This window comes from Manis pentadactyla, chromosome 5 (genome assembly GCF_030020395.1).
Source record: "Manis pentadactyla isolate mManPen7 chromosome 5, mManPen7.hap1, whole genome shotgun sequence".
Taxonomy (NCBI): Eukaryota; Metazoa; Chordata; class Mammalia; order Pholidota; family Manidae; genus Manis; species Manis pentadactyla.
Window position 1 is genome coordinate 163293671 of NC_080023.1, and position 67128 is coordinate 163360798.

Sequence of the window (67128 nt, forward strand, 5' to 3'; positions counted from 1 at the left end):
ACTAAAAGATGGAAGAATAGCAGTATAATCATGCTGTTTAGACCCACGGAGGCCAATACTAATGGAAGCAGCTAAAAAGTGAGGAATGAGACAAGGAACTGATTTTTTTCATTATCCACATCAGAGTCCTATTTGACTTATAAATTTTGTACATTTATCACTTTCTAAAAATAATTTTTTCTCAAAGAAAACTGGAGGCCCATCTCTGGCCTACGTGTGAACTCTCTGTTGGTCCAAGAGTCCTGTGCCCAGCCCATGTGGGTAGCAGATTTTTCTGTTCTGACCCTATACCCATTATTCCCTCCACCTCTGCATGAATCAGAAAGTGTCCAGACAAAGCACAGAAAAGTGGGCTGAGGAGTGTCAAGGAGGAGGGAATATTCGTGGAGATAGGCTCCCTTGGGTTCAGTCTCATTTCCTCTTCTTATCCCTGAGAACGTATCTTTGACCTATCTCTGACCTTTACACTGTAACAACAGAATCCTGCCAGCCGAGAGAAGACCAGGAGGGTGGAAAAGGAAGGAAAGAGAAGAGGAAGTTGGGGAGGGGATGCATTACCTGCGGCGGTTTCGTGGCAGGGGTGGCCCTGACTGCCTTCTGCAGCACGCTGAGGGGAAAGAGCAAACCTGGGCACTGCCGATAGCCACGTCGGCTGGTACAGCTTTTTACAGTGATTCGGTAGATAGGTCAAAAGTGACCCAGCACTACCCAGCAGGGGTTTATCAAACAGAAACCCCAGCACAGGGCCACAGGACATTAACACAAAGATGCTCTCCGCAGTCTTGTAGAATTATTGCGAAATTGGTTATCAACCTAAATGGCCATTGCCAAGGAACAGCGCATAGGGAATGAATATATAGGGAAATGAATCCCACATTTGACAACATGATGCAGATGTTTTTTAAAAAGTTGAATCTCTGTGTGTTGACACGGAAAGGCATGAGGGGAACAAGGTGAGCTGCTGAACAGTATGTACAGTATGGCCCGTTTTTACTGACTCTGAGATATGTGTAAGCATGAGATTGTAGGTGAGGGCATGGATGAAAGTCTGGAAGGACAGCCGCCGTATAGTTCACTGCAGTTAACTCTGGAGATGAGATTGAACATGAGTTGGACGAGTATGTTCGAGTTCTTCGATACAGCTTATGCAATACCATTATATGGGGATTTAAGAAACTGGCTTTGGGAGAGCAGAGGAGGAGGAGCTTGGTAAAGCATAAGCAAGGCAGCTGTGGAAAGGGGCCGGGCCCAGGGCTCTGCCCTGATTTGCTCTGGGCACTTGGGCCGGCCGACGCCCTGTTGGGCAGAGGCCAGACTCAAGCTGAGTGTGTGTTGATGAAAGTAGGGAGTGGGGCACACAGGGCTCCTCCAGAGCACGTCAGAGCAGCCAGTGGTTCAGGCACGAGAATGGGAAGCTGTTGATATTTTAATGAAACAGCAATGGAGGAAGCGGCGTAGCAGACTGAGTGGCTACTGAGGAGGCATCACGGAGTGGAGCTTTTCTCACCCGTCCCGTAGGCCAGGCCCTGCCCCTGCCCTCAGTTAGAACCCTCGGTTTGGGCAGCTTCAGATCAACCGGGAGAAAACCTTCCTTCTGCACAAGCTGGTGAGAGCAGAGCCCTGGCTCCCAAGCCTCAGGTGTCTGAAGCGCGGAGTGGGGCACAGGTCTCAGCTCAGCAGCTCTTCATCTCTCGGGATGGTGCCCAGGCAGGGCCAGAGCAGGTGAGCTCTGGGTGGCAAGCTTTGGCTCAGAACACGAGAGTGGCAGAGATGTCAGGCGATGAGGCCGACTCAGGAGGGAATGCACTGTCCATCCCTGGAAGTGTCCACGAAAGGGCTAATCACAGAAGTTCGTGGTCCCTAGCAGGGAAAGAGTGGAGGGGAGAGTTGTGAGAAAGCCCTTTTGCTGGTCAGTTCTCCAGATTCTAACAGAAAAGGGGAAGTGATTCAGCTGATGGAACCGGGCAAGGCTATGTGGGAGAGTCAGCAAGAGTCAGGACCTGGGGGGCAGAGCTGAGATTTTGGAGAATGGAAAGTGACAGTGTTGAAAGGAATCTGAGATTCTCCCTGTGAGGCAGGACACCTGCCATCGTCAGCAATTCACATGAGACTCCAGGAGCTGAAGGCACTTGCCCAAGGTCACACAACTGAAGTTATGCAATAGCTCATGAAAGTTCAGAGGGCCTCCTGGGCGGGGCCCATCTAAAAGCCAGTGGGCACACACAGCATCGTGATTCAGGTCCAGCAGTTAATTAGTAACCTGAAGGCCTTGCAGCCAGCTCCCAGCTGGTCTGGGAGCCCGCCTGAGCGAGTGGGTGACAGGTTGCTCCTGCCTGGGAAGGTCGTCCTGTGAGTCAGGTTGGATCAGGTCAGAGGGACCATGCAGAGCAACAGGAGGGCAGAGCCATGCTCGGGGCTGCTCCCCAGGACCTGACCTGGGACCCAGAGTTTTAAGGTGAGAGGCTCAGCCAAGGGCAGGACACCTGCCTGTTGGCCTTCTGGTCTACCAAACTGACTACCTAGTTACCTAGCTAACTTTCTTCCCAACTACCTCCTTCCTTCCTTTCCTTCCTAACACTCTCCCAATACCTTCCTTCCTTGTTCCTGCCTAACTCTTCCTCTCTCCCCTCCCTCACTTCCTGCCTTTTTCCTTTCTCCCTCCTTTCCTTCCCTTCCAACTGACTCCCTGCCTCTGAATTTCCTTCTTTCCTAGCTAACCAATGTACACCCTCACTTCCTTCCCACTAACTTCATCCCCTCTTTTCTAAATTCCTAACCTGTTCCTGAACTCCAGGCCATGGGCTTTGGAGTAAGGTTGCCTGAATTCAAATCCCAGTGCTATCATTTGCTAGTTAGGTATCTGGATCACCTCACCTCTCTATACTCACTTTCCTCCTCCTTAGAACAGGGGTGATGGTCGTGCCTAACTCAGGGTGCTGTGGGAACAAACGAAGATTAAGCTGGCACTTGGAAAGCACTGTCATCTGTGTGTCATGGGCATGCCCATCACGGCTGGCAGGCGTGTAAATGAATAAAGTAGAGTGAAATCAGGTGTAATAACAGGTGGGCACAAAGAAAGGAGCAAGAGTTTATAGGGTAGGGGGTGGGCTGGCAAGGGGGTAGAAGGCAAATGAGGACTGATGCATGGTTATCTGAGCAGACCTACTGGCCGGGGAAGTCTTCCAAGGAGAGGGAACTAACCCCCACCCCCAGTGCATTCAGCAGGGCCAGGAAGACATGAGCAGGTTCATGTAGTGATGGGACAGAGGAGTGCAAGTCTAGGCTGGGGCAGGTTAGAGGGAAAAGTAGGCATGAGGGTTCAGGCAGGGGCTCAGACCACCCCCTGGGAGTTTGCAGGTCTGAAGAGACAGGATAAGGAATTGATGCCTGGCTTCTGGCCAGATAAAAAAACAAAAGACAGTGGTATAGGAGAGAAATAAACCTTAGCATCAGAGAGCTGCTCACGTGTGGGAGTCAGTCAAGGTGATGGGGGAGTGTGGAGGTGGGCTATGAGGACGTCAAAGTCCCACCAGGACCCAGTACCTAAGTATGGAGTGAACAGCAATACCTTGAGAAATTTTGCACAGTGGTACAAGATAAAAATGACCTAACCCACTGTCACCTTGGGTCATGGCCCTCCAGCCATTTTTTGGTGCCTATACACAAATGTACATGTGTGTGCATGTCTTTATTTTCTTTTTAAAGAAGGTACCTGTGGCACACCTGCCATTTTTAAACCTGCTTCTTTGCCTGACATTGTTTCACATATATATATTCCTGTTGTAATTTACACAGGCTTGTATATTGTTTTTTCATTGGGTAATTTTCCATTTTATGTATACTATATCTTATCAAATCATTCGTTGATTCATTAGTCAAGTATGTACTGAGCACAGACCACATTCCAGGCCCTGTTCTACCTGCTGGGAATTCAACAGTGAACAACAAAAGACTTTGTCCTGTGGAGCTGATGCACTGGTTTGAGATGGGAAATAAACAAAGAATCACAAGATAAAGTGTCAGAGTGTGATAAGTATAACAGTAAAATATAAAACAGAAAAAAATGGACAGGGAATGCAGAAAAGTGGATAGAGAATGTGTGAACTGGTATTGTAGAATAGCCAAGCATCCTGGGTGGCCCAGGAATGCACTGGTTTTAGCATTGAAATTCCCACATCCCAGAAAAGCCCCAAGTCTGGGACAATCAGTCACCTGTAATCAGAAAAAGCCTCTCTGACAGGTGACATTTGAGCAGAGACCTCTGTGATGCAGAAGGCAGGTCAGACATGCAGATGTCTGAGGGAAGAGCATTTGAAGCAGATGGAAAAGAAAGTAGAAGAGGCCAGAGGGCCGCTCTGTGTGTTTGAGGAACAGCAAGAAAGCCAGAGAGGCTGGAGTGTAATAAGGGAGAGCGTGGAGACCAAGGTGGAGATGGAGACAGGAGCCAGGTGCTACGGCATCTCGTAGACCACGATAAAGGCTTCGGATTTTGATCCTGGGTGTGATGGGAAGCAACTGGAGTTTTTGAGCAACAAAGTCACATGATCTGATACATTTTAAGAGTCACTCTGGCTTCTGGTGGGGAAAGACTGTAGAGGGTAAAGATAGAAATAGGGAGACAGTAGGTAAGCTATTGCAATAATCCATACACGTGATGATGGTGGCTCAGGCTGAGTGGTCACAGCAGTTGGTACTGGATGTATTTTGAAGATGGAGTCTAAAGGGATTTTATTACAAGTAGGGTGAGGGTATGAGGTTTCTATAATGAATCGCAAGCTGCTGGCTTGAACTTTTGAGTAGATGGGGGTGCCATTACTGAGATGGAAGACTGGGGGAGGGCAGGCTGGGGCAGAGGGGAAGGAATGTAGTCAAGACTTTTGTTTGGACATGGTAAGAGTGATGTGCCTCTAGACTTCGAACTAGTGAATTGTCGAGGAAACTGGTATATAAATCCAGGGTGCAGGAGAAAGTCAGAACTAGAGAGACAAGTCTGGGAATTGTCAAGTAGCGTTGGTGCTTGACTCCATAAACTACTGTGCTGAGGAGCAAGTAAAGATAGAGGATAGAGAACTGAGCCCTGCAGCAGGTCAGAGTTCAAGGATGAAAAGAGGAGGAGAACCCAGACAGAGAAAGAGCAGTTAGTGAGGGAGAAGGGAAGCCAGTGGCTGCTGCAGCTGAGTGGGAAAAGCAGCTGCAACAAATCCTCAGAAAAGCTGAGAGAGACGAGGACGAGGAGTTCCTCACTGGCTTGGCGCACAGGGGTCACTGGCCGCTGTTTTCGGGGAGATTTGGTATGAAAGCCTCTTTGGAATGGGTACAAGAGAGTACAGGGAAAGGAGCGGAGACTGAGTCCAGACAGCTCTCCCAAGGAGTTTAACTGAAAGGGGAACAGTGAGTGGAACAGTATCTGGAGAGGAATGTGAGGTCGAGAGGTGCAGCTATTCCAGGCAGGGGACATTGAGGTTGTTGTTATTATTATTATCATCATCATCATCATCATCACTACTATTTTCCTGTTCTAGACAGAGCTGCTGAATGAAGGCCCCATCAAGGTCTTGTTATTGAAAAGAAATACCCTTGTTCTGGGTATGTGTTTTGTCAACATGACATCCTGCCCATCTGTGTGTTGGTTCAACATTTCTATTTTGTTGAAAGATGAAAGGCTCTGATATTGTTCACTTGGGTTTTCCTTTCTGACATCCCAAAGTCCCTGGGCTTCAAAGCCCATGGAGAACTCCCTGGGTCACAGGGCCCAGGTCCCTCCCTCACCAATTCCCTTGACCCCAGTCCCATGGATCCCTCCACTATGGTGAATTGCAGAGATCTGGGTATGGCACACAAAGTTCCAGAGGGGTGGGAGCTGTCTCCACAACACCCCTCATGAGCTTGCAGGGAGCAGAAGGGACACTGTGAGTACCTAATTATCACACCAGGCAGCAAGGGCTTTGTGAACCAGGGTGCCAGCCAGGACCATGCTTCCTGTCTCTTACACAGCCCCAGGTCTGTAGGCCAACCAGTCCTGCCTGGAGACAGGGGCCAGAGCCCCGGAGGGGACAGCATGGAAAGGCCCAAAGGGCCAAGTGCTCAGCAGCCAAAGAACAAGGCCAGCTGGACCGAGTCAGACCCCTGGGCTCTGAACATCTGCAGACCAAGTGCTCTCAGCTGCCACGGTTGAGATCTTTGGAACCTCATCCTCAGCCCAAAGTGGTCTACACCAGGCTGGGGGAGGCCCCAGGGAATATTTCTTCTTATAGACAAGCAACCCTAAACACACACACACACAGAGAAATTTACTGATATACACTGGTATGAACACAAACACAGAATGACCTGTATATATATATGTATATATATACACACACATGTGGTTACATTGTCACACATGCTTATTAATAGACACCCATGCTCATCTGCAGAGTACATTCACTGGCGCACACACACCACACATTCACATAGATAAAGATACACACTGGCATGTCCGCCCATACACGGTGACTCCCTGAAGCACATCTACACACACACACAGTGAGAACGCACAGTCACAGATAAAGACACACTGACAAAATTACATACATGTCATCACACTGATGGACACTAATAAGTAGAGCACATGCAGCCATCCACACATAGGCTCACACACTGACACAAAATTCCTTGATATACAGGGACACACCAATACACCAGACAGATGACACATGGAAGCACATCTATGCAAAAAACACCTGCACCCACACACACACACACACACACAGCACACACAGCCTGCCTCACACACTCACACACATTCTAACAAGCCCCAATCATCTGCAGGGCATTTCTGCAGCTGTTGCCCACCCCCCAAGGGGAGGCGATGTCCCCGAAGGAACAGAGGTCACTAGTCCCATCCTAAGCCCTGCTGGGTCTCGCATGACATCAGTAGCCCCCTCGCTGCTGCGCTGCGCTGCAGACAGTTCTGAGCTGGGGAGCTAGCTGGGTGCTGGGGCCGGGCTGGCGCCAGGCACAGACACTTCAGCCCTTGTTGGGAGAACAGAGAGAGGCTCTCTTGTCCAGTGCCCGTCCTCTGGCTGCAACTACTGGTTCGCTCTGCAGCCTCTTCTCAAGCTGCACAGGTATGTGGGGGCAGGGGGGCCAGGGCCTGGCAGAGGGGCCATTAGGATCAGCCTAGGAAAGCGTGTGGCAGCAATACTGGCTATCTGGGGGAGCACAGACCGTGAGGCTTTGATGCCAGGCTGCGCTCCCTATCAGGCCAGTTCTGCAGCTCCCCCCTCTCAGGAATCCACAGAGCTGAGTCTCTCAGAGCAGCCTAGGGTGGAGGATTCCCTTTCTTTCCCAGGGCTCACTTCTCAGCTCCCAAGAAGGCCATGGGTGGTTGCTCTATGACCTCCCTGGTAAACATGGGTGGTCCCTGCCCAGAGAGGTCGGGCTGAAGCCCAGGCCCCACAGTGGGTCAAGGCTGTGGTCTTCGAACACACAGTAGCCGGCAATCACAGCCCTGCAAGCAGCTGGGTTCTCTGGTGAGATCTCAGCTCTTGGCCTTGAACTTCCAAGCAGCGGTGGTCTGTGGGGCCCTGGCACCCTGAGCCAGGGCTTAGACGTGCCAACCTCCTCCACCCTGCAGACTGGGGGCAGGGAAGGCGCTGTGCTCCTGGCTGCATAGACCAGCTAGACACACTCTTCACTGTCTAATCTCAAATAGACACCAGCCCATCTTGGGTATCTCCATGGCTCTGGTCCAAGGCCCACAGGGCAGCTGCCATTCCAGGGGCATTAGGCACAAGTCTTGTGGACAGGAGGTAATAGTCCACACAGAGCCAGACCAGGCTGTCCATGAGCATTCAGGGTTGCAACATGCTTGTGTGAGAGCTTGGGGAGACCAGCCTCCTCCTCAAGCTGCATGACCCTAGGCAAGTCCCTTACTAGGCCTTAGGCTCCGCACCTGTGGAATGAGGGGGAGGATTGTTATGCTCTTCAAGGACGCTTCCAGTCCTGGCCATCCTGGACTCCTGGAGCTGCCCTGGCTCTCAGCAATCTTGCTGCCCTGACCCTCCCCAACCCTCAAAAAGACACAGCCTGGAAGGGGTCACACCTGGCCATCCTCCCTCTCTCCCTTCTGAGATGTCTGATTAGCAAGGCTGGGTCCAGGGGATGTCATTTCTTGTCCCATGCAGGGCTGCTGGCCTCAGGTAGGAGACACTCAGGGAAGGCAGGTGCATGGGTTTGGGGAGGGGTGGAGAGGGCAGCAGCGCCTAAGGCCATAGACGGGTGACACTAATTCCCCAACAACAGCTCTCATGCCTGCTTCTCCTTGTGCCCCAGAGCCCATCTGATCACTGTTACAGGATGGAGCCTATTCCCGCTGGGACCCCCAGTCTGCAGGTGAGTGGATCGTGGTTCCCCCACCCTGCACCAGGCTGAGGAAATCTGTGGAAGTGCCACCAGCCTGATGGGTTGTCCCAAAACAAGACTGAGGGCTGACAGGAGTCACTGTGAGCTCACAGAAACACGCCATTTGCAGGGAGAGAAGAGAGTTGGGCACAGGCTTCAAGAAGTAAATGGGGTGGAAAAATCATGGGATTGGCCTTGAGGACACCTGAGCAATGCCAGCAGGGTTGCCTGCAAGGCTCTGAACAGCTTTTCTCTGGGCCTTGAGGTCCTTACCCTCAGAACTGACACAACAGCAGGCAGCCTCCCAAGGCTGTTGGGAGAAGCAGGTGAGATGAGCGGTGGGTGAGTTGGTGGATGGATGGAAAGCAGGCAGGCTAGTAGAGATATTGGAGTGGCAGCAGGGCCCCGGCCAGGGGAAAGGGAGCAGGCCCAGGAATAGGGACCTGCTGATCTTAATCACCTCTTTCTGTCAATGTCTTTAGCCCTCAAGGGCCAATGGAAACATCAACCTGGGGCCTTCAGCCAACCCAAAGTGAGTTCTGGTCTCTCAAGCAACTTTCCGGCCTGGCTGCCCTCATACCTGGCTCCCCTCACCTTGAGAATAAAATCCAAGTTCTCTGGTCTAGCATCAAGGCCCTCTGCTGTCTGGGCCCAGGAGCGTCCACCAGGTTTATCTCCCTCTAATTCCCCAGCTTTTGCCCATGCTGAGCCCTGTGCCTGGAAGGCCCACTGCCTGCATTGTTAGCAGCTCCCCACCCTGTGGGCCCTTCTCAGGCTTTGGGGGCCAGATCCTTGCCTCCTGTGCAGTTCTGTCTGGTTTGCTCCCCACCTTGCCTGTCATTAACTTGACTGTGAGATCCTCAGAGGCAGGGGCCAGTCACCCAAGCCCCCTCTTGGCTGGGAGAACGTGGTGAGGAGGCTTGGCCCTGGAAAGCATCCTGTCTTCCCCAGCTTCAAAATTAAAAAGAAGTCTAGGTTTGCTCTCAGGCACAAATGCTGACCCATGTTCTTCCCTCTTCCCCCCAGTGCCCGGCCCACTGACTTTGACTTCCTCAAAGTCATTGGCAAAGGGAGCTACGGGAAGGTGAGTGGTGTTGTGAGGGTGGGAGGCCTGGGTCTCCCCTTCTCCAGCCTCCTCCACCCTCCGCCTGTCCCTTGCATGTGCGAAGAGGGAGCTCACAGCCTGCAGAATCATGGACTCTGGGCCAGAGCTGGGGGCCATCGAGAAATCCAAAGCTTGGAGGAGTCACCCATGGGGGCCGTGCATTTGTGCTTCTGCTCAGGTCCTACTGGCCAAGAGCAAGTCTGACGGGACATTCTATGCAGTGAAGGTGCTCCAGAAAAAGCCCATCTTAAAGAAGAAAGAGGTACCAAGGCGTGGGCACAGGCATTTCCTCTCCTGCTTCTAAACCCCGAGCTTAGGGTGGCTTCTCAAGATGGGTCCTAACTCTGAGGGTCCATGGGCTGGATTCAGTGGTGGTCAGATGGTACCCAGGATGCTGCCCATCTCAAGGAAAGGTCAACAGCCTCACCCATAGGGCCTTCAGGAGGATCCAGTCCCAGGCCGTCTGCCTTCCCTTGGGAAAATCAGGGCTCCACGGAGGACAAGTCCTCCCCTTTGCACCTAGATGATGTCGGGGGTAGGGTCACACTTTGTGCTCTCCAAAGGCCCTTCGAGCTACAGCCATCTTGGAGTTCTAGATGCTTCGGCTGACTTGAGTCTCTTTAACTCCAGCCCCTGAGAGAGAGAGAGAGAGAGAAAGAGAGCAGTCCCTGAGACAGGGTTGATTACCGAATTAGAGGATTTAGGAGAGGGAATTAATGTTAACAAGGACATTGTAGGGGTGGGTGAAGGAGGTCTTTATGAGAGAGGTGGCCTTGCAGCTGTCCTTGAAGTTAGGATTCTGATGGGCTGGAAAGCACGTGTCCAGGCAGGAGAAACAGCATGAACAAAGGCATGACTGTTGACTCATTTATGCAGGAATCATATATGCTTTGCTTATCCCCTGCTGGGGGAGGGCAGGGGATTCTGGTCCAGGGGCTGGAGCTGCACCCACATGGACCGACTGGGGATGAGGCTGACCATGCAGAGTCCTGACCGCTAGGCAAGGAACCTGGGCCTGCCTCTGAGGGCAATAAGGAGCCACAGTGGGTTGAGCAGGGGCATGAGAAGGTCCTGGGCAGCTCAACCCCACCAGCCAGGACATGGGGGCTGTGCCAAGGTAAAAGGGGCTGTGGCAGGTTGTGACATGGGCTCCTGTCTGTATGACTCCACAGCAGAGCCACATCATGGCAGAGCGCAGCGTGCTCCTGAAGAACGTGCGGCACCCCTTCCTTGTGGGCCTGCGCTACTCCTTCCAGACGCCCGAGAAGCTCTACTTTGTGCTCGACTATGTCAACGGGGGAGAGGTAGGGAGATGGGGTGTCCCCAGGGAGGTGCCCAGGGCAGGCTCTTAACTGAGTGCTATCCATCCTGAGTGCACAGGGTGTTCCAGGTTCTGGAATCATCTCACCTCATCCTTACCACACACCCATTTTGTAGCTGAAGAAACCAAGGCCCGGGAGGTAACTCACCTGCTCAAGGCCACACAACCCAGACCTGGCAGAGCTAGGATCTGAATGCAGGTCTGACTCCCAGCCATAATCATTTCTTGACTTCCCCACACAAAGCTGCCCAGAGGCACTTCAGTGGAGCTGGGAAAGGTCAGTGTTAGAGGAGCTCTGTGGTTGAGATTTTAATACCCCCGTTTTACCTCACTGGGTGGGAGTCATAGGTCACCATGGTAAATGGAGGCCTGAGGCCACCAGTGACCCAGATGCACAGCTGGAATAAGCTGGGATCCCTCCTGGACTTCACTGTGTCTCTCTGGGAAATATGGCAAAATTTAGTGGGTTCCCCCTCAGTGACCCCAGACGATCTGTGTGACCTCATGCTTGATCCTAAGAGGGGAATTTTTGTCCTTCATTCCTAAGTCTCCTGGTGGAAGTAAAGGGCTCTCCCGATAATCAAAATAGACCAAAGCCATTGGCCTACGAGCAAGTCTAACCTGGGCTCAGTTTGACAGCCATAATCTTATCGCCTGGAGGAAAAATACATCAAATCACAGCTCTGCCAATTATGACCTACATGACCTTGGGCAAGTCACTTGACTGCTCTGACTGCTCTCAGTTCTCTCTTACATGAAACTGGTACCATATTTGATACCTTGAAGGTAATCATGAGGGTTAAATGAGATAAGAGGGTGAAAGGGTCTGGCTTGTAGCCTGGAACACCATAGGTGCTCAGTCCATGGTAGTTAATCTTCCCGATGACCCTTTGGACACTGACAACTGCTCGGTCGGGTGGGGACCAGCATGCCTTTGTCATCTGAGTGCATTGCAGCTCAGAGGGATGACATGGCCAGCTGTCTCCCGACCGGCACTCCAGGAGCTGGAGCCCCCTGAAACCCACTCACATGCCTCCTTCCCCTCCAGCTCTTCTTCCACCTGCAGCGGGAGCGCCGGTTCCTGGAGCCCCGGGCCCGGTTCTACGCCGCCGAGGTGGCCAGCGCCATTGGCTACCTGCACTCCCTCAATATCATTTACAGGTGAGGCCTGCCTGCAGTTGTGTAATGAAATGCCAGTGCACTTGGTCCTTTGTCTGAGGGGGCGGGCCCAGCAGCAGGGGTAGGGCAGGAACCTCCTCCTTGCTAGGACCAAGTGCCCACTCCCCTTGGGCTCTCCCTCTACACCTCTGTGAGCCTCCATGTACAGTCCTCCTAAGAGGACCCAGGTCCCCCAAGTGTCCTCTCTAAGTGGCTAAGACATCACAGCTCTCTTTCTCTCATTTTCTGCAGGGACCTGAAACCAGAAAACATTCTTTTGGACTGCCAGGTTAGTGTGTGTGTGTGTGTGTGTGTGTGTGTGTGTGTGTGTGTGTGTGTGTGTAGCTGCACACATGTGCTGTGGCCCATGAAAGTATGTGCATGTGTGTGCATGCCTTGCACATGCATGCATACAGGTAGGGATGCATCAGGTATGTGTGTGCATGTGTACCTATGCATATGACACACATGTAAATGTGCATTCTATGTACATGAGACCATGTGTACATGTATACATATGCACCCTTGTGTATATACAAGGTCTGGTGGTGGGGGGTGTGGAGCTGGGTGGAGGCTTGTGGATTTTGTAGTCCCTCCATGTCTTAAACTGGGTTCCTTGGAAATAGACACTGAGATGGGGTGTTGGTGCAGAAGGTTATGGGGGAACTCTCTCAAGAAATCCACCTTTAAGGGGTGAGGAAGCAGGACTGGGCAGAGGAGGAAGTTTGCCTGGATTATGGTTGCAAGTGAGACCTTGGCTGAGCATTTATAGGGGTGAGGAGGGCCTGAGCTGGGATGGCTCTTTAGAACTGTTGCAAACTGGGGCAATGAGGCTGGGCGTTTGTGCTCCTGCCTTGACCAGTCATTGGGTGTGGGTTTCCCCTTGGGAAGGGGCGTAACTTTGGGTGAAGTCAGTATCGCAGCACGGGGGCGATGGGCATGAGAGCCCCTAAAGGGCATGGCATCTGGGGAGAACCTCACGCAGTATCCACTCATTCCATGACTCCACCAGCCACCCTCTCTCTCTTGCCCAGCTGCTGCACCAGGCGCCTCCAGTAGGGACATTCTGGAGCTGCCACTGTTGTAGGGCATGGGTTTGAGTCCAGTGAACTGGGAGCAGACAGGGGAGTATCATTTTCCCACTTCCTCCCCTGAGCTGCTCCTGGCATCCAGTCTAGAAACCCTGGGTCACTGATTGGAGCCTCCAGTCTGTGCCAGGGGCATCAGACCCCACAGCCCTGCCCTGTGGTGTGGCACCTGGGCTTTGGGTTTAGCCCTGGCCATACCTTTAGCTTAGACCACCCTCCCAACCCTGCCTTCCCTCTTTGCAGGGACACGTGGTGCTGACGGATTTTGGTCTCTGCAAGGAAGGTGTAGAAGCTGAGGAGACCACATCCACGTTCTGTGGCACTCCAGAGGTAAGCTAAAGCCTCCTAGGAGAGGTCAGGCCATGAGTGGTTGAGGCTGCAGCTCCTGACTCATTCCTTCCATCCAAGCACTTCTCCTCAGCTGGTTGTGCGAGCAGCCTCAGTTTCCTCATCTGTGTAATGGGGGCACCAGCTCTAGGTGCTGCTGGAACCCAACCAGCTGCTGGTAAAGCTCCATAGCAATGCTGTCTAATAGAAATAGAAATAGACATGCAAACTGTATACACAAATTAAAATTTTCCAGCAGCCACATTTAAAATGTAAAAAGAAACAGGTGAAATGAATTTCAGTGATATATTTTAATTAACCCAGTATATTACAAATATTGTCATTTCAATATACATACAATCAATGTAAAATTGTTGAGATATTTGATTCTTCTTTTCTAAGTCTTTGAAATCCAGAGTGTATTTTACACTGACGGTCCACCTGTGCTCAGATCAGCCACATTTCAAGTGTTTGGTAGCCACATGTGGCTAGTGGCTGTTGTACTGGACAGCACCACCGTGCACGGTAAAATCCACGTGCAACAGGAGGGCCTGACACTGGTGTACCTCCTTCTTCCTGCCGCTAGGAGCCTAGAATGTAAAAATTTGTGTGCCTCAGCAATAATTCATACATGTCTGTCTGTCCTGCCAAGGCCTCCCTGCAGCTTTGGGGTAAAACCTTTCCTTGAATTTCCACCAGTGTTGACCCCTGGACCTTGGAACTGAAAGAGTTCCCGTTGCTTGGACAGATGTCTGGCTGGGAGGCAGGGAGCTGAGGCTGCCGGGCTGGGGAGTTCCTCCTGACCCAGCATGAGACAGGACTTTAGCTGCTCTATTTTTCCTCATATGTTTGAAAACCTGGGTCCCAGATTTCAGCTGGGACTCCTCAGTTTGGTTTTAGAGTAGCTGATGGACAGGTGACCTCTCTGAGCAGGAGCCATTGTCCGTGTGTGTGTATGGCAGAGCTGGCTTCCCAAAGGCTGGCAGGCTGGTCATCCCTTCCTTGGCCATTGCCAGGAGCAGAGAACAGGGCTTATGGCACCCTGGCTTTTATAGGAGACACGTCTCCCCAACAGCTCATCTCTTCCATGCCTTAGCCACTGCCATGGTACCAGAGAGCACAGACAAACGTGACCACAATTGCTCCCATTGTTCAAGGGCCTCACAAATATTAGATCACATACACTTGAGCACATATCCTTAAAATAGCACCCAGGGAAGGATTCTGCAGCCGCATTATATGGATGAGGAAACGAAGGTTCTGGGAGGATAAATGACCTACCTGTGATAGACCAAGTAGGGCTCAGGTCTCTGTAACTCCCTGCCCTTCCCCAGGCCCACAGAGCCCCTCAAAGTGGCTTTGTCTGTTGCTGAGACCCCTTTCCTCACTAGTAGAGACACCTGGTTAAGAGGTCATCAAGCCCTGGGGTTTGGCAGAAAGCAAGACCTGCCTCAAGTTTTCTCTTTGTGCGAGGCACTCATACACGGCATGCATTCATCTGTCAATATGAACTCAAGGGTCACCCCCTTTTTCCTGACTCCCATGCATCTCTCTGTTACTGTTTCCAGTACAACTACGTGCCACGTTTACTTGCACTTTACCTGTTGGTCTCCCCACTGCACTGAGTACTCCCACGGCTTTCCTATTCCTAGGACACTGATTGGATGCTTTTGTGCAAATTAGGTAAAGTCACCCTCTCCGGGCAGACTAATTAGAAAAAATTACTTCTTTAAATACAAATAAAATTGCCATATATAGCCCTTTACTAGGGTTATGACTTGGCGAATTGATCACAGCAGCCCACTTTACCCCTTTGACTGGTACTTTTGTGTGGTGCACAACATATACAACTGTGCAGGGCAGTCTTGCCTGATTTCCTCTATGTCCCCAGCACATTGGCACAGGGCCTTGCACAAAGCAGGTCTTTAGTGAATGGATGCTGAATGAACATATGCACAGCCATGTGAATATCACAGCAGGCTCGATCTCTGGTGATCTTTTCCTACAAGTGCTTTGTTTACGAATGGGGAGACAGAGGTTGAGTGCCTTTCAGATAAGTGTGTTTACCCTCAACAGTACTTGGCTCCAGAAGTGCTTCGTAAAGAGCCTTATGATCGGGCAGTGGACTGGTGGTGCTTGGGTGCAGTTCTCTATGAGATGTTGCAAGGCCTGGTGAGTGGGGTGTCACTGTCTGCAAGGGATATCTGACCCTGGGGAGATGGGGTGGATGTCTCCCTTATGTGACCTGCTCAGGCTTCTCAAGGAACTGAATGAGCCATATCTCCACTCCAAATTTAAAAAGCTGATGCCAAAGTGAATACAAGGGTTGTATTTTTTGATAATGTTAGTTCAGCACTTTACAGTCTCATTTTTTACTCCTTTGATGTGTTAAAACAGTCTTTGGAGACTGGAACTGCAAGAAATGAGTTGTCTTTATTTTGCTGATAGGGAAACTGAGGCCAAGCAAGGACACATGCTGGTAGGTTGTGGAACCCAATCCTAGGCTTCCTGCTTCAATGGAGTCATGTGTAGATTCACCCCAAGGTAGGCTTTACCCAGGTGGCATCACCAACATAGTTTGGTGGATATGCAAGAACAGGCTCTGTGGAGCCAAGAGAAGGAAGAGCTGGCAGAGGAGTGGGAAGAGCATCAGGAGGAAATGGGCTTTGGGTACAAGCTGGGGCCTGGCTGTCTTCCCAGCCATGTGGCTTCATCTCTCTGAGCCTTGTCTTCTCATCTGAACAATTATGATCCATCCCAAAGGATGGTTGTAAGGCTGGGATGGAATGACAAAGGGGGAAGTATTAACTTTACAAAGTGCAAAGTCGGTGCACAAGCTGGATTAAGAGAAGAGGTATAGGGGATGTTCCTGGGAGCCTCACACAGGTGGGGAGAGATTTCTCAGCCTTTCCAGCAGCCTTCTCCCCCATGCTGGAAGCCCAGAGGTGTCTGTCTCTCTCCAATCTGCCATGTGAGTCATTGCACAAGACAGAGGTCTGGCTAAATCCTTCTAGCTACCCAATTTCATTCCAAGTCTCCCTGAGACCTGTGCCAACTTTGGCATGAGTGATTCTCCAGCCTCTCTCTTTCTCTCTCACCAGCCACCCTTCTACAGCCAAGATGTGTCCCAAATGTATGAAAACATTCTGCACCAGCCACTGCAGATCCCTGGGGGCCGGACAGTGGCCGCCTGCGACCTTCTGCAAGGCCTTCTCCACAAAGACCAGAGACAGCGGCTGGGCTCCAAAACAGACTTTGTAGGTGACCCGACAGCAGATCACAGGCCCCTCATGGGGGCTCTCAGCTTCCTGCAGAAGCAGCTCAGAAGCACAGAGATATGCATCCAGCCTCCCCAAAAACCAGACACTGCTAGCTCCTTCATCTGGAAATTCACACCTGCTGCTGCTTGATTACTTCTTTCAGTACAGTTATTTCCCTCAACAAACAAAATTTACTGAGCACCTACTGCATGCCAGGCATTGAGCTAGGTGCTAGGGATTCAATAGACTGGGCCTCTGCCCTTATAAAGTTTATTGGGGAAGGCAGACAATAAACAAACATTTTATACAATTATTACAGAGTGTGCCAAGTATCAGGAAAGAAATGAACAATGAGCTGACATAGACAATAATGGGAGGGGGGTCCTCTCTGAGCAGGTGACAATTAAGCTGAGACTTGAAGGAGGAGAGGGATCCTGTCACGTAGAGAGTTGGAGGAGCATCCCAGACACAGCACAGCATGTGCAAAAGTCCTGCGGCAGGAACAAGGAGGAGAGGGTAAGCTCTAGGTTATTTTGAGCAGGGGAGTGGTGAGACCCAATTTAAGTTTTAAGAAATTCCTCTGGCCTCTGTACAGAGAGTGGACTAGATATGCTCTTCACAAATACCTGAGCACTTCCTCCCTGTAGTGCCCAGGCTGAACACTCAGTATATAGAGATGAATAATTCACTCTCTATGAATATAGATGAATAAAGATGAGTAATTCACATATAGAGATGAGTTAGTCCATTCCCTTAACAAGTTCAACTCTTTACTCAACAAAAGATAATTTGGATTTATAAAAGGAAGACATTTCTCCCTAGAAGTTTGTTTTCTGTTCTAGTGTAGTAGTTGAGATGCCTGGACTATGAGACAGACTACCTGGGTTCAGATCCCTCCTCCACCACTTACTAGTCACAGGACCTTGGACAAATTGCTTAACTTGTCTCTGTGAGCCTCAGTTTTCCCCATCTATAATAATAGCTTGTAACTTGTAGCTGCTATGAAGATCAAATGAATTAATACATGCAAAGCACTTAGACAAGTGCCTGGCAGATAGTAAGTGCTTTTGAAGTGTTCGTACCAACAGCCCGATATGGCAGATACTATGAGTGTAACATTTAGGGCACTTTCCTGCCTACCCCTGACCAGCTTAAAGAATAAGGCTTTCATGAAGACTGGTCCCCTCCTTCCAGGTGGAAATTTGCATCTTAAAAAATATGTATGATTTAAAAAATAAGATACACATTCACATAGACCAGAATTCAAAAAATATTCGGGAGATGTCCCTCCAGTCTCCCAGTTCCTTAATTTAAAGGGAACCAGTGTTGCCAGTTTTTTGGGTATTCTGGAGATATTTTGGGTCTAGCTTTTTTTTTTAATCTAGCTTTTTAACGAACTGGGGGTTCTGCTATAGGGAGCTGGAGAATCATTCCTTGAGAACACAGAGAGAGGGTCTGCAGGGACAGGAAGAAATTGGTGCCCACACTGGTTTGAATTAAGAAAGATGTGGTGAATCATACCCAAGGCTGATTCCTAAATTCTGGATCTCTGGGAACATGCGTATTTTCTTGGGGCTGTACTTCCCAAACCCTCCTTAGTGAGTTGATTTGGCCTATTTCTCTGGTTTGTATTCTGGAAGAATAAAAATGTATTGAGGCAGAGTGGGGAGGGTGGTTTCCCAAGATCGCCTGGGAACCCTGAGGGTAGGTTTTGCTGTCTGGTCCATTGCCATACCTCCAAAGCCTCCCATGGTGCTGGCACAGAGTCGGTGCTTAGTAAATAGTTATGGAATAAAGATGCTATGGGGAAGGGTTTGGACTCTAGATGATGAGAAGGACGAGGCCTGGTTGAAGAATGCTCCTTTATCCCAGGAAACCAGCTGGAAGTGCAAGTTACTTTCCCAGTAAAGGTCTTAGGGCTTGACAGCCAGTTGCCAATTAGAGCTGGAGCTCTGGGCCATGTGGGAGTCGGGGAGGAGTGCCATGGGGAGGGCTACTTCTGATCAGCACCTTCTTCCTGCAGCTTGAGATAAAGAGCCATGTCTTCTTCAGCCCCATAAACTGGGATGACTTGTACCACAAGAGGCTGATTCCACCCTTCAACCCAAACGTGGTAAGAGGTCACCAGGTTCCAGGTTCGGGATTCCCAGGGCTGGTAGGAGCTTGGAGGGTAACTGGGCCAACCCTTTTTCTACAGATTGGAAAAACTGGGGGTCTGAGAGGCTCAATGATTTGTCTGAGGCCACACAGTAAGTTAGAGGCAGAACTGGGTCCATAATCCAGAAGTCCTGACTGCCAGTTCAATCCTCCGTGATGGGCCCTGCCGCCAACACTCCTTTATCTTCAGCACCAATTGCAGAGCCCTTTACAGTTTTAAAAATGCTGTGTCACATAGCACACCCTGGCAGAGCCAAGCCCCGTAAAGATTTTTTCCCCATGTTTAGCTTTTTTCCTGTTAATAAAAACGGCATGTATTCACTGAAGAAAGTGTGTGAAACAAAGAGGTTTAAAGCTTATTATCTCACTACCCAAGAGATATCACAGTTGGCATGTTCCATTCCAGTCTTTTTCTGTTTTTTACATAGGTCATACTTCATATAGAGAAATATCCTCTCCCCACTTTTTTTTTTTTTTTGCTAAAAACTATGTCATTATTTCTCTAAGTCATATTAAGTATCATTTTAAGTGGCTGCATAATATTTCAACCCTATGCTGGTAATACAGTTTATTCAAGCATGTTCCTAATGGTGAGCGTTAGGGTATTTTCATTTTTTTCTTTATCATAATGGACTGATGAACATAAACTTTATTTCTTTGCCCAGAGTTCTGATTATTTCTTCAAGATGGATTCCAGACGGGGAATAACCAGTTCAAAGAATGTGAACATTGTTAGGTTCTTGATTCGTACGGCCATAACTGTGTGTTAGGGAGGACAATCTACTTACTACCAGCAGTGTCTGCTGGAGAATTTGCATCTTATTTCTGCAGCATGTGTGGCTGTTATTGTTTAATTTGCAAATTTATTAAGTGAAAAAAAGCATCTTGTATTGTTTTCATTTATATTTCTTTGACGTACAGTAAAGGTGGTTAGTTTTTAACTGTTAATTAGCAGTGGTAGCATGAATGAGAGGATCCCCACTGGAGGGGGACACTGAAGGCTCTCTTGGCCACCTACAGTATCAAGCCCCTTCCATCCAAGTAGCCTGCACACCTCAACACTGCCAGAGTGAACTCACTATTTATATCTTTCCTTTGGTAAATTATCTGTTCATGAACATATCTTTGAGCACCAGCTTCTTGACAACAGTTGTTAGATAGGATACATTCAGTCCAGGTATCTGAAAAGTTTATCTGGGGATTTAAAAAAGAGCCTGAGGATGATATTGAACATATACCCTGATGACAGAATAGTAAAAAATACTAGTCAGGGAGGTAACAGAATGCAATGCATGGACTTCAAGACCTCCTGGGGGTGGATGCCTGGTTCTGCCACCTACCACTTGTGGAACCTTGAATAAGGTTCTTTAGAATTAATATCTTCATTTATAAAAAACAGAAAATACCTACCTTGTCTAGATCCAACAGCTAACAAGGGCCAGGGCCAGGATTCGTATTCTCGTCTTGGGACTCTGAATCCCTGTGCCCTGCAGTCTTTTTGAGCAGCTGGCTCCAGGCTGATTGTTTGCACAGCCTAGGGCTGGCCACCGAAAGGAGATCTGCAGACCCTTCCGCCTGCTCACCTGCTTACTTCAGAGACCCCAGGTGGTCTAGTCCTCTCCCGACTGTGCCTCCTCCACAAAGAGGTTGTATCAGTTAGCTCTTGCTGCGTAACCGGCCACCCAGAAACTGGGATTTTTGACTTCATTATGATTCTATGGGTCAGTTGGGTGGGGTTTTTTTTTTTAGCCTGGGCCAGGCCAGCTGGTCTGTGCATGGCTCTCTCATGTCAGTGGTCAGCTGGCAGTTGATGATCTAGAATTGCCTCACCCACATGCCTGGCAGTTGCCTGGCAGCTGGGCAGCTGAGTTCTCCTTTGTACAGCCTCTCGTACTCTAGCAGACGAACCTGGGCTGGTTCACACAGTGGCTCAGTCTTCCAAGTACAGTGAGAAAGAACAACTCCCGATGTGCATTTCTCAAGCCTCTACTTGCGTCACATTTGGTAATGTCCCAGTGGCCTAAGCAAGTCATGTGGCTAACCCGCATGAAGGGGTGGAGAAATAGACTCCACCTTTGGAGAGGAAATAGAGAATGTGTGACCAGTTTTACAATTTCCCCCACAGCTCTTCCTCCAAAACAGCTCAAACAGCCCTGTCACAAATAAACAAGTCTGTTTATTTGTGTCCATGCTTATTATCAGTCCTCCTACCCCCTGAATCATATAAGCTCCATGAAAGCAGGCACCAACTCTATTTTGTTCTCTTGTATTCCCAGTGTCCTGAACAGTGCCTGCTAGGCCTCCAGTAAGTATATGTTGACTGGACTTCTCCGAGAGTTGGTGCAGTGGTGTGGAGCAGGCAGGGTGCCAGGGGGTTAGAGGCATTGAAAGGTGGTTAGAGGAATTGAAAGGTGGTTAGTGGATCATGTGGAGTAAAACGACTAATGTAAATGCCTGGGTAAGTGACTGTTACTAGAGATGGGTGTCCACGAGGCACTCAGAGGGGAGGCCTAACATCCCTGTCAGAGCTTCTGGGTTCCTTCAACAGCTCTGACCTCATTGTTCCCTTCTCATCATTCATTGGCTTATTATATTCACAGGCAGGACCTGCTGACTTGAAGCACTTTGACCCAGAGTTCACCCAGGAAGCTGTGTCGAAGTCCATTGGCTGCACTCCCGACACTGTGGCCAGCAGCTCTGGGGCCTCAAGTGCATTCCTGGGATTTTCCTATGCACCGGATGATGATGCCATCTTGGATTGCTAGAGAAACATCTGTGAAACGCACGAAGACAACTGGCATCTGTAAGGAGTTACCTTCAGGGCTAGTATCAAAGTAACAATGGCTTGTCACTTGTTATTTGGAGTCTCAAAGGAACAATGGCTTGAATAAGATTACATACATTTTTACAGCATATAAAAGAAGAGTGGTGTTAGATGATCCAGGGCTGATGTGACAGGTTATCAGATATTCAGGATTTCTGTTTTCTACTCTGCCATTCTTGGTGAATGGCTTCCGGTATTAGGATTACTACACATATCACAAGATGGTTGCTGGAGCTCTAGCCACTGCTTCTGTGTTAAGGGCAGGAAATAAGGAGGAAGGGAGGGGACAAAATGTACCTTTATGGAGCTTTCCAAGAAGCCCCACCCAATGACTTCTGCTAATTGGCCATTTACCCCTACCTGTGGTAGAAGCTGAGATATGTGGCTTATTATCTGGGCACATCAGTACCCCTAATAATAGGGATTCTGACACTAAGGGAGAAGGGGAAAATAGTGGACAGGCAATCAGCACCTCTTATCAGAGGGCCTCTTGGTGTTTGGGTTTTGATCTCAATGTGTAAAATGACAGAGACATAAGAAGCCCATAGGGTATCACCCAACATCCTCCTATTTTTCTGTATCTTTCTTTGTTGTGGGTGGTATTAGACATTTGTTAAGTAAGTTTGTTTCTCTGGCATCTGAACCCCCTCCTGTATTCAGGGAATTTCCTACTTCATGAGCCTTGGTGAAGGGTAATAACTACTTCCACTTACAGTAGCTGAAAATGCTAGGTACTGACTCTGCAGCCTTCTCTGCAGTGAGGGCCAGGCAAGTGGCTCAGGGATGCACCTGGGCCAGATTTGGACTCAAGGAAGGGACTGGTGCTGTCATGTGGCGGCTGTGGTAGTGCCCATAAAACCTTGAGTTCCAGGTGTAGAAGTGGCCACAGTGCAAATTGTAGCAATTGGTACTCAGTAGCAGCAGCAGTGATGGCATATTCTCTATCAGATCAGTGCTGTGGTGTCGTTCCTGTCATTCCCGGGAAGGCTTGATCCTCCTCCTCTAGCTTTTCTGATGATTTTGAGTGCTTCTGATCTGTTTAACACACTACTTTTTTGTGTAATTGCCCAAAGTCAGCTTCAGAACATCTATCTGCCTATGAGGAACCAATTCGGTGGTAGACTTTCAAGTCTACTGCCAGTTTTCATCCAAAAACCCTAAGGTGGAAACTATTCCTATCCCCTTTTTACCAGTGAAGAAACAGGGTCAGAGACGTTGTTCCTTTCCTGAAGGTCATGTAGCTAATAAGGGCCAGAGCTGGGACTTGGAGCCATATACGTGCACCCCACGACTCTCACATGGAACCTCTGTGCTGGTCTGTCCCTCACTCTGGCTGTCAGGTCCAAGCAGATTGGCTGTCACAATCCTTAATGAGAGCCAAGTCAGGAATTGGCTGCAACAAGCTAGCTGGTGGGAAATGGGGTCTTAAAGAGAAGACATTCAACTGGATGCTCATGGTTTAAGCCTGGCTGCCAAGTTCCTGCTGTGCTCCTGTAGGTATATGAACACACATGGCCCTGTGTGTCTGGCAGGTCTGAGACCAGGGGTACCCCAGGCCTTGGACAGGGCTGGAGGAGGTGCAGGCTTGGTGACCAGAGCTTCCAGCTACTTACAGAGCTCCATGTGTTCAAGATTAGTCATTTCTAAAGGTAACCTAACTGGGTAGAACATGAGCACATAGCAGCTCGTGAAGAACACCCAGGACACCAAGGACACCCTACACTTGTAGGGTGGATCATGCTGCCTTATTTCAGTGGGAAAGTGGTCTCTTTCTCACAAACCTGTGGTTCATCAATTACTTGAGGGTGGTCTTGTTAGCTTTTGGGTTTGTGGATAAGGGGAGAATTTTCTTAACATCGGTGTGTGCTGGTTATTGCCTTTTCCTTTAACTTTATCCCATTCTTTCTCTTCCATTTTTGTTTACCCAGCCCCCTGCCCCAACAATTATGGGGGATGAAGCTGGAAGACCATGGAAAACACACCAACGACACTGACACCTCGTGGAGAAAAAAGCTGGGTCAGGAAGAACTATTGTTACCCTTTAACATCTGCCGAGAACGCTGAAATACTGATTTCGATTTCATCTTTACAGCGTCTGTCAATTGACAAACGTGGAAAATGATGAGGGAGAGGCCAAAATTCCAACTTCCCAAAGCAAACAGCTAGAGTGTAATTATCATACGTGTGATAGTACTGTCAGAACTACACAATCCACTATGGGTTGTGAAAACACATAGTGGTTCTATGTACTCTGACTAAAAATCACAAAATTCTCACCTAGGTAGAAAATAAAATGGAAGAAAAACATTGAATCAGGCTACACTTACGTTTAATGAGCACATTCTGAGCTTTACCTCATTATCTACAATCCTCACAATAAACCAGCATTTAGAAATTATTAACCACACTTCACAGATAAGAAACTCAATCTGATTAAGCAATTTGCCCAAGGCCAGCTACAAGGCACATCCCGGAAATGAACTTGGTGGCTGCTGATTCTAAAACCCTTTGCTGTCTACAGCTTGCAACATTGGGAGAAGTGCTCTGGGCAGGAACTCTTGGTCTTCTAGCAAATGCAGACTGTACAGCAGGCAAAAGGATCCCAAGATCTGTCCCAACCCTCCAGTGGCACTGCCTACTCTCTCCCCAGTGGGAATACATGACTTCCACTTTTAATCCTAACTGCAAACTGTGTTCACCCAACTTTACACCAAAATACAGCCATCTCCCAGAAGAGAATTCCCAATCATCCTCATCTCCGCTTTTCAGCGGCCGTAAAGAAAAGGCAACATAAGTTGTGTGTTTTAAGATCCTAAAACTCCTACTACTCTTACTATTGAAGAGTGTACCAAACAAATACAAATGTAAACCTGAACTGTCGGATGTCTCTACTCTCATCGGTTTGAGCCAGCCAGAGGGCAGCACTGCACCACGTCCACACTCTCGGGCCAGGCACGGGACGCTCCCCTGCGGAGGTGGCCCGTTTGTGCTTAGGACGCCTCTCATTTCCATGGAGATGGCGCGGCAACCTGGATGTGGCGATGGCTCTTTCTCATAAGCAGTTCCTCCTTCCCTATTCTTGCCTTAAAGAGTACTACTCTTTATCTCTGAAAAGTGGCGCCTTTCAGCCCAGCTCCGGCCCCTCACAGCTCCCTTAAAACGGTTTCAATTTTCACTTTTTGGTAGGATCCGGCAGAGGGCGAACTCTCCGCCTGGGGGCGCCAGAAGGCGGGTTCACCGCCCTATCTGGGCCTGGCACTGTGCCACTCACAGATGGCGGGGCTAATCAGAGAAGAAACAATCTGGAGCTACCATCCTTACCACTAAACCTGCCCTCGCCTCCCGGAGTGTCGAAACACCCCCAAGTCATGCATAAAGCCCCTAGCGCCGCGCTCCCAAAAACCCTACCCCGCCCCAGACTCGCAGCAAAGACACCCTCATACGCGCCGCTCTGCGCCTGCGCTCTTGGCCGAGGGCCGTTTCCAGCCGGGACACTTCACTATGCTCCTCCTTCAGGTGTCGCGAAGTTTGGGCCGCAGGGACCTACTATTCTTACCAGTCTTTAATAATAGTTGATATTAAAGGGCAAGATGGAATGGATTTATCTTTCTCCTATAGTTAATCCACGTTCTGTCTGGGTTTACCCCTCATCAATATAATGGTACGGTCCCAAATTTGTCTCGCTCCCATCCGCCACCCCCTGGCGCTCCAGGCGAACTGGCATCTTCCGTTCTTTCGTTATCACATCGCGCCGGAGGAACGCCCACGGCTCGGTCACGCCCGCAAAGCGCGCCGCTTAGCCTCCGCAGTTGCTAAGCGGCCTTGGATACCAGGTCGCAGGATGCTCGGCGGCGTCAGGTGAAGATGGTGATCACTGGGCCACAGGTGAGAAGGGCTCGGACTGTGATGGGCCGGCCGGGATGTTGGGGCAGCCTGAGAACCGGCTACAACCTCGCCGGACTGTCCTCGGGGCCTCTGGTCCTGTCATGGAAAATCGAGGCCCGCCGGTATAACCGGGGGGCGCGGATATAGGCAGACTGGGCTCCAATCTCCGTCCCCTCCGGCTGGACAGATTTTTAGTCGTCTTGCTGAGTCTGAAAGAACACTGGACGAGGAATCGTAACATCTTAGTCTCGTCCCCTTTTCCTAGGAATCCTGCTCCTAGGAATCTGTCTCACGGCAAAAATAATGGCTAAAGCAGAAATGCGTCAATTCCAGTAGTTGTCAATTATGGCAAAAAATTGAAAAGATACGCATGAAAGCTGTGGTTTGAGTTCATTGTGGCATAACCATGCAACCACCAACCTAACCTTGAAGACTTTTCTTGTGGGAAACTGGAGAAAGCTGGATACAGTATTGTAGGTACACAATTAAAACAAGTGTGCACATGGATGGACTGGAACATGAGAAAATAGCTGTGGTGGGATCATGTTTTGTTTTGTTTTGTTTTGTTTTGTTTTGTTTTGTTTTAACCTGACAAATGATTTTAGAGTTCAACTGGAAGAATAAATATGTGAGACTAGCCAGAGAAATCCCAAAAATTAAGGGGAGTAAATGGGATTAGCTCTCCAGCACCACCAGATAACTATAACATATTATAAAGCTATAGCAATTGAAATAGTATGGAACTGAGCAGGAATTTACATGCAGATAGAATATAGTAGAATTCAGAATAAAATCCAAATACTTAAAGGGATTATGCAGTCAAGGTGGTATTTCAAATCAGCATTGGAAAGATGGATTGCTGTTGGGCAACTTCTAGTTATGTAAAAACATATTTAAAAACAATAGTAAAGATCATTTTGAGTACCCAAATAAGTTCCAAATGGACCAAAATTTAAATTTAAAAAAAATGATATCGACAGAAGTCCTGGAAAAAAAGCATTGTAGATGTTTTTATAATCTTAGCATGGCAAAACTCTTGTAAATATGTCATACAATCCAGAAGCCAGAAAGGAAAAGATTAGTACTCTTGACTATAAAACTTAACACCTTCTGTATGGCCTGCAAAATTCCACCAAACCAACCCAAAAAAAGCTACCAGAGTCTAAAGACAGTTATATTTAAGAAAGTATTTGTTTAATGATTAGTTAGAGAAATATTAAGTCCAACAGAAAAATGAACAGAGTACACAAGATCAGAAATGCAAGTGGCCAATATTCCCAGAGAAAGATGGTCATCTTACCGATTTCAAACTGCAGATTAAAACAATCAGGAGGGTTTTGTTTTGTTTGTTTGTTGCCTGTCTGATTAACAAAGATGAAAAAGATTGAAAATAGTATTGTATGGGAACAAATGAATTAGTGTTAGTAGAAGTGAAAATTAGCACAATTTTTTGGATGGTAACTTGGAAATAATTTACTTAGCTGTTCAACAGGTAGAAATTCTGCAAATATGAAAAGTGCACAGAAACATCATATTCAAGGATGATTGTTTCACTAGCAAAAATTTTGAGGGAAAAAAACCATAAAACAGAAGTCAGTCTGTATATGACTGGTTAAATAAATTATGGTGTATCCAGAAAATGAAGTAATGTGCAGCAGTTTTAATAAATGTGGTAGATCTGTATGTACTGCCATGGAAAGATGTGAATGATACAGGGTTAGGTGGAAAAAGTGTGTTGCAGAATAGTGCATTGATAAGATCCTATGTCATAAATAAAATTGTAAGTTAACATGTATAAAAAATCTACAAGACTATCCCTTGCACTTAACAGTAGTTAGCAGTGAGGAATCAGGTTGGAGACATGGCTTCAGGGCATAAGAGTAGGGTGATGGCAGGGCAGGGCCATAGGAGTAGGCTGGTGGAAAGGGCAAGAGATAGGTGGCAAAAGCCAGGGTTGACCTCGGGTGCCTGCAGCAGTGATTATGCATTTCATTCTCAACCTTTGAAAATAGAAGGGATGTCATAGCTAAGTTGCAGCTGTATGCCCTTTCTTGATAAGAAATAAACCACTTATTCTTTCTGGAATATTATTTATTGTTTCCCTTTTTCCTATTCTATCTTTTTTTCAAAAGGTAACCATGGAGAAGGAGCTTCGGAGCACCATTCTTTTCAATGCATACAAAAAGGAAATATTTACCACCAACAATGGCTTTAAATCCATGCAGAAAAAACTTCGAAGTAATTGGAAGATTCAGAGGTGACCTTGTGTATTGTTTTTCCTTCTAAGTGATGATAAAAGTCTGTTAGTAATACTGAAAAGTCTGTATTTTCTTAAATAAGATAGATTATTTAGGTGGGAGGAGCTCAGTTTAAAGATCATTCAGAAGTAAATAAATCATTACCAAAACATCTCTTCTGAAAATCGGCCTATTATATATTATTAACTCTTCTCTCAAATCCCCAAAAATTATTTTTAATTATACATTTACAACTTTTTGAGACGTTAGAGGTTTTCTCCATATTTTAACTTGGGTCAATACTTCAGTTTAGAGAGAGGAAAAATGAGAAATATCTCCTGTGTGTGTATGTGTGGGGGGGGGCGGGTGGTGGTTTTTCTTAATGGCTAAGGATGTTATGATAGAAGCTAATAGTAGAGCTGACTGAATTAGTAGTTGGAGGACTCTATGCTCTAGCATGGTGTAGTTTGGACACCTTGGTTTATATAGGAAGCCTTATATATAGGCTCATATAGGAAGTGTTTGATCAGAGTCCAATCTGGAGCAAGCCTATACAGGGGATTCTCACTTTGGGAGACAGGCTGGACCAAGTACCTCTATCTAAATCCCTTCATCTCTGGGCCTCTGTGACTTCTGGTTCCAAAGTCTAGAGGCTAAAATAATTCATAAATTGATTTAAATTATGGATCTAATACTTGTTTTAAAATCATATTTCTAGCTTAAAAGATGAAATCACATCTGAAAAACTAATTGGGGTGAAACTGTGGATTACAGCTGGGCCAAGGGAGAAATTTACTGCAGCCGAGGTAAGCAATATCCATCAAGAAGAAATATAATAAGATGTTTAAGAGCATGGACTCGAAACCCTGGATTTCAGTCCCTCTTACTACTTACTGTCTTGCCTTAAGGTAATCATTTCACCTCTTCATTCATGGAGTCGTTGTGATGATTAACTGAGATAATGCATGTGAAGTGCCAGGCACTGGTACAGACTAATTAAATATCAGTTGTACTTCTTTACCATATTTCTGCTTTGAAAATAGGAAAATTCCAGTAAAAATGCTGTTTTTATTCTATTTCATAGAATAGACAATGATACCTGTAAAACCCAGAACACAAATAACAAGTGTTGGCTAAGATGTGGAGACTGGTGCACTGTCAGTGGAAAGGTAAAATGGTGCGGCCACTATGGGAAACAGTATGGCAGCTCCTCAAAAAATTAAAAATGAAATTGTTATATGACCCAGCATTTCCACTTCTGGATATACATGGTCAACAGAATTGAAAGCAGAATCTTGAAAAGATATTTGCACACCCAGATCTATTCAGCATTATTGGTGATAGCCAAAAGGTGGAAGCAACCCATGTGTCCAGCAGCAGGTGACTGGATAAGCAACCTGGGCTCCACACATACAATGAGTAATTATTCAGCCTTAGAAAGGAAGGCAATTCTGATACCTGCTACGACATGGATGGATATTTGGAACTTCATGCTAAATGAAGTAAGCCAGTCACAAAAAGACAAACACTGTGTTATTCCATTTATAAGATGTACCTAGAGTCGTCAAATTATAGAGGGAAAGTCAGAATGGTAGTTGCCTGGGCTAAGGGGGATGAGGGAAATGGGGAATTATTGTTTAACACGTATAGGGTTTTAATTTTGCAAGATGAAAACAGTGCTAGATTGGTTGCACAGCAGTCTGAGTGTACTTAACACTACTGAACTTAAAAATGGTTAAAATGGTAAATTTTATGTGTGTTTTACCACAATTTAAAAACAGCACAGAACACAGCAAGAGCCTTTCTCATAGAGACTTGGAAGTTCCTTGTGCTCGGGGAGGTTTCTGGGGAGTAGGGAGGTCAAGGCAGACTGGGCCAGTGTGATCCTTAGCCTCAGGCCGTCCAAGGTCTGCTCTTACTTTGGGTGAGGTCACAGGGAGGAGGTCCACAGGGGAATTTCTGTTGTCCTTTTTTCCTCAACCTCATTGCAAGGACACCTTCTCTGGGAAGGGCATGGAGAGAAACATAACTGTTTGATGGAGTTAATTGAGACCAGGAGCAGAAATTACTGTTGGGAATGTGGAGGTGACCAGCTGAGGGAAATGTGTGTGAAGTGGACAGTGGCCTGCCAGGGAATACTGTATATTATTTGTTGGGCTTGGCCTCCAATGTGGCTTCTCCCCAAAGCTTCCCTTCTCCACCTGGGGGAGACAAAGGAGCCAAGGAGCAAGAAGCCCCAGAAAAGCCACAGCACCCAGAAAGAGGGTCAGGGACCAGTACCTGGACCTGTTCCCAGGAGGGCGTGGGTGCCAGGCCTTCAAGCTCTCAGGGACAGAAGGTGGTGGCTTCCTAAAGATGGGAATCCCTTGAAAGGCAGATTTAGTTCTTTGGAACATTCGCCTAGTAAGATGTCCCCTTACCAGACCAGTCTGTGAACCATGCCTTCTCTTTATAGTTAGCATGAGATGGGAATAAAAGGGATAAAAGCTTTTAGTTTCTTTCTGAGAACCAACATTCCCTTGTGTTTTTATTCTTACATTGGGCTGATCCTAATGTTCAGCAGGGGTCTTCCTTCGGGACAGAGATCACTGCTTCCAGGTCATTGCTATTGGCTTCCTATGACTTGGAAATGGCTGAGCTGACTCCTCAAGGACTATACGATCCTTCTTAGATGTTATCCTCCCTGTATTTATGTGACAGAACAAGCATCAGACATCTGATATTGGATGCTAGAATCAAGCTACAAACTAGGCTAAATTCAGTCTTCCTTTCTTTCCACATCAGCTCATCACACTCACTCAGTGGTGGTAAGGTGGCCCAGATGGTGCTTCCCAAGCCCATGAGACCCCAGCACCCACCCGTATTATAAATGCCACCTTTATTATCCTGAACTGAAAAGCATGGATAATAAAGCCTACCACCATTAAAAAATGGAAAAAAGTCAGTAGTCTAACTGTAATGTAAAGAAATTAAAGGAAGACAACTTATAAAAGAATATGAACTTCAAATTGTAAGTGTTTGGACATATATATACTAAAAGAATGCATATATTTCAGCTTATTAATTAATGCTTGAGCATTCATATACCTGAACTCCTCTTTATATTTGATGTTTTGAAACAAAGCCTAAATTAAATTAGTATATGGAATCGTAGCAAATGGGAGAGTCTGGTGTGCAAAGTCCAGGATCTGTGATGTTAGGTCTCATTTGGGAGCAACACCCTGGGTGATGGTGATAGTTGCATTTTGTTTTCTATATTTGGGGGATGAGAAAGAAGGAAATCCAGGGAGTGTGCAAGAGCAAGAGGACCACGCTGTAGTGGAGCTGGCCTGGGCCAGTGCTTTCCGAAGTGGAATGCGTGTAGGGTGCCAGAAGGAAATTGTATTTATTATTCATAGCTTTATTATCTTTAACATTTTCCCTTTGTGGTAGTACGGTTCATAATCATATAAATATACTCTACATACATATTGGAACACATGTTCAAAAATTTTCCCAATGGGGTGCTTTAGGAAAGTCTAGACTACCCACCCCAAGTTTTCCTAGGCTGGATCAGTAAGATCAGCCCTAGATTTTTCTTTCCTCCTGAGCTTTCTGAAGAAAACAAGAGAGAGCTTCCCAGGATATATGCAGACAACATGCATTTCTCACTAGGACTTGCTCTGTCAGTGACTTGAGCAGAATTCCTCCATGGGGGTGGGATGAAATGCCTCTATCCTGACATCCTTGGCTGGCAGTGAGGAGAAGGTATGCTCTATATCAATAGTTCTCAAACAGGGATGGTTTTGTTCCCCCACCTGGGACATTTGGCCATGTCTGGAGACATTTTTAAGAGAGGATAGGTGCAACTGGCTTCTAGTAGGTAGAGACCAGGGATGCTGCTAAATGGAGACCTGTGAGCTTCCTTTAGCTAATAGTTTTCTACTTGGAGTTTGCTTTCCAGATAGTCCATGTGGGAAATGTCAACTCAGTTTGAGCATTTTGGAGCTTTACGCTTAAAGACAAGCTTAGAAATCTCACAGAGAGAGTATATTTTATATTACGTATATATTATGAGCCTTATGGATTTGAAGTGTTAATTTCTCAGCTAGTTAGTCTTATTCGTAGTACTTTAAACAGAAGTCTTTTGGGTATATTCATAGATTGTTTTTTCCTTTGCGTAGTTTGAAGTCTTAAAGAAATACCTTGATGGCGGTGGAGATATCCTTGTGATGCTGGGAGAAGGTGGGGAATCCAGATTTGACACCAATGTTAACTTTCTCCTAGAAGAATACGGAATCATGGTTAATAATGGTAATTATTATTATTTTAATAGAGGCAGTAATTTCCTTTTTATTATTCATAATGTAGCCCTCTGGACCTGATTGTGTAATGTAAAAGGCCCTGGGCTGAGGTACATGGTCCAGCATTTTGTTCTCACTAGCAGTCTGAACCTTCTGGATTACATCTCCTCATTTATGAAATGGGAGGGATTGGAACAGAGTCTCAGGGTTCCTTTCAGCTCAAAGTTTGTATGCTTGTATAGTAGCACACTTATTTTTAATCTAAAATGTATCTTCCTCTCTTTTCTTCTTAAAGATGCTGTGGTTAGAAATGTATATTATAAGTATTTCCATCCTAAAGAAGCTTTAGTTTCCAATGGAGTTCTGAACAGGTAAGTGTGTTGAAAGCAGAAATGTCTTTACAAATGACTTTCATCTTTTCTACATGAATCTTCCCTCATCTCCTCTTACACACTCTTCACTGGCCCTTCTTCTCTTGCTTTTTTTGTTTTATAATTTATTTTATTATATCACTTCTCATCCATCAAATTATATTCCTCCCATCTTTTGAAACCTTATTCCACATTGACCTTTTTGTCAGAATACATTCAAATGCAAATAGGATTAAAGAATGAAGAGACTTTATTGACCCATGTAATTAAAAAGCCCAGATATAGGGCAGGCTTTGGATATAGATTGACTGAAAATGCATGATGTTATCAGGGGTCCAGTTTCATTGCTCTGCAGTTCTCTCAGCTCTGCTCTCCTATGTGTGTGGCTGAATAGTTTTAACAGTTCCCAAATTCTTACCTTCATACCATACCATCTAGGGCAAGAGAATATACCTTGGTCCCAGCATTCCTAGCAAGAGTAGGTTTGAGATTTGCTCTATTTGAGTTGGCCTAGGCCACATGCCCATCCAGAACTGGTCACTGTGACAGAGAGTATAGAATGCCCTGATGGCATAGCTAGATTGTATTCTCCACCCCTAGCATCTGGAATGAAGTCATTTTTTTCTAATCCAGTGGATCTTAAAGCATAAATTAGGGCCTTTGGGCCATGGACTCATAGACACTGAGAAGGGACTAGTGGTTACCAAAGGGGAGGATGGGTCAGGAGGGAGAAGGGAATTCAGACACACTGTGATTTGCAATCGCAATATAGGTTGATCCTGGGGACGGTAGTACAGCATGGAGAATACAATTAATGACTCTAACATCTTACTATGTGATAGACAGTGACTGTACTGGAGAGGGTGAGGACTTGATAATATGGGTGAAAGTTGAACCACTATGTTGTGTATTTGAAACCATCATAAGATTGTATATCAGTGATATTTTAATTTAAAAAAATTAGGGCCTTTGGAGAAGTGGGAAATGAATGCATGAGGTGGGCAACATTATGTGCTCTCTGTGAGCTTTTCCCTGTCTTCAAAATTATTCATTCCACATTTGAACTAGCTATGTGCCAGCCACTCTGCTAAGTCTGATGATACAGAGTCTAGAGTACAGGACTAGAATGTGGGTCTAGTATACTGACCCTTCCTTCAGGTCTCAAGAAAGAAGAACCGATCCTTATATTTTAATGTTAATTTCTGCAAGCTTCCCCAAAGAGGTTTGGGTGAAGGTGTGTGAGTGTACCTTGATTTAACTGTTAAGAATTGTATTTTGTCCTAGCATTTACAACAACATAGGTGGAGCTAGAGGGTATTATGGTCAGTGAAATAAGCCAGGCAGAGAAAGACAAGTACCAAATGATGGAACAAAACAACAGCAGACTCACAGACTCCAAGAAGGGACTAGTGGTTACCAAAGGGAAGGGGTTGGGGAGGGTGGGTGGAGTGGGAGAAGAAGATTAAAGGGCATTATAATTAGCACACACAATATAGGTAGGTCACGGGGAAGGGAGGGCAGTAAGTACAGTACAGAGAAGACAAGTAGTGACTCTATAACATCTTACTATGCTGATGGACAGTGACTGCAATGGGGTGTGGGAAGGGACTTGATAATATGGATGAATATTGTAACCACAATGTTGCTCATGTGAAACTTTCACAAGATTGTATATCAATGATACCCTAATTTAAAAAAAAGAATAGGCAGGAGAAAAAAGTATTTTTGAACAAGTTTGCAAGGCCTTGCATCTAGTTCATACTTAGTGTTAATGAATTAATTAAATTCATCAACTTTTTTGTTTACTAGATTTTAATTTTTTCTTCAAGGGAAATTAGCCGAGCTGCAGGGAAGGCTGTGCCTGGAATCATTGATGAAGAGAATAGTGGAAACAATGCCCAGTGAGTGTGCTTTCTTAAGCCACCTGAAGAAGATGTACTTGTTATCTTGAAGTTTTCTCTTTCAAAATGAAGAGTTTTCATTTCTGATTATGAAAGTAATTGTCACCATAAAACCAACTTGAACAGTTCAAGAGGAAGAAAATAGGAGTTCTCTGCTGTAAATCCATGCCTCTCTCTCCAAAGATGATCACCTGTAACAGTATAGTATTTAGGTTTCTAGGGTTTTTTTTTTAATATATAAAAAGGGACCTTATCCTTTCAATGACTGGATTAAATTTAAATTATCCTTATTTATCTAACCCATCTCCTATTACTGAACATGTAAGTAGTTTATATTTGCTTAAATAATGCCACCTAACATTTATTGAGCACTTACCATGTATTACCTAATTTAATCCTCACAACAACCGCTATGAGGCTATAGCAGAGAGGTGAGATAGCAGAGAGGTTAATTGGCCAAGCTCATTTGACTACTACTGTGTGTCAGAACTTAGTTTCAGAACCTGCACTCCTAACTTCTGCTCCATGTTGTTATCATAAAAAATTTTATATTTGTTGTTATAAATGACCAAGCACAAAGTGAACATCCTCTGTGTGTCATTTCTGTGCAGTTATCCTAATATTTTAGCAGGCTGGATTCTTAGCATTGGAGGCTTTGGGTCAAAGGTTTTGCAGTCGATGCATTGCCAAATGTGGTATGTTGCCAAATCTCCCCTGAGGCAGTTTGAAAGCACTTACAGTCCCTATGAACACACTTTTTTTCTCTTTTCAGTATCTTGTGTTTTAGTAAAAATAGTATGGTATCTCTTCATTTTAACTTGCAAATATTTACATTATATTAGAAAGAAGGATGGCCTCTAAAGCCTCTTAGCTGATTGTGTTTCTTCTGTGAATTACCTGTTCACTGCCCATTTCTCTATTGAGGATTTGTCATCTTACACATTTATGAGACTTCCAGCTGTTGCACATGCTTTTCCCAGTTTACTTTTTTACTTTGGGGTATTTTTGTCCCATAGAAATTAAATGTTTTTATGTAGTTAAAGCATTTTACAAAGCTCTAGTAATTAAAATAATTTTGTACTAATGCAGAAAGAGCGAAAAATAAGTAAATCAGCATTAGATTCAAAATATATATGGGGGGTGGTGGGGGCTATAGTTTATAGTAAAGTAATATTTCAAATTATTAGGGAATGGATAGCATAAGTTCGGCTAACCATTTGGGGAAACATTTCCATTTTCCTGCCATACTACAAATATATTACAGATGGTTTAAAATTTTAAATATTAAAAATAAAACCATAAAAGTACTAAAAAACAGGTGAATATTTTATAATCTTAGAGTAAGGAAGGCCTATTCAAGGTAGTCATAAAGGAGAAGAATGTATAGCAACATATATCATAGAGTTAATATTTTGACTTTCAGGAGTCACAGTCTAATTCTTGAATTTTGTTCAGCTCATCCAACTGGTATCAGTAAAAGAACTTGGAGTTAGAAGGGGTTAGAAGTTCCTGATTTAATGTCTTCGTTGCAGGTGACCCAGGACAGAGTTCCTTTTAGCTTCTTGCTCCACATCTGTGTAAGGGGGACAATATTAATCTTACAAAGTTGTTGGGAAACTCCAGTGAGTTGGTCATTATGAAAGTGCTTTGTAGGTATAAGGCCTACTACCTTACCTGCTGATGCATCATTACTTCCTCGGTATTCGCAGTGAAGGGCAGGTGGCTGGTTAACTGTGTCCTGGGTCATCCTGGAAGCAGCACGGCCTCTTGGTAGGCTTTGGTAACCAGTCCTGCTTTGTGCTTTGAAATATCTTGATGTACTGGAGTCTCAGGTTCTCATTTAGCTTCATTTTTTTAAATGTCCCTTTTCCCTTCTGTCACTCTGCTGTAGCCACACTGTTTCAACTCCTTAAATGTGGTAAGCTTGCTCTCACCTTAGGGTCTTTACATATATGTTCCCTCTTTCAGGACCATGCTTTCCCAGACTGTTCACATAGCTAATCTTACTCATTCTTAGGTGTAGTGGGTAAGTCTTATTTTTGTTGTGGGGCTCATGTTTAACCTTATGCTTGAAAGATTTATTAAAATATCAGTCTGGTAGATTTCTCACTAATATTAAAAGAAATAGAGGAGTGGAAAAATGACTGACAATTTGCATCATGTAACTCAAGTGTCCGTTTTCCCTTCCTTCTTAAGAATTATCTCCTGGAGCGCATCTGGGGGAAGTGTGGGGGAAGGATGTGCACTGACATCCATAAAACTTTCTCCCACTTACTTTTCTTCCTCCACGACGCCTGCTCATTATTTCTGCTCCTGGTCTGGAGCTCATGGACTGCAGTCCCCCTTCCTGGGCTACTGCTGGGGTAGGGGCAGAAGGGGGAGAATGGAGAACATGGGCCTCATACCACTTCTCATCCACAATAAGACACAAAAGTCATAGGGGTAGATGAGACTTTACTAAAGGGATGGGGAAAAACTGGCACTGGAAGTAAGTCATTTTAAACCTAAGCTAAAAATAATTTTCTCATGGTTTAAGAAAAAGGAAAATTAAATCCTTCATGGGCACTGCCGCTGTCCATCACCCCCAGTTCCTAACTTCATGCTTAGGTTTTAAGATGACTGTTTCTCTGCATTCTGAGAGCACTTCCTTCAAACAACCACCTTTGCAGAGCTCCGGTTTTCTTCCAGTAAAACCCTAGCCCCTCCCTCAGAGGTTGGCCTCACCCCAGGGTCTGTACCCTGCCCTTACCCACCTCTAATCCACACCCTTTCCAGTATTGCCCAAGTCAGACCGCTTCACTCTAGATACTCTAAGCCTTTGTTAGGACCGTGGAGAGTAGAGGAGGGACTCTAAGGCAGGGCTGTGTAGAATTGTCCAGTGTGGGGTAAATATATGCCTCTGTTCATGTAAGCACCGATTTGTAACACACCCTTCTAATGACAGACATTCATTTTTTGAGGTAATACCAGTCAGATCCATAAGGAGGAAGAAAATGTTTAGATCTAAGACATACAGTGCAAGCTCATGTATAGCTCTGGTTAAGTTCTTAGATCAGGCTCCCTCTTCTCCCTACTCCTCCATAGGGGCTACTTTACTTCTAGTTACAATCATTTAGACATATGATTGATGATTGTTAACTTACAAACATATTCTGATAGTGCTTTATTAAACTTGCAGCTAGAGTTATACCGGTTTTTGTTAAGCCAAAGGTAAACCAAAGTTTAGAGGAAAGTTTGTCTTTGATAATAAATTGCTCTAGAAACACTGATATTATCTTCAAAAATTGTATTCATTCTTTAAAAACATCTGAATGTTTCTTTAATTTCTTACAGGGCTCTCACCTTTGTCTATCCTTTTGGTGCCACATTGAGTGTCATGAAACCAGCAGTGGCGGTTCTGTCCACAGGCTCTGTCTGTTTCCCACTCAACAGACCCATTCTGGCTTTTTATCAGTCAAAGGTACAGACTTTCTTAGATGAGTGGATTTATTATTTTTATTGTTGAAATAGTAAAAACTACTTTACTGTTTCCAGAGGGGTTTCATGTATTTTCTCATTGGTCTTCACAACAATCCTGTGAGATACTATTTGAATTACCTACATTTTGCTTATGGGCAAACAGTAGATTGTCCAGTAATTGGACTCAAGACCTAAGTCCAACGCTTCTCTACTGTAGCATGAGGCCACCTGTATTAAACTGTCCGTGACTAGGGGCTATCACCCTTAATGTAAGAGGATCCATTCAGGGAAAGGTTAACAAACTGCTGCACACGGAAATGCATGGAATTGTGCTGCTCCTGTTTTCGTTCATCCCAGGAACACATGTCAAAAGACTAGTTGTCCTGTTCATATCTTGGAGACCCCATAAAATGTGGAAACAGCTGGTCCCAGAGGACACAGCCCTCCTCATTATAGCCCCGCTTATCCACTGCCTTTTAATGCATGTTTTGCTGAATTTACCTTCTGTCTACCAAGGCTTAGAATTCACCAGCTGACCTCCCAGATTTTCTCCAGAGACCTAGATGTCACTGATTCCTGGCAATCCTACTTTTATTTGTGGGACCTTCAGTATTATAAGCTCTGATGTCATTTCATTAGGAAGTAAATAAATGCCTATGTTGTGTTTGAAAGACGATATTTTGACAAAATTCATGAAGCTATATTAGTATTCTCTCTCAAACAGCTGGAAATACTGTTTTAAAACTAAAATACTAAATGATTCAATGTGGGAGTAATTGGTTTACATAAATTGTTAGTTTATAGGCACAAAAGTAATGAGACTATCTTAAGAGCCTCTGGTAGTATAGTCCTAGAACTATAATTATTTGATTTTTTGTAACCATGCACAGAGATTTTACCTGGCTTAATCAGTGGACTTTTATGGAGCACCTGTTGGGTACAGAATTCTATGCTAAGTGTGGTGATTCATCTAGAATTTAGGAGATTATCGTCTGCCCATTGCCTAGATATTTAAAACCCATTTTCTTCTCCTAACAGCCTTTCAGTCCTGCCTTATGAACACAGTCTTTCAGAGAGATTGTTGCTTGTCACTGTTCAGTTTGTGAGATGAACCAGGGATCCCTGAGAAGGGGCCACTCTCCGTCCTCCTAGAAACCATGAATTGTGGCCAGGCTGGCACTGGGGGGTTCTGTCTCCTTGCCCAGGACCATTGCCTTCACTGAGCTCATCATGACCTTTCTGGGTCTTTGGTTTCCTGGGACAGACTCTTTAATACTGAAGGAGCAAACCAGTTCTTGAGTAGCCATTTATTGACAAATGCTGGAAAAGGAAGCTGAAGATAATGGTAGAGTCTCTGTTAGGACAGAATAAAAGGATTAAAGGAACATCCATAATTGATTTGAAGTAAGTGAGGTAGGGAAAAGGAAATACCAAAAAAAAGAAAAGCAACTAACTGGGAGCAGTAGTGAGAAGGCAAAGTCCTTTACTCTTCCCAATTTACTTATGTTGTGGATTCAAATCGCAGCACTGTTCACTCACTTTCCCATTCTTTCTGTAGAATTCCACCAAATTCACTTCCTGTTCTCAGTAACTGATGTATTTTCAATGGTCATGGTATAGTAATAGTATTTTTCCTATGAAACATTTGCTTTTATTGGACACAAATTAAAATCTGTTTTGCAAATTTTGTTTTATTGATGGAATTTGTGGATTTGTATTCTGGACATTTCTGGTGTAAGTGTGATACTCTCCTAGTGTTATTATAACTTACGTGCCTGCTCCCTGTATGTAGTATTGCTAAAAAACTAATTTCATTTGTAGTTTTAATACTGTACTGGTTTTCTCATTGCACAAGTAATATATATGTTCATTGTTGAAAAATTGAAAAATACAGAGTTGAAAGAAAAAAAAGAATGACCTCCATTGCACTACTTGGAGGCAGCCTAGGCTGCCTTTTTTTTTTATTGAAATAAAGTTTCTATACAATGTTATATTGGTTTCAGACTAACAACATAGTGATTCATAAATTATATACATTATGAAATGCTCACCATGATAAATGATGTTCACTTGCTAGGCTGCTGTTTTGATCATCTTCTACTTTTTGCTTGTGCCTCATTTTTGCTTATTCATCTCGCAGGCTTTAAACTAAGACAGCTGTACAATTTATAGTATACTTTTTTTTAACCTAATGTTATGACAGAACATTCTCCCATGTCACTGAACACCCTTTATAATATGTAATTTAATAATTGGAAGAGGTTCCATTATTCTTAATTATTTTTTTCCTGTGGCTGACGATTTGCATTTATTTCTAATTTTTTGTGATCATGAATAAAATTGTGTATAGAGTTTTTTATATATTTCAGAATTTTTTTTGCATATGTTGACAGCTTCAATAAGAAAATGTGAAGGAACTTACTTTTCAGTGAAACTTGACCAGCCTTGTTCATAGTCATTTTTCATATTAATTTTTTTCATATTTATTGATATGCTAGGCAAAAATACTTTGATTTTTAAAATTACTAATATTAACATTTTTCTTACTAATGAGTCATTTCTTTTGTGACTTTTTCATGCTTGTGGCATTTTTTTGTTTGGATCTTAGTTAAACACTGTTTGGTACTCATAGACTGTCTTTAAATCTTAACAGATTGCCTTTGGATTTTTTTTTTCCTTTGAGATTATGATCTTTATAAGTTAACTAAGAATGGGAAAATGCCGTGAACCAAGTCATGTTGCTTTTGTTAAATTCAAATAGAAGATTTACAAGTATCTAAAATGAGAGACAGTTTGGAATATCAGTGTTACTATAGTTGATATTTCTAGACCATTAAAATCCTGATGTGTATGATGGTATTTTGTAGTACATAAGACAATTTTTCACATGATTCTGATGATAAGTGTTTGGGGACTAGGAAGCATGTGGTACATTTTGGGGTCTGAGTGTCTGACACTGCCTTGTTGTGGACAGAATCAAGGTGGGAAGCTGGCAGTGCTTGGCTCATGTCACATGTTCAGTGACCAATATTTGGATAAAGAAGAAAACAGCAAAATCATGGTAAGCTCTTCTCTTTCATCACATTAATGTGTAATGTGTATGATTTTCATGTCATTTAAAAAAAATACTGCTAAGTTCATCTATTCATTTAAAACCAGCTGTTGAGAGCCCATTATATGCCAGGCGCTAAGAATACAAAGTGGAGTCAGGCTTAGTCCCTGCTTTGAAAAAGTTTGTAGAACATTGAGAGAGAGCATGAGAGACAGAGAAATAAAGTCTGTAAGGATATGGTGAGCGTTTCTAAGCATGCCAAGTTGGGGTGGGCGCCAAACCTGGGTAAGTGGTGAGGAGCAAGACCACCAAGGCCTCACATGTAAAAGCCAGGAACCTGAACTTGCTGTGGAAAGCCATGGGGAGCTCCTGTAGAGTGCCCAGCTCACTTGGGCATAGTCAGATCTGTGTTTCAGAAAGCTGCCTGTGTCAGTCAGTCAGGTGAAATATGAGAGGAGGCAACCTGGAGCCAGTTAGGAGCCGGCAGAGTCGGCCAGCAAGAAGGAACAATGAAGGTGGTTAAGGTGGGACTGAGGGGCCGAGTGGTTTTAGGGGCTTATGAAAGGGCGGCTCACTGATTGGTGTGGGGAGTGAGAAAGGCATTGCAGTTGCTCATCAGAAAGGTGTGAAGAAACCCTGTCCAGTGCGGATGACAAGGTGTGCCCAAGCTGGATGCGCTGATTCTGGTGAGTCACATGCCAGAGGAAGGACGTCCCACTGAACTTTTCATTGGTGAAACAAATTCTTTCTGCCTTGAGAACTGTTGTATTGAGAGATTAAGATTTGTGTCTGTGGAATCCACAGAAGTTCCAATGTCTTTAGACACATTCTGGGGGATCTAGGTATTAGTCTACTTTTTAAGTGAAGACTGATCCACGCGTTAACAGGGATTGTTTTGGGAAAATCCCTATTTTGTAAACATATTTTAACAAATGTGGGCTTGTGGTTAGAGGTCAGAGTGCCCTAAGTGGTAGATTTCCAATAATGAAAGTGACATTAAGGTAAGGGAAGCTTTGAAATGTTCATGATTTCGCCAAGAGAAGGGTGGCTAGCCATTTTTGAATCACTCGTATTGCAACTTTTGCTTTTTCATTGTTGCTTGATTGACTTAATTCTGTAGTCCTGTCCTCGCTTTTCTCAAATAACCAAGTGTCTAATTCTGTTTATTTTTTAAAATCTAGGATGTTGTTTTCCAATGGCTCACAACAGGAGATATCCACCTAAACCAGATTGATGCTGAGGATCCAGAGGTAGGAGATTGTGAATTATTAAAGTTTTGAAATGAAAATTAGGCCCAGCTTCTCAGCATCACTTCTAACAGTTCCAAAGGAAAATGTACATTTCTTTAAGACAGATGGGAAGAAGCGATGCTTTTGAGAGAGATGAAAGCCACGTTGTGAAAAATAATAAATCAAGAAATTACATAGTTAATCATAGAATTAATTGGGGTGGGAGCCTTTCTGTATATGTAATAATTATAATTTAACATATGCTCCCTGGCCTAAACTTTCAAAGTCAATATCTATAGAGAAATACTTCTTTCAGAAATATGAAAGCATGAAAATAAATTTTTTACTAAGAAACAGAGATCATCAGAATTTACGCTTTAAACTATATTTTGTTGCCTTTAGGAATAACAGTCCTAAAGTATTATGATACTATTTATCAGACAAGGAAGGATTAGTGAGCCGGGCATTGGCATAGGAACTGATAAGCAGCATTCGGGGTCTCCTTCCACTACTAGCCCTTGGGCCCTAAGTAGGGTCCTTTTTTCACCCTGGTTTTCTCATCGGTGAAGTGAGGTCACTAACACCTGTGACCTCTGTCTCACAGGATGATTGTGAGGCCTAAGTGAAGAGATATAAATTTACTTAATCAAAACATATAAAAAGTGGTATATGAGACTTTTTTAAATTCTTGTATTTATTATATATCAAGCACTGTATATCATATACTTGCACATAAATCATCTTCTTTAATCCTTAACAATAGTGCTGAGAGTAGGTGGTCTTACTTTCATTTTATAGATGAGGAAACTGAAATTCTGCAAGATTTCAGGATGCTCAAATAGCAAGCAGTTGCAGAGCCAGGGCCACAATTACAGTATATATTTTCTACTGTGTAAATGTGGCTACTGTGTTTCTTCAACTCTGGAATGTCAGGAATGATTTCCTGTCTATGGGTAGCAGGAGGCAGGTCAGAAGGCAGTCAGAAATCGCATCCTGTGACCTGCTTCCGACTTCAGCTAAGGACGTGGCCTTCCAAGGACTCACTTGGGTTAGGAAAACAGGAGAGCCTCATGTCTAAAATATTCTTTATGTGGAAACATTAAGCATATGAATATTTTCCTTAAATTCCTCCTGCAAAGTGATGTAAGCCCCCTGCAATAAAAGAATCGAGGTACAGCCAGGAATTTGCTTTTCAGATCTCACAGGACCCAACTTTGAGCAGCTGCCAATCCTTAGCATGTCAAGGGTCACAGGAGGCAGTGCTGAGAGCTGCTACATCTGCCTGTTCTGTGCGGCCACCTTGCTCTTGCTGAGCTTCTGTCATTTCTGTTTTCCAGCTGAGGAAACTAAAGTCAGTAAGTTCTTCAAAGTCCCCACTTTAGATTAATACCTGGCCAGGCCATTATTAATGCCCATGTCACACTGATTCTGGAGCCTGTGCCTTTTCATCAAACCATGCAGTTTCATCTATCTTCCAGATGTGAGACCTGGTGAAAAATGCCCTTTGTATTGTAAGGCTCTGGAAAGTAAAATGCTGGATCCGGTAACATTGCAAAGTAAAAAATTCTGAGAATCCAAACTTCCTAACTGGGATTTCAGATCAAATCTTCCAGCAGAATATGTTTCAGACAATAGCCAAGTTTCAAATGATATTTAATAAAATGGTAGCTTATCAGTGAGCTGAAGGAATTTACATAACAAGTTTTAACCTCAAAATCTGCTAGGAAGTCATGAAGACCAGTTTTCTTGGGAGCACTCATCTGTTTCCATCTGGACATCTTTTCCTGGATGTGTAGCAGGCCTTTGCAGAGATTAGAAGTGGTCCTGGGGCACTTGGGACTTCTGGGCCCATTACTGGTCTCCATCATGTTCTGGGTGTGGCCTGGCACAGCCAGGCCTCTGCTAGTGCCTTCTTCCTGCAGTCCTGCTTGAGGGCTGAAGCCTCTAACACAGCCAGATATTGTAGGGAAGAGGATTGTTTGTTCATGCTTCTCCCTTGTTTCTTGTCTAAAAAAAAAAGTGAGTATTGGGGGAGTTTTTGACCCTTGGGATAGAGAAAAAAGTGAGCCCATGTGTTGATTTCTTATTTCTGTAATGCTTAGGCATGTCTTCTCAAGGGCTGGCTCTGGAGAGTGTAGAACTGTATGTTGCAGGGGGCTTCAAAGGGCTGATTTTTTAACTCTTACCAAGTTGGATTTGTTAGAAGTGAAGTTTAAATGCAATTCAAAGGGCAGTCAGGAATAAATAAACTTCTTGGTGCCAGTATGCATTTTGTTTAAATTAAAATTTACTTTTTGAACAGGTAATGCATTCACAGTTTTTAACTCAGAAGCATACACAATGAACAGTCTTCCTTCTGTATTTGCCCAGCCCCTTTGTTTCCCTTCACAGTGACAGAGTCTTCATGGTTTCTTGTATGTTCTTCCAGAGATGATTTATACATATATAAGTGAATGTGTGTGTGTACACTCCTTCCCCTTTGTTTTATATAAATAGTACTATACACACTGTGTATATACTGTCCAGCACTTTACTTTTTTAAATTAACAATATGTCTTGGAGGTATTTTCATATTTATACATAAAGAGCTTTCTTCATTTTTTTTTTTAAGATTATTTTCCATTGTTTGTGCTGTAGTATATTTAACCAGTCTTGTGTTCATGGACATAGAGGATTTCCTGGTCTTCTACTGTTACCAGTAAAAATGTCATGTGTTATCATTAAGGGTGCTCAGCAAGGTTGGAGGCATGACCTGGGCTAGGTGAGAAGGGCTGGGATCTGCAGTCCAAGCAGAGGGGTTGTCTGCTGGGGTCACAGGCAGTTCATATATGTAACAGGAAAAAGCAGAGTGTATGGCCCAGAGGCTGGGTGGATAGATGTTGCAGTGGGAACTTGTGGACTTTCCTTTATGATAGCTTCTGTTTTTTCACTAAAATAGAAAATATGGTCATCAGCTAAAATGAAGAAAGGGAAAATTGCTTTAGATAGTTGAAGTGGCAAAAGGAAGTATTGCCTGGGAAAATAGGGAAGTGAATGAACTAGGAAGATGTAACGATTGCTGAGTTTTCAAGAACAGTTATCGTGAAATTAAACAGAGACCAGTCAGCATGGTTGTGTGTTTCCCCAGCTGTGTTCATATGAGGGACTACTGACATGAGTAACTGGAGAGTTGGCTTTAGCTAGCATTGGGGTGTAGCCACGTGACTTTTGTTTCTGTTTCCACATAAAGTAGATTTAAGGTTTCGTTGTCAGTAATTATGAACAGTGAAATCTTTTGTCAACAGAGCATAAATATTACAGATTTAGACCTGAGACACTGGAGACTAAACAGATTAAATTATTATTCCTTCTGTGCTGAAAGGAACCCTCTTGTGGCTTTCAGATTTCTGACTACATGATGCTTCCTGACACAGCCACCCTATCAGAGCGGCTTCGAGTGTGTCTTCAGGAGGGCGATGAGAACCCAAGAGACTTTACCACCCTCTTCGACCTCTCCATTTACCAGCTGGATACCACCTCCCTCCCCAAGGTCATCAAGTCAGTACCTGTGGCTCCCTGAGCTGCACTGCACTCCACTCTTGAGTGTTTGGTTTGAAAATGCGAGCCTGGGGATGGGAGTTAAAGTATTGGCATGTTCTCAGATCTGTGATGAGATTGACAAAGATAGCTGGGAATTGGGGTGGGAGGGCTGATGCAGAAGAAAGTGCCAGGAGTTATTATTGCCTCTTGTGTTCTAGGCCTCTGTATGAGCTGTTTGGGGTGACCAAATTGTCCTCGTTTGCCTGAGATTTTCCTGGTTTTACTATAGAGGGTTCCACATTATAGGAATCCCTCAGTAAACTGAGGTGGCTAGTCACCCTATGGCACCTCACAGTATTATTTCACTTTGTAGTTTCAGCAGTCCTCTGAGTTACCTGCCTTGTGCCCAGCTGAGGAACCTGAGGTTTAAAGAGGGTAAGGTGCTCTCCCAAAGTGGAATGGATTTAAAGCGAGGGCTTTACCCTGTTTTAGTGCTTTTGTTGCCTGCTTCTTGTTGTTTTCTATCCCTAATGACAGGGACAGGGACTGGGACTCACATTTTTTAGCATCTTTGGCCTGCCACATGAGAGCACAACTAGATGACAGTCTAACCTCCTACCCCTATATTTACTCTTAATTCATAAATACTGACAGAGCTCCTCCTGTGCCAGACACTACCTAAAGTTTATGGCTTTATGGAGGAGACACACAAAACATGTGATGCAAGGTTATTATATTAATGATAATTTGAAAGAAAAAACTGGAGGCTATGGACAAAAGGAGTCTCAGTAAATTCAGGAAGATTGAAATTGTACCAACCAAATTCTCAGACCACAAAGGTATGAAACTAGAAATAACTGTGCAAAGAAAACAAAAAGTCCACAAACATATGGAGGCTTAACACCATGCTCCTAAATAATCAATGGATCAATGACCAAATTAAAACAGAGATCAACCAATATATGGGGACAAATGAAAACAATAGCTTAACACCCCAACTTCTGTGGGATGCAGTGAAGGCAGTTCTAAGAGGGAAGTACATAGCAATACCGGCCTATCTCAAGAAAGAATAATAATCCCAAATGAACAGTCTAAACTCACAATTAACATAACTAGAAAAAGAAGAACAAATGAGGCCCAAAGTCAGTAGAAAGAGGGACATAAAAAAGATCAGAGAAGAAATAAATAAAATTGCAAACAAGAAAAGATAACACATAAACAGAATAAAAAATGAGAAAGGAAAAATCACTACAGATACCACAGAAATACAAAGAATTATTAGAGAATACTATGAAAAATTGTATGCTAACAAATTGGATAACCTAGAAGAAATGGACAACTTTCTAGAAAAATTCAACCTTCCAAGACTGACCAAGGAAGAAACAGAAAATCTGAACAGACCAATTACCAGCAATGAAAGTGAATTGGTAATCAAAAAATTACCTAAGAACAAAACCCCCAGACCAGAAGGCTTCACTGCTGAATTTTTATCAGACATTTAGCGAAGACCTAATACCCATCTTCCTTAAAGTTTTCCAAAAACTAGAAGAGGAGGGAATATTTCCAAACTCATTCTGTGAAGCTAGCATCACTCTAATACCAAAACAAGGCAAAGACACCACAAAAAAAGAAAATTGCAGACCAATATCCCTGATGAACATAGATGCAAAAATACTCAACAAAATATTAGCAAACCAAATTCAAAATTACATCAAAATGATCATATATCATAATCAAGTGGGATTTATCCCAGGGATGCAAGGATGGTACAATTTTAAAAATTCATCAACATCATCTACTACATCAACAAAAAGAAGGACAAACATCACATGATCATCTCCATTGATGCTGAAAAAGCATTTGACAAAATTCAACATTGATTCATGATAAAAACTCTCAACAAAATGGGCAAAGGCAAGTACCTCAACATGATAAAGGCCGTATATGACAGACCCACAGCCAACATCATACTTAACAGCAAAAAGCTGAAAGCTTTTCCTCTAAGATCAGGAACAAAACAAGGATGCCCACTCTCCCCACTTTTATTCAACATAGTACTGGAGGTCCTAGCCATGGCAATCAGACAACACAAAGAAATAAAAGGCATCCAGATTGGCAGGAAGAAGTTAAACTGGCACTGTTTGCAGATGACATAATATTGTATGTAAAAAACCCTAAAGAATCCACTCTAAAACTACTAGAACTAGTAAGTGAATTCAGCAAAGTTGCAGGATCCAAAATTAATACACAGAAATCTGTTGCATTCCTATATACTAACGATGAACTAGCAGAAAGAGAAATTAGGAAAACAATTCCATTTATAATCGCATCTAAAAGAATAAAATTCTTAGGAATAAACCTAACCAAGGAGGTGAAAGACCTATACCCTGAAAACTGCAAGACACTCATGAGAAATTAAAGAAGACACCAACAAATGGAAATATATCCCATGCTCGTGGATAGGAAGAATTAATATTGTGAAAATGGCCGTCTGGTCTAAAGCAATCTACAGATTGAATGCAATTCCTATCAAAATACCAACAGTATTCTTCAGTGAACTAGAACAAATAGTTCTAAAATTCATATGGAACCACAGAAGACTCCAAATAGCCAAAGCAATCCTGAGAAGGAAGAATAAAGCAGGGAGCATTACGCTCCTCAACTTTAAGCTCTACTACAAAGCCACAGTAATCAAGATAATTTGGTACTGGCACAAGAGCAGACCTATAAATCAAAGGAATAAAATAGAGAGTCCAGACATAAACCCACACATATATGCCAATTAATACATGACAAAGGAGCCACGGACATAAAATGGGGAAATGACTGCACCTTCAACAACTGGTGTTGGCAAAACTGGACAGCTACATGTAAGAGAATGAAACTGGAGTACTGTCTAATTCCATACACAAAAGTACACTCGAAATGGATCAAAGACCTGAATGTAAGTCATGAAACCATAAAACTCTTAGAAGAAAACATAGGCAAAAATCTCCTGAGTTTAATTTAAACATGAGCAACTTTTTCCTGAACACATGTCCTCCGGCAAGGGAAAACAAAAGCAAAAATGAACAAATGGGACTACATCAAACTAAAAAGCTTGCATACAGCAAAGAACACCATCAGCAGAACAAAAAGGCATCCTACAGTATGGGAGAATATATTTGTAAATGACATATCTGACAAGGGGTTAACATCCAAAATATATAAAGAACTCACATGCCTCAATACCCAAAAAGCAAATAACCTGATTTAAAAATGGGCGGAGGATCTGAACAGACACTTCTCTAAAGAAGAAATTCAGATGGCCAACAGGCAAACGGAAAGATGCTCCACATCACTAATCATCAGGGAAATGCAAATTAAAACCACAATAAGATATCACCTCACACAATGAGATATCCTATCACCAGTTAGGATGACCAACAAGCAAAAAACAAGGAACAACAAATGCTGCCGAGGATGTGGAGAAAGGGAAACTCTCCTAAACTGTTGGTGGGAATGTAAATTAGTTCAACCATTGTGGAAAGCAACATGGAGGTTCCTCAAAAAAACTAAAAATAGAAATACCATTTGACCCAGGAATTCCACACCTCGGAATTTACCCGAAGAAAACAAGATCCCTGATTCAAAAAGACATAGGCCCCCCTATGTTTATTGCAGCACTATTTACAATAGCCAAGACATGGAAGCAACCTAAGTCCACCAGGAGATGAATGGATAAAGATGATGTGGTACATATACACAATGGAAGAAAACAAATACCATTTGCAACAACATGAATGGAGCTAGAGGGTATTATGCTCAGTAAAATAAGCCAGGCAGAAAAAGGCAAGTACCAAATGATTTCACTCATCTGTGGAGTACAATAATAAAGCAAAAACTGAAGGAACAAAACAGCAACAGACTCTCAGACTCCAAGAAGGGACTAGTGGTTATCAAAGAGAAAGGGGTGGGGAGGGTGGGGTGGAAGGGAGGGAGAAGGTGATTAAGGGGTATTATGATTAGCACACATAATGTAGGGAGGCAGGAGGAAGGCAGTGTAGCACAGAGAAGACAAGTAGTGACTCTATAGCATCTACTATGCTGATGGACAGTGACTGCAATGCGGTGTGTGGGGGACTTGATAATATGGGTGAATAGTATCCAGAATGTTGCTCATGTGAAACCTTCATAAGATTGTACATGAATGATACCTTAATTAAAAAAGAAATTCTGTTCAGATACAGGTACCCAATGTGAAGATTACAGGTGGTTTTAAAGCAAATAAACAAAAAACTGGAGGTCATGGGCACAATGAAGAAAAATAATTTGATTCTGCCTAGAGCACAGAAGGCCTTATGAAAGGGGGGCCCTTTTAGCCAGGCATTAACTGTTTCAGCAAACATTTCTTGGGGGCCTTGTGTCTGCCATGCCCTCAGCTGGGTTCTGCACTTTAAGGGCTGAGAAGGTTGTTAGGGGATGGGTGGGGATTTGGGGAGAGAGCAATGGCGGTGTGGCTTCTATGTAAAAAGCTCTGGACAGCACATGTACAGGGTATCCAGGCAAGAAAGTCTATTCCTAACTGCCCTTTAACTGCATTTAGCTTTGACTTCTAAAGGCCAACTTGGTAACAGTTTAAAAATCAGACCTCTGAAGTTCCCTGCAATATACCATTCTACATTCTCTAGTGCTGACACTTGAGGAAACATGCCCTGAGGGTTACAGAAATAAGTCAAGGCACACAGCCAGAGGCTCAGGGCAAGGGTCACGTTTGTGAATAGGATGCTAGTAAAGACCTGTAGGGGAAGGATGCCATTGAATCCGTTTTCTCCAAAATGAATGAAAACCACTTCTTGAAGCAGTCTGTACTATTAATTGGAATAAATGGAAAATAGAATTGAAGAAATCGGGAGCTGTTAAAGCAGATCAGGAGGGTTGAAAGGTAAAGCTACTAATAGTAGTAGTGGTGGTTTCAGGAGATGTTTGGGAAGAAAGAAGCCTAAGACACAGGCCGTGGAAGGCTGTGATGGCAATGTCTGAGAGACTGATTTCCCCCTTGGGAATCTGGGCCCCTGGTGATGCTGTTGCCTGGCACCAAGAAGGCAGCAAAGGGAAAGAAGAATGAGTTTGATTCCTGGTGCTCAATCTGATGTGGCTGAGAGGTTCCCCTGTGAGGATGGGCAGGTGGTACTACTGATGTAGACATGAAGAGGTGTAGATGAGGCCGTCAGGGAGCTGTGGGAAGGGCTGGAACACCCAGGGACAGCACTAGAGGGGGTGTGGGCTTGAAACAGGACCTCACAGCTGCCGGTGCTTAAGAGGCAGAAGAGTGCCTATGACAGGTGGGGGCAAAGCTGCCAGAGGGGCTGGGACTGCAGTCGCTGGCAGCCAAGGGAGGAGGAAATGACGGGGAGCAGTGCAGTCTGGGGATGGGCTGGGCTTCCCTCTGCAGTTCAGGGTTTTTCTCAGAGTAGCAAAAGGTACATCCATCTCTCCACTAGCGAGTTAGAGTCCAGCTAGCTTCTGCCAGTTTGGCCTGCTTCTGCCCTGATGTGGTTTAGACCAGCCATTTGGACCACTCTTAGGGGTTGAGTGAGGGGTTGATTGGAACTGTTTACTGTTGTAGGAATCAAATAGTGGATATTTTGGAGGCTTGGGCAGCTCTTTCAATTGTGTTTGTCTTTTATTCGATAGCGAAGGGCAGTAGTTTATTTGCTGGAACATCTTCTGAAAGCAATTTCTCTTTTTTTATTTATTAAATTCAGTTAGTCTTTAAATATTTATGTCACCTATAGGGTGTCGCTCTGAAGTACTTCCTTTGTCCATATGGTATTTATCGATGCCTGCAGGGTGTGAGGTAGAGACAAAGGGTGTGAGTTCGTGGATGGGTGGATTGGGGATTGAGACATGTGGTGGTAAAAATACAGTGCCAGAGGTCAGGCCAGAGTATTCTGGAAACATATAGCTCAGCCCCATTCCACAGATTTGCATTTAGCGTAGACATTTATTCTACCTCTTTCCCATACAGATCAGCTTTCTGAATTAGGTTTTCTTAGTTTTAAAGATTAGTTTCTCCACCCATCCCTCCACTGCCATCAAGTGTTGACTACTAGTAGGAGGAAGATTTGGACAGATGGTGAGCTGAGTGGACAAAGACTTAATGGAATTTATTTTATTATTAATAGGGCTTCAGCACAGTCAGCTCCATCTGAGGACTGAGAACAGAAAATCATGGCTGGGTGCTGGAGGCCCAGACTTGGCAGCAAGATTCTTTGTGTGTAGGTGCTGGGACCTTTAGCTTTGAACTTCCCCTAATGAACTTTTTTTTTTTTTTTGGTTATCATTAATATACAATTACATGAGCAACATTGTGGTTACTAGATTTCCCATTATCAAGTCCCCACCACTTACCCCATTAGTGTGGTAAGATGCTATAGAATCACTACTTGTCTTCTCTGTGTTATACTGCCTTCCCGTGCCTCCCTCCGCTACATTATGTGTGCTAATCATAATGCCCCTTTTTCCCCCTTATCCCTCCCTTCCCACACATCCTCCCCAGTCCCTTTCCCTTTGGTAACTGTTAGTCCATTTTTTTTTTTTTTTGGTATCATTAATCTACAATTACATGAAGAACATTATGTTTACTAGGCTCCCCCCTTCACCAAGTGCCCCCCACATACCCCTTCACAGTCACTGTCCATCATCGTAGTAAGATTGTAAAATCACTACTTGTCTTCTCTGTGTTGCACAGCCCTCCCCGTTCCCCCCCCCCACACTATACATGCTAATCGTAAGGCCCCTTTCTTTTTCCCCGCCCTTGTCCCTCCCTTCCCACCCATCCTCCCCAGTCCCTTTCCCTTTGGTAACTGTTAGTCCATTCTTGGGTTCTGTGAGTCTGCTGCTGTTTTGTTCCTTCAGGTTTTTCTTTGTTCTTATACTCCACAGATGAGTGAAATCATTTGATACTTGTCTTTCTCGGCCTGGCTTATTTCACTGAGCATAATACCCTCTAGCTCCATCCATGTTGTTGCAAATGGTAGGATTTGTTTTCTTCTTATGGCTGAGTAATACTCCATTGTGTATATGTACCACATCTTCTTTATCCATTCATCTACTGATGGGCGCTTAGGTTGCTTCCATTTCTTGGCTATTGTAAACAGTGCTGCAATAAACATAGGGGTGCATATGTCTTTTTCAAACTGGGCTCCTGCATTCTTAGGGTAAATTCCTAGGAATGGAATTCCTGGGTCAAATGGTATTTCTATTTTTAGTTTTTTGAGGGACCTCCATATTGCTTTCCACAATGGTTGAACTAATTTACATTCCCACCAGCAGTGTAGGAGGGTTCCCCTTTCTCTGCATCCTCGCCAACATTTGTTGTTGTTTGTCTTTTGGGTGGTGGCCATGACCATCCTAACTGGTGTGAGGTGATATCTCATTGTGGTTTTAGTGTGCATTTATCTGATGATTAGTGATGTGAAGCATCTTTTCATATGCCTGTTGGCCATCTGAATTTCTTCTTTGGAGAAGTATCTGTTCCCCTAATGACCTTCTGCCTTCTGGGTGGACTGAGTTGTGGGGCTTCTGGTTGGCAGGGATTGGCAAGGTCTGAGTTCCAACCTTGCTTTTGTTGATTTTTAACTATGTGACCTTGGGAACCTACATTATCTTGATACCTTTACTGTTGCTTCCATAAGAGATTATACCCACTGTTTTGAGGATTAAATAAATCTACATGCATAGCACAGGGTCAGGCACTATATGTGGCATGCAGTAGGTGCTTGATGAGAGTTATTTCTCCTGCCTCCATGGGAATGTTCTGTTCACTGTAGGAAAGATTCCTGCCCATCTGGGAATGGTGAACGAGGCGACAGCAATAAGCTCAGCTAATCGCCTTTCTGCAGTCAGGCCTCTCTACTTTCTGAAATCACTTGAACATAGCAGCGGCATGAACTCTGTCTGCACCCATTGGCATTTGCTTGTTTAGCTTAATTTTGAAAGGCCACAAATGTGTGTGCAGTCTAAATTTGGTGAGTATATTTTAATTGGCCTCATTCCCAGAGGAGTTCAGTTAGCTTACAAAATTATGTACAACAAATAAGGATAAAGTGAATGTTAGAGAGAATGGAGGCACAGAGGAAGCCACGTGCAAAAAATAATGCAGGGGTAAGAGCAGCAGTCGGCTCTGTGAACACAGTCCTACCCTGCCCCACTGCTGCGGCCGCTCCAGCTGCCCTGCTCTGAAAAAATGCCTAACGCTGTGCTCCTGGCCCTCGCCTCTGCCTCGGACACTTCTGAAGTGTCTCTATTACTTCCTCCCTCTCTATACCCAGGGCTTCTCTGAGAAGCCATACTCCCTGCCCCTTCCCTGTCTCTATGCCTCTGCTGATTTTTCTTAATGCTCATTAATACCTGACACCTTGGGTGTGTCTGTCCTCTGGGAGAATGTTAAGTCACAGGGGCCTGCCTCGGTCTCTGTTTCGCTGTCACTGTCCTCCAGGTAACATAGTATGTACTCAGGAATTACTTGTTGAGTGAACGAGCACACAGAAGTGTATATGGTACAGATCTGTTCAGCTGCCAGAAGCAGACTTCAGATTTGACTTCTCTCTTGATGACGAAAATAAATAAGGAAATAGTGAGTTACAAGATTCAGTGTCCCTTGGGTAAAATAAAAAGCCAATTTAGAAGCTTGATATACAACTTGAAAGAACTCTCTCTTTTAGTTCTCAATAAAGTCATACTGTGTGACACAATAGAGGAGATTCATGATTGTCACATTATATAAACCAACTCACTTTGTGTGTTTTCCTGCAGAAGTGCTGCACCACTTGATTTGATGGAGAAGAGCACAGTGTGATTGGGTAGCTGTGCTTTGTCAGTGTCTCATCTTGATCTCTGCTTTTTTGTCTTACTAACACAGGGCTCATGAACAGCTAAATGTGAAACATGAACCTCTCCAGCTCATCCAACCTCAGTTTGAGACACCCCTGCCAGCCCTTCAGCCAGCAGTGAGTAGGCGTGCTTGGGGGAACCTGGCCACAGAACCCCATTTGCCCTTAACTCACCAGCCACCCCTCGTGTGGATCCTTCCATATGCCAGTGGGACACTCCTCATGAAGTCATATTTCTCTGGTGTTAAAGGTGTACAGAGCCCAAACCCCTATTCTATAGGGACTTCCATTTGGTGTAGTTCTCAGCTGAGATGTCAGGGGCATGGACTTTTAACTATTTCCCATCTTGTGGGGTTGGAGGGTATATATGAGAACTCGTAGGCAAAAGGAGGAAAAGCCTTGTGCTACAGCTTTCCAAGCAGCAGGCACTCAGATTCATAGCATGTTTCTAACAGCTCAGGGATAGTAAGGTAAATGGAAGTGATTTTTCAGCATTCCAAGCCAGTCTTTGCTCTGCTTAATTTCAAAATTGTCTTATCCAACCATACTCTGTAATGTTATTCACCAGTTTGCTGCTTCTTGGTAGCTTAAAATTTGCCATGGTAGAAGTATTTATATCACAGAAGATGACACATGCTGCAGATCAGGCCTTTGGTTTTCAGAGCTGATAGTGAAACATTTATCAGCACACCACTCATTCATACCTGAAAATTCTGGTTCCAAGTTCAGCACCTTCAACCCTAATCTATGTCTGCTTCCCCATTTTTATCCCTAAAGTAGTCATGATCAAATGAGAAACAAGTTGTATAATCAAATATTCAATACAAATAAGCCTACCAAGCCCCAGACTTTGTGTCCTTCTACAAGTTAATGGGCTCTGGTTTGTCAGCTTGGTCAGCTGAGTGGTGTTTAAGAGCTGGATCTGCTTGGTTATTTACAATGAGCTTGATGTGGTCTAATGGGTGAGGACAGGAGGGAAATGGGCATTTAGGTGGTTCCTCCTAGGGAAAGGCTGAGCCGACCTCATTCCCCTTACACGTCATCGCTGTCAGTTATGGCTTTGCATATGCCCTGTCATGAAAGACTTTATTTCCTTTTAGGTTTTCCCTCCTAGTTTCAGGGAATTATCACCTCCTCCACTGGAGCTGTTTGACTTAGATGAGACATTCTCTTCTGAGAAGGCACGGATTGCTCAGATTACCAATAAGTGTAAGTTTGGCTAAATTTTTGTTCATTCTTTCATGAGTTTCATTTAATTGTGAACTTCTGAGATTTTCCATGAGACAAAGTTTAGAGTTTAGGGAGAACAAAATATGAACAGGAGTATAAAATTACAGTTTTTGTTTATTTCACATAAAGGATGTTGATTGTTTCTCTCGAGGCCAGTTCGGTCAGTAGTTAGAACACGGTACTTAGCAAAAGATAAGGTCTCAGCTTTAATCCCCATAGGTCCTTGGTTCTGAATCTTGAGTGTGATCATAGGATGAATTTTGATTCTGGCTGCCACTTAGCAAATCTAGATCAGTGGTCACAGGAGCAGTAAAATGAGATGATTCAGTCAGGGCCAGAAGAACTATAGACTTCAGATTGGAAGGGATCCTAGTCAAGTGTGCCCACCTTAACATGTGGGCGAGGAAATGAGGCCCCAGGTCACACAGCTTCATGGTGAGTGGTACTTCTGCCTCTTGGCCCAGTACACCTCCTGACATGCACTGCCTTCTAGCACAGCAAATGGGCCTGCATGCATGCTCAGAAGTATACAATTCATCATCCAGTTTGAGGCCCTGGGAACCTCATCTAAGGAGATAAATGAAGATATGCAGATGATTACATTATTTATTTAATAAATAAGATATAACTTGAATAGCCTTAGTGTTCACTAGCAGCAGAGTGACAGTAAATTGTGCCACATTCACTCAGTGGGACAATATGTGTCATAAGAAAAGAGGTTTATAAAGGCCAGGGAGTGACACTGATAAAATTTAAGTGAGAATCCTAAAGGAAGAAAGCGAGATGGAAAACTGCAATACAGTAGGGATCCCGACTTCATGAATATCTGTACATGTCCAAAGACCAGAAAGGAGTATGAAAAAATGAAAACAGTTTAGTGTAAAACACCTTTACTGCATCTTTGTTTTGTACCAGGCATTGTGGTAGGTGCTGGGCAATCAAAAGTTAGCAAGGTACAGTGATTAGTCTAACACAGTAATAGACCTGTGAAGAAGGATCAGATGGTTTGACCTCACACATCCATTTATCCTATAGAAATGCACACACAAAAAAATAAGGTCCTGAACAGTCAAAAAACTGTCAATAGTCTAATGGTCCATAAGTTGGGGCATTTTTTTTTAATTAAATAGAGTATTATACATCTGTTAAAAGAAAGATGTGGAATATAAGCTTTGACATGGAATATCTGGGATACAGCATTAAATGATGAAGGCAACTTACAGAACTTTTATAGTTTGATCCCATTTTTTTCACATACTGTAAATATGTAGACATACATGGCAGTAATTACCCTAGGCAGGATCAGTGGGGAAAGAGTGAGGGTGAGAGGTTTTTGCAGCTGTATGGTTTGAATATTTGATTTTAAAAATAAACTGAATTTCTATGGTAACTTTTAAATATGCATATCAGAGTGGGGGGAAAATTACACTATAGTGTAAAAAGGGCAGTAATGGCTGTCCATCCTCCATATGGAGATATGTTGTAGGTGGACTTATGGGTGATATTTTTCCTCTTCAATTTCCTTTTCTGTGATATTGCTAGAATATATGCTTTTTTAAGTACTCATATGCCCTTCTTATAATGGTCCTTTCTGCATTCAAAGAATGGTAATTTCATTTCCTACTGGTTGCTCCTGTTCTTTGTAATGTAGGAATGCTCACTTTGGGAATAGGAGAGCCAGAACCAGTCCAGCTTTATTCCAATTAGGAGTGTCACATTTTTGTCCTAATTTATAAAGGCAGCACACCAGAGGTCTCTACAGTTTGCCACTGTTTAAGTCCTGTGGCCACATTAGCTCAGGAAGAGGTGTGTGATCTTGAGAGATGTAGGCATTTGCCAGAGGTTAACTAAACTCAGTTGAGTCTGTACTTGGGGAAGGGCAGACGTTAAGGGTTAAGCTAACTACCCCACTGTGCTTAGGTACTGAAGAAGACCTGGAATTCTATGTCAGGAAGTGTGGTGATATTCTTGGAGTAACCAATAAACTACCAAAGGACCAACAAGATGCTAAACATATCCTTGAACACATCTTCTTCCAAGTGGTGGAGTTCAAGAAATTGAACCAGGTACAGAGACTGGAAGACCCACCCAAGTGGGAGCCCTTCGAGTGGTGCTATCACCCACCACTGGACTTCTTGAGTTTTATGCCATTCATTCATTCTGCAAGTATTTATGAAGTATCTAGTAGGTGAACAGAACAGACAACAATCCCTGCACTTAGGGAACTTATATTCTGGCTGGAAGAGGTAGTATACAGTGAACATAATATATAAGTAAACCACACAGTGTGCTAGGAGATGGTAAGTGCTATGGTATAAACGAAGTAGAGCAGTGTAGGAGGGGTCAAGTGTGTTTACGGTGGCCAGATTAAATAGGGTGGTCAGGGTATGCCTCACTACAAAGCTGATACTGGAGCAGACTGAAGGTGTTGAGGGATTTAGCCGTGCAGACAGCTGAGGAATGAGTGTCTCAAGCAGAGGAAAGACCTGTGCAGAGTCCCTAAGGCTGGACTTTGCCTGGCATGTCTGAGCAACAGCAGTGATGCCAGTGTGTCAGAACTGAGCAAAAGACAGGGCCAGCAGGACATGAGGTCAGCACCTTATGTTAGAAACCATCTTTCTCTGGACTCAAGACCCAGAACTTTAAAATCATGGCTGGCCTTCATTCTAGCTATCCCTTGAGAGAATTTCTAAAATTAAATGCCCATCACTGTTGGTAAATGGGCATTCATACACTACTGATGGGAGATTAAATTGGTCCTACTTTTCTGGAGATGTTTTTTATAGTATCATTCAAAAGCCTTAAAAATGTGTATACTTCTGACACAGCAATTCTAATCCTAAGAATTTGTCTCAGTAATATAAACCTGAATGTGTACAGATTTTCAACCAGGGTGCTCAGTGCACCACTGTTTCAAAAGAAGAAAAATTTTGATCTGTAGGGAACTGGTTAAGTACCTAGGGTGCATCCATAAGATTAAAAATGTTTAGAAGAATGTTCAAGGACTTGGAAAGACTTCCTGATACAGTAAGTGATATGGTGGGGGGAAGGGCTATAAAAGAGTATAAAGAGAGTCCATTTTTCCTTACTATATATATATAATATTTATTTTATATACACACTTCAGGTTTTAGATGCTAAGTGGAAAGACAAGTTAGGGCTTGAGCGTCTACTGGCAGGAGGCTGTGGCTGTGCTGGATACTCCCACTCTGTGCCTCGTATGTGCCAAGAATGGTGCTAGGTGTCCTGGTTACAGCTGTGAACAGGATGAATACATGCTTGCTGTCTCTCTAGCCACATGCCGTGGGGGAGACAGGAATATATGGACAATTACAGTGCTCTGAGATAAGGAACCCAGAGGCAAGGTATTGACAGAGCTGCTGAGCACTGAAATGTGGGATGGGGGTTTGGGTAGATTCCTAACAGTCTTTACCCTGGTGGCAAAGCAGGGACAGGCCCCCAAGGCCAAGGTAGGAAGTCTGGTGTATTGTTTGTATCAGTGCCTTCCACTGACTTTGCTTCCCACACAATATGATGGGTGGTGGTGGGCAGAGGTCCAAAGTCTTAATAGTGAGTATTTGATCCTTGGGCTGGATTCAGCCTTAAAGCCAGAGATTACCCGTGTGTTCCAATTAATTATACTTCGAAATCTCTAATCCAAGTTAAAACACCAAAGGGTTCACATTTCAGGCTTTGTACTGCAATACTAAAATTCTGTCTTTTTCCTTCACCCAGGAACATGATATTGATACAAGTGAAACAGCATTTCAGAACAAGTTTTGAGGACCATACCTCTTGAAGCATTTTCTGCCTCCTAATTCTCAAAGAAACTATTTTTGAATTGTTCCTCAACTCCTTAGCAAAATTGTCTATGGACTCCTTGATGAACTATAGGTCTGTGCATCCTGAGTAGTGCACAGATAGGTGTAACGTTTCTATCTTACAAGATACTTATGTAAGATACGTTCCATTTTGTAAATTAAATCTGACTGAATTTGTACTTTTAGAATTTATGAAACAGTCTTTCATTGAAGTCTTTTCTTTCAACTCCAGTTCTGGATTTGAGTCTCTTTTATCAAAGACGTAAGTAATTCTTAAGTTTATGAATGGTGAATGGCTTTTGGACTAGTTCAAAAGAATACGAAGAACCCATACAGTCTGTTTGCCCCACTGTACCTCATGAAAAAGGTAAATAGCAGATAAAATACCTTCCTTATGTAGATCACTCACCCCTTTGTTTCCCAGCTGCCCACACAACACAACTAGTTGAAGGCTATTTGTCCCCATCCTCTGAGCTCCTGAAGCATTCGATCCTGTCATCATTTCAGGTTATAATGCAAGGCAAAATACGACCATCTGTCCCAAGGACAGTGGGAGAGACTGCCTGTTTGAATGGGCAGCTGGTGTGGAAATACACAGCAGTGTACTGGGTATCTGGGGAACCCTGAAAGCCAGAAAGAACACTGCAGAGCCACTGCCAGCGTGTAAGGGATGCAGTGCACTGGAAATAGCTTAACTAGTGGGTTCCATAAAGATGGGACTATAGAAGGAAGGCCTTTTAGGAGAGTATGATGGAACCCCATGAGGAAGTAATGAGGATGTGCTCGAAGGTGCTGCTGTAGGAAAGGTGACATTTTGAATTAGATTTGATCTGGGGCTTAAAGGTGACATTGGCAAGATTTTGAGCCTGAATGCCTGAGGAAGTGGTGGAGTTACTGGAAAATGGGGATGTTGAAGAGTGAGCTGTTTTGGAGCCTAAGCATCCCACTGAGATTATAGGAATTCACACAAGTGTAAATCAACAACAGCTGGACATCCCTAATTTAGAGGCTTAGAAAAGATACCCAGTCTCAAGATTAGAGTTCTTCACAGGGAGTTTATAGTTGAAGCCATGAGAATAGCCTGTCAAGAAATTAATATTTTCGACAATTTAAAACATTGGGAAGAATGATTCCAGTCACATGCTGAATTTCAAATGATTTACTCATGTTATAACTTCTCACAGGCTTCCATTGTTCCACACACTCAAGTGCTAGAGCATGGCTTTGTAAAGGAATGCAGGAAACACCCTAGAGCAAGAGCCACCCAGTTTCCATACCCTAAGGGGGACGAAACTCGTGACAAGATGTTAAGGAATGCTCGTGCAAAGGTCAGGCAAGCGGCGGGTCCCCGTTTCAACTTTATTAGTTAAAAGTATGGGATGTGTTTCAAATTCATTGGTTGTGGTAATGTGTGGGCTTTAGTGCAATGGCTGTAGAAACCCTATATAATCTGTACCTAAAGTTGCTTGAGGGGTCGGCAGCTCGGACTCGTCCTGCGTGTCAGGGGAGGTGCTGTCGGCCCCAGCTAGCTGGCTGAATAAAGGCTTTGCTTGGATTTACATCTCCGTGTCCGTGTGGTTTGTTCTCTGGGGAAACCCCGGAGTCCTGGACCCTAACATTTTTGGGGGCTCGTCCGGGATCCGAGCGGCTTCCCGGAGAACAAAGGACGGCTGGAGGCTAGGTCTGACTGTCCGGACGGGGCAGTGTAATTCGAGGGTCGCCCCCTCGTGTCTGCATAAACCCATTATAAAGTGGGAGTCGCCATCCCATTTCTGGTCTCGGGTTAGTGATCCCGAGTGAGGAAGTCCGGGTTGGTAGTCCCGGCCCCCAGGTTAGCGACCCTGGGTGAAGCCCAGGTAACCAATCCTGGCCCTAGGGTCCGAGTGATTCGGCCTTAGGAAGGCAAGTCCCATCGGCAGGAACCTGGCGCCCAAAAGGTGGAAAAGATCGAGCTTGTCACCCTGTGGCAGTCCGAGTGGACGCTTTTCGGGAGAGTCACGAGAGTTTCTGAGGATCCTGAAAGTGGTGAGTGTGGTGCGCACCAGAGTGAGAGAAGGACCGGTCCGAGCGAGTGTGATCAGATGTGGTGTGTGTGTTTAGTGTTATCGTTGATTGTTACATTGTGTTTTGGTTTCGGTTTGTATTTCTTTCTGCGATTTTCATTTTAAGTTTCCCCTATTCTGAAGTTCTCCTGTTCTTTTCGTTCCTCCTTTCTGCCACTAAATCATTCCCCGCGGGCACGGGTCGGGCAACTAAGAGCCATTAGGGCGCCCGCCGCTAGAAGACTCCCGTGACAGGAAGGGGGTCACAGCCGCAAATCCCAGATAAATTCGCGTCCCCCGCAGAAGAAAAACTGTGCAACGACAGGCACCCGTTCACAAGCACATACACCAGTCATCTTGTTTTAAGTGGCATCTCTATCCCTCGCCTTTGTCTTCGTATTTTTCACTATGGGCCAGACTCAGGCTACTCCTAAAGGTCGGGCTCGCCCGGGATCGCGTGCCCCGCCCGCCCCGGAGGAACGACAAGCCAAGGATCGGAGGCTTGCCCTGACCAGGTATTACTGTGTTTGTGTCCGTGTGTCTCTTGTCAAACCTGTAAGAATGTTCTGTGTTTAATCAGAAAGTGCCTTGCCAGATGGTGAGCGCACCCAGTGTTTTTGTTCGCGAACAAGCCTGAAACCTGCATGAAGCCTGTGGGAGCTCCAATCTGTGTCTGGGTCAGCATTGACTTAGGCGGACGCGCTGGCAGGTCACCGGCCAAGGGTCTTGGGAGACGTCCCTTACCCCTGTCTGGAGGACGAGGTCCTCATCTGTGAGGAAAGTCAGCTGCCGCTGCAGTCTGACGGGCCCTCAACTCAGTTTCAGTTTTGCCTCCGTGGCCGCGGCAGATTCTTCTCTGTAGGCGCCTGTTTGTTGTTTGTCGTGTTTGTCTTAGTCTTGTTGACATAAGAAATGGGACAGACTCAGACGACCCCCTAAGTGTGTAAATGAAAATATCTTTCTACCTCCGGATGGTATTAATGAAATTGATTTAAAGACAAGCGCTTGTGAAAATTGGGCATTCTAAAACTTCCAGAAAATCTGATAAAAAAATGTTAAGCATTAATGCTAATTTGGGTTTGCCTGAGGCGGGCATGTCCTTGTGGTTATCAGCTGCCAAAGTTTACTTAAAGTCATTTAAGTTGATGTTACCTGTTAAACATTTCAAGAAGATGCTTGAAGAAAAGCTTGACTTTGTCTGTTTAGTAAAAGTTTTCTAAGTAATCTGGCATAGTTGCTTAAAAATAAGTAAACAAGTGTAGCAAATAAACATCTTAATAATAATACTGTATTAATGTATAATGGTATATATATCTGCAAACAGCCTGAGAATTTTTGTGGTAACCAAAATTTATTCTTAAAAATTAAACTGTGTAGAATCTGGACAAGATTATGTTTCTCCCAGAAAAACAGGTTTCACTGTAAAGGTTTAGATGGACAAACGTGTGACCACTTTTGAGAAAGGTTATAATAGATTGTTTTGAGAACCACCAGGTCTTCTTGTTTAATTTATATGCTGTAGATATGTTTGTATGTTTAAAAACAAAAACAAAAACATGGAGGACTCTATTTTTTAATGCAAATGATCTTATAAACTGCTATGCAAATTCTATTAAAAGCTCTATCTACTATTAAAGAGTAAAACATTCTTGAAGCTTTCAAGGAAGACCTGTAAACTTAAGCACTTTCTCTGCTTTTTTTGTATCTGGTCTTGGACACTTATGCTGAGTTATGTTCTTATTATTTTCACTGTTTGTAAGCTATTGATTGTATGTAATATTTATACTCTGCCTTGAGTTTGGACAGTTCTTTCAGCTAAATGTGAATTCTTATTGTAGCTTTTTTTCCCTCCTGAAGATGAAAGACTTTCTATATATTGTCTTTAAAAACTGACAGCAGCAGTCTCCCCTGCTGCCCCACCTTTTTAAGATATCTCGTTTACTGTGCTGGGTATATAGACAATAAATGTGTAATAATAGTTCTAAAAAAATTAAATGCAAAAAGGTGCTTTTATGTTTGTTTGTCTCATTAGAGAAAGTATTTGACTAATTTAGCTTATTTATCTGATATATATGTATTTACCAGGAAAGCACTGTCAAAGAGAATGATGCTAAATTTTGTTACTGAATGTTTTGTATTACAAAAATACCAGAATTTCCTTATGTCAACTGTCTTACAGTAAGCTCTCATCAGATCTTTAACCATTGTCATTTGTAAGTCTTTTGCCATTTATAGTCACTGTTTTATTATTCCTAAACTAGTAAAGAACTAGATTTTGGCAGAACAAGTATTGGTTACATAAGATTAAGTGAACTAAAGAAGATAGTTTTGTGTCTTTTTGTTTCAAATGTTGCTGATAAAGTGTTTTAAGCTTGTTCTCTTAAGCTGTCAACAGTTTGGTAAATGACTATCTTTATAAGCAAAATTGAAACATCCTTCTCTCTACCTGATCCCTCCAGAGTTTAGAACTTTCAGTGACTATTTTTGTATTCCATGGCAGTATGTTTATTTGCACGAGTTCAATAAGAATCTGCTTTCCTTGTGAGAAAGAAGACTAGTTAAGAACACTGGTTATACTGCCAGAGCTGTGACTGGAATGTCATACCTGAGAGACATGTGCATGGACTCAGATGTAAACAACTTTAAGGAACTAAGATTGACTTTATAAAGCCAGCAAAGCCCCTTGGAAGAACTAGCCTGGTACCTTGCTTACAGAGTTCCCAGCAACCTTACCAGGTGAGTAAAGGTCACTTCCTGGCAGGTGCAGAGACCTCAAGAAGAGAGGAATTCATCCAAATCTACAAGTACTGCAGGCAAAGCCTGATGGCAAGTCTGGCTTGGCTGTCTGGCCTCAAGAGGCCTTTAAAAGTTCAATCTGAAATTCCTTACAAAAAGTTCCAGCAAAGCATATTTAAAAGAGCCTGTGTAATCAATTGCTCTTCTTGCTGCACTTGTGCAAATAATCAAGCCAGCTGTTAATTATTTTCTTAACCTAGTTACTTCTAATAAAATGAAGGTGATTTTAGAGAAAAGTATTGTTTCAATAACGACATTACGCTCTAGAATCATTCTTCAGTGAGATCAGTTAATGTTCCCCAGATAGAGAAGAGTAGCACATGTTTTGTTATGCTAGTCATTTGTAATCGTGTATGAGATTCGCTTTAGCATACTAGAAGGCCCGGGCCTGTGTGCTGTCTTTCCTCCTTCAGATCTGACTAGGTAATTTTGCAAGCTGAGCAATTGACTTAGCATGCAGACCCAGCTGTAGACGGCATAGTAAAAAGCAAGATTCTTTAGACTTAGTGTTACTGACCACCCCAACAGCAGTCAAAGTTGACGGGATTGCCGCCTGGATCCACACATCTCATGTGAAACCCATTGTCTCACCTGAGACAGCTGACGAACATCTTGCGTGGAGAGCCCAACCTACTGAGAATCCTCTCTGGCTTAAAATCACCAGAAAACTCCTAAAGTGACCAGGTGCGCGTCCAGAAACACCAACACCGTTTAGCTGACCCACGCACCGTTCTCAAAAACTCTATTCCAAGATAACCACGTCAGCTGGCAAAAGCTAAGACTACACCGTTCATATTGTGCCTTTCCCCTATTGCACTACCAAACAGATGACCTCTAATTTCATGATTGAAATAGTTACAAGAAAAAGGGGGGAAATGTAAAAGAATGCAGGAAACACCCTAGAGCGAGAGCCACCCAGTTTCCATACCCTAAGGGGGACGAAACTCGTGACAAGATGTTAAAGAATGCTCCTGCAGAGGTCAGGCAAGCGGCGGGTCCCCGTTTCAACTTTATTAGTTAAAGTATAGGATGTGTTTCAAATTCATTGGTTGTAGTAATGTGTGGGCTTTAGTGCAATGGCTGTAGAAATCCTATATAATCTATACCTAAAGTTGCTTGAGGGGTCGGCAGCTCGGACTCGTCCTGCGTGTCAGGGGAGGTGCTGTCGGCCCCAGCTAGCTGGCTGAATAAAAGCTTTGCTTAGATTTACATCTCCGTGTCCGTGTGGTTTGTTCTCTGGGGAAACCCCGGAGTCCTGGACCCTAACAGCTTATTCAGAGTAGCCAAGCCAGAGCAGTGTTGGGGAGGAGAGACTCAGAGGACAGAACCCCGGAGCCAGCTGAGAGGCAGCCAGAGAGCAACGGGGTGGGTGCTGTAGCAAGGTACTTGGAACACATTAGAAAAGTGTACTCAATAATTATCTCCCAACCCATCTGCTCTGCTCACACTGGGCTTGACGCTCCTCCTGCCTTAGGTGAAGTCTACGTTCCCTCCCTCCCAGGCCACTTGGCCAGACTACATGGATAGGTCATGTGTAGGTATTCTGGCCAACAGCCTGTACCCGCATCACTTGCTAAACATGTGAGTGAAGATGCCTGTGTTGGGGGAGCGTTGTGTATTTTCCTCGGTTCTTGTCCCCGCCACAACAAAGATTTGAAGGGCAGAGACACAGTAGTGAAGCAGAGTAAAAGTTTTATTTAAAGTTACTTAGAAAAGAAGCGCAGCAGACAACCTCAGCAAGGAGAGGTGCCCTGAAAGGTTGGAGAAAGTTTAAAAGGTTACATACTTAGAAAGTGTGGGTGACCTCAGAGACAGGAGAGCCCCCTGAAAGGTTGAAAAGAGTTTAAAAGTTAAAAGGTTATTCACTTAGAAAGTGGGGGTGACCTCAGAGAGAGGAGTGCCCCAAAAGGTTGGGCATTCCCCCTTTTAAGGATTCTTTAGGAATGTGACTAAGGACTGGGAGTGCGGACTTATTAAGTGGTCTTTGAATACTTAGAATTAACACAAGGAACTTCCTGCTCTGAATTCTCCCTGAGATACCAGCATCTTGGTCTGGAAGCATATCAAACAGCCTGCCTGCCTGCCCAGCCCCCAAGGTGGGCTGAGTTATTGTCTTTGCTAAAGAGTAAGTTAAGAATCTTACCATCTTTAAGTTGGAATCCTTCCTGTCTTTCACTATGTTGTTTACGGCTGGGCCTGCATGCTAATTTAGTTGCCTAGGTTACAAACTACTTAATGAGGAACAGAAGGAGAAAAAAACAGCATATAGGTAAAGGTAACAGAATAAACTGGGCCTGCATGATTAACATAATAAAGACATGGGCTATGCTGATGTACCGTCCTTTATCTGGGGAATATTCAAACATTACAGGCCAAGTTGTTCCTGGCTTTTTGAGCTTTAATTGATTAATTTTGCGTCTTTTTAGTGGACTTTCTGGCCTTTTTCTCTTTCCACCCTGCTCATACCTATTTTCCTGCCTAACACCTCCAAATGATTCCTGTCCCCAGCATTAAGTCACCCCTAGCCTTTGAATTGTCCTAGCTGAGGCCCCAGTCATTAAGGAGCAAAGCTAAGCTGTCCCTGTGACCTTTCTCAATTCTTGATCCACAGAATCTACACAGCAGCAGTTTTAAGCCACTAATTTGGAGTAACTTGTTACACATACCTACACATTTTCAGAAGGAACTTTTTGGATCTGAGTCTAATCCAACTTCACTTTCCAAAGGGGACACAGAGGCCTAGGGAAACCTAGTGGTAGAGGAGCACTGACAGGCTGCCTACTAACCTGCAGCCTCTCCCAC

At 44.1% G+C, this 67128-nt stretch overlaps 2 protein-coding genes across 7 annotated transcripts; both read left to right on the top strand.

Moving 5' to 3' along the window:
• Positions 1-1780: 1780 nt before the first annotated feature.
• Positions 1781-23937, top strand: SGK2 (serum/glucocorticoid regulated kinase 2). Of its 4 annotated transcripts, none has more exons than XM_057503007.1 (15): positions 2100-2455; positions 5523-5586; positions 8317-8376; positions 8868-8917; positions 9412-9469; positions 9669-9752; positions 10663-10794; positions 11860-11972; positions 12222-12258; positions 13301-13387; positions 15461-15556; positions 16486-16641; positions 18668-18757; positions 21402-21604; positions 23554-23937. In XM_057503007.1, exons 3-14 carry the CDS (start codon positions 8341-8343, stop codon positions 21564-21566), a joined length of 1104 nt encoding a protein of 367 aa, XP_057358990.1. In that variant the 5' UTR covers positions 2100-2455; positions 5523-5586; positions 8317-8340; the 3' UTR covers positions 21567-21604; positions 23554-23937. The 4 variants fall into 4 exon arrangements, with proteins under 4 accessions (XP_057358991.1, XP_057358990.1, XP_036758125.1 ...); XM_036902230.2 differs by lacking the exon at positions 5523-5586 and adding an exon at positions 6811-7109; XM_036902229.2 differs by lacking the exon at positions 5523-5586 and having other exon boundaries at positions 2103-2455.
• Positions 23938-25356: 1419 nt separating this feature from the next.
• IFT52 (intraflagellar transport 52) lies at positions 25357-59719 on the top strand. Of its 3 annotated transcripts, XM_036902226.2 has the most exons (14): positions 25357-25510; positions 27643-27767; positions 28466-28553; positions 31911-32040; positions 32326-32401; positions 34231-34302; positions 37636-37762; positions 40736-40822; positions 41995-42063; positions 45425-45579; positions 54467-54554; positions 55538-55646; positions 57588-57733; positions 59403-59719. In XM_036902226.2, exons 1-14 carry the CDS (start codon positions 25490-25492, stop codon positions 59448-59450), a joined length of 1341 nt encoding a protein of 446 aa, XP_036758121.2. In that variant the 5' UTR covers positions 25357-25489; the 3' UTR covers positions 59451-59719. The 3 variants fall into 3 exon arrangements, 2 of the variants coding, with proteins under 2 accessions (XP_036758121.2, XP_036758123.2); XR_005028084.2 differs by lacking the exon at positions 55538-55646; XM_036902228.2 differs by lacking the exons at positions 25357-25510; positions 27643-27767; positions 28466-28553 and adding an exon at positions 28830-28916.
• The last annotated feature ends 7409 nt before the right edge of the window (positions 59720-67128 follow it).

Excerpts from the sequence above, each read along its gene's own strand:
- SGK2 (XM_057503007.1), top strand. The coding sequence starts at position 8,341 with ATGGAGCCTATTCCCGCTGGGACCCCCAGTCTGCAG. Across the intron at positions 9,753-10,662 it reads CCATCTTAAAGAAGAAAGAG|CAGAGCCACATCATGGCAGA; the intron begins GTACCAAGGCGT and ends ATGACTCCACAG. Across the intron at positions 13,388-15,460 it reads CGTTCTGTGGCACTCCAGAG|TACTTGGCTCCAGAAGTGCT; the intron begins GTAAGCTAAAGC and ends TACCCTCAACAG.
- IFT52 (XM_036902226.2), top strand. The coding sequence starts at position 25,490 with ATGGTGATCACTGGGCCACAG. Across the intron at positions 34,303-37,635 it reads AATAGTGGAAACAATGCCCA|GGCTCTCACCTTTGTCTATC; the intron begins GTGAGTGTGCTT and ends AATTTCTTACAG. Across the intron at positions 54,555-55,537 it reads TGCCAGCCCTTCAGCCAGCA|GTTTTCCCTCCTAGTTTCAG; the intron begins GTGAGTAGGCGT and ends ATTTCCTTTTAG.